Genomic DNA, 72,089 nt, shown 5'->3' on the forward strand with positions numbered 1-72,089 from the left:
TACTCTGGCTTCCTCCCACAGTACAACGATGTGCAAGTTAGGTGAACTGCCTGTGCTAAATTGTCTATAGTGTTCAGGGATGTGTAGGTTGAGTGCATTAAGTCAGGGGTTAAATGTAGGGGAATAGGTGTGGGTGGGCTACTCTTGGAGAGTCAGGGTGGAGTGAAAAGCCTGTCTCCACAGTGTAGGGATTCTATGACCACAAGTGGCATAGTTTGTGATCCCAAGACGTCAAAAAATATTTTATGACCAATTAGGTTCTTTGAAGTGTAGCCACTTGAGAAGTCAGAGTGACATATTGTGCACTGCGATAAGGAGTTGGGTGTACCCCTATAACTCAGCATAGTGTACAGATAGAACCTTGGATCTTGGAACATTGGTTGGCTCTCCTGTTAAGGATATTAACTTGGGGTCACATACAGATGCATCGGCAGAAACTGTCCAGGCAGCCATTTTTCATATAGGATCCCATCAATACATAGTGACCATGTTAAAGTGGGCAGGGAATGGACAGGGAAGGTGATGGCCCTCATTCCACACCGACACTTTGCCTCATCATTTCCCTGGGGAACACGAGATAGTGGTTGTTGTATTAATTATCATGATCGATTCTCCCCATGCCCCTTTCTGTCCCAAAGCTGCTGAAGCCAATTTTGGCATCGATCAATAATTCTGATTCAAAGTTCATAAGACATGGACGAACCTTTTGTTTAATTGTTGTCGCGTGTACCTAGGTACAGTGAAAAGTTTTGTTTTGAGTGCAGTACAGTAGATCATAGCATACAAGATGCATTAAGTTAAAAGAACAGAGCAAAGAATACAATATAACAGCTGCGGAGGAGGTGCACAGAGGGCGAGATCAACATTAAATTTAGCTTTTGAGAGATCCATTCAGAAGTATAATAAGTCTAACACCTGCAAAGAAATGCTTTGAATAGATATGAGATATCTAGAGTATGCACCCGGACATGTACAAGTAGGGCAAAGTAGCCAGTTTCTAAGCTGTCGCTCCAACATGACTCTGTTATTGTGTGGTGAGGAAGAGTTCTCACTTGGGGAAAAAAAAGACTTGCAGTGAAAACTGTTTTTAAAAAAAATTGCAAGCAGCAAGCCAGGTTATCACAAGCCAACAAGCAACCTGATTAGTTCACAAATTACTAACTCAAGTTAAACTGAAATTATATGGTTCAGGATTGAATGATCAACCCAGAAACATTATATTAATTATGTTTGAAACATAAGAAAATTCACAGCACCTCATACAGCAACAAGTGGCTGTAAAAAGCAGACACACATTGAGACAAAATGCAAAGCTTTTGAAGTGAATAGAAGTTTTGGAGCATCAAGGGACTGTGAAAATACATCAGATAAACCAGCTCTAACACTACACCGAAAATGCAACATGGTCTTTTGAACTATCAAACTTTTCTATTCCCACCAACCATATGTACCTCCAGATCAAGAAAATATCAGTTCCTTACTGAATTTGCTGATGATCGAGTTAACGTCAACACTGGGGATGTTGCTGGGAATGGAAGGTTTGAGATATAAAGATGGATTGGAAAGACAGGGACTTTTTTCGCTGGAGCTTAGGGTGTTGAGGCGTGACTTTATTAGAACATAGAACATAGAACATAGAAAAATACAGCGCAGTACAGGCCCTTTGGCCCTCGATGTTGCGCCGATCCAAGCCCACCTAACCTACACTAGCCAACTATACTCCATATGCCTATCCAATGCCCGTTTAAATGCCCATAAAGAGGGAGAGTCCACCACTGCTACTGGCAGGGCATTCCATGAACTCACGACTCGCTGAGTAAAGAACCTACCCCTAACATCTGTCCTATACCTACCCCCCCTTAATTTAAAGCTATGCCCCCCCGTCAAAGCTGATTCCATACGTGGAAAAGGTTCTCATGGTCAACCCTATCTAAACCCCTGATCATCTTGTACACCTCTATCAAGTCGCCCCTAAACCTTCTTTTCTCCAATGAAAGCAGCCCCAAGTGCCTCAGCCTTTCCTCATACGATCTTCCTACCATACCAGGCAACATCCTGGTAAACCTCCTCTGCACCCGTTCCAGTACCTCCACATCCTTCCTGTAGTATGGCGACTAAAACTGCACACAATACTCCAGATGCGGCCGCACCAGAGTCTTATACAACTGCAACATTGAGGTTTATAAAATCATGAGGGGTATAAGTAAGATAAATGACAAGCGTCTTTCCTTTTGGGTGGGGGAGTTCAAAACTAAGGGGCATATTTTTAAGGTGAGAGAGAAGATTTAAAAAGGCCACAAGAGGCAACTTTTCATAAGCAGAAAGTGGCTCGTGTGTGGAATAAACTGCCAGAGGAAGTGGTGGATGCAGGTGCAATTACAATGTTTAAAAGACATTTGGATAAGTTGATGAATAGAAAAGATTTGGAGGGGTATGGGTCAAGCGCTAGTTGGGACTAGTTTAGTTTGGATTATGATTGGAGTGGACTGGTTGGACAGAAGGGTCTGTTTCTGTGCTATATGACTCTATGGCTTCTCACTCAGGGCCCATTACTGATGATTCATTGTGCATTCAATTTAATTCATCCTTAATCCATGTCCATGTCACTCTGGACCTCTGCATACATTTCTGAATAGCTTTGCCAAATTTATACCTGCTAATTGGGCTCGTAAAAACAAAAGGGGAGGAAACAGCTGGAAGAAATTATTTTGGGAGGATGCCTGACTCATGATATTACCAAATAACAGTGGATCTATCATTTAAAAAGAATAAATAAATAACGGGAGTCCTGGGTTACACCCATTCCTCTACCATGTGACCTATGTAGAGTAAATATCCATACACATCTTGTGGCAAAATACATACGTATTTAATATACATGTGTCAAGATATTTACTGTAATGACCTTATTACTTTTTTAGCCCGTTCAATTGAAAAACAGGTGCAACATTCTACAAAAGCAAAACACTGCAGGTGCTAAATATGTGAAAAAAAAGAGAAAATGCCAGAAGCACACAGGAGATCTGACCCCATCTCAGATTTAATATTCCTAGTTATTGACCTTTCAAAGGCCATTGACCTGAACCATAGGCTCAGATATTCCAAGTAGTTGGAGCAGTGTGAACTGGAATTGTGTGTTGAGATCAATTGGAATCCCTGACTCCATTGGATTTGCCAAAGAAGTTTATTTTTCTGATGAGAGATTCCTCTGCACCTGGAGCCCTTTGTAAAATAACTTCAAAGTTGGAGAATTTGGAAGTTTACAATTCACTTCAGCTTAATAATTAGATTAGATTACTTACAGCATGGAAACAGGCCCTTCGGCCCAACAAGTCCACACCGACCCGCCAAAGCGCACCCACCCAGACCCATTCCCCTACATTTACCCCTTCACCTAACACTACAGGCAATTTAGCATGGCCAATTCACCTAACCTGCAGATTTTTGGATTGTGGGAGGAAATCCACGCAGACACGGGGAGAATGCACAAACTCCACATAGACAGTTGCCTGAGGCAGGAATTGAACCCAGGTCTCTGGCGTTGTGAAGCAGCAGTGCTGACCACTGTGCCACCCATACTTTAACTTAGGAAAAGATAAAGTATGTAAATGCTTCTCAAATGTCTGAGTAACTATCAACCCTTGACTCATCATTGACTTCCCAACTACTTGTCCCTTAACCACCAATCACCTTACTGGACATGGGAGCCACCTCCACCCTCTTTGTCAGCCCAGTCTGACCTGTATTCATCCACTTGCTAGTTCCTCACTTAATTTAGACACATCTTTATTTAGTTGTTGTCACAGAGCTTTTGGGATCTTTAACTCCTGAAATAACATTGTGAGTGGCAACCAAAGGGCCAGGTCTTAGCCTGCAAGGTTACTGCTGTGTGGAGTGAATTCCTCCTGATTTAATTCCAGTAACTGGCTCAAAGATGAGGCTGGAAAAGTCACTGACAGGTAGGTGGGCAATATTAAAGAGGATTATTGTTGGATTATCTGTTCCAATTGGCAATCAGCATATCTGAATGATTAACTCTGGTCTTTCTCTGCTGATGCTGATATAAAGTTTGCAGCTAAAGCTTTGTAAAATTCCAATTTATCTTTTAGCTATGTTGGTAAATTTGCAATACAAGACAAAGCAAAAGACCAATATTCAACCATTCAGAAATGCGTAAAATATTTCCTGAAGAAAAGTATAAAAACTGAATAAAGTCAAACCTATTTGCTTTTCAAAATGCTAGAAAATAATTTATTTGCTTTCTTTTCAAGTTGCAAGTGGAAGTTTATCTTGTGTTTAGTATCAACTGCTCAAGCTTCACTCTCAATGGACTTAATCTTTCTCATTTCCCAGGATGGGAACCAGAGCCAATGCATATTCTCCTGAATGACAACTTTCTCTGCATAATTTATAAACATTTATGACAGTTATTACTGAAGAAAGAGACGTGCCAATAAGGCCTTTTGCCATTGACTCAACAGCGCAGACATAAAGATGTTAAATTTACAGGGAATATTAAATTATACTGCATGAGAAAAGTATGTTTACTGGTCGATAAGTGATATTTATAATATTTACATTTACTTATATTTATATAAATGGCATATATACCTATATGTGCTGGATTCCCAATGTTGCTAGGAAACTATCACTGTGGGTAAATTTGTTTAATGATCGTAGTTAATAATTCGCCGAGAGTTTTCAGATTACTTCTGCACTGGTTTCCTTCCTTTTGTAAAAGAAATCTGTTGCTATTCAGTTTTTGAATCATTATGGCAATTACACAGCTGCCTTTTCTGTTTGTCTTATCACTTCAAACCTATCTGCAGTGCAATAGGCACTGTCTGTGCTGAGCTGAGGCCAAGTAAAGGGATTCCAGTCCCCCTGTGGTATTCTGTATCCCTACTTACAAACAGAGTTAATGTGCTTCACATTGGCAAAACCATTGCATTCAGCCAGTGCTTACAACCTGAGTTTGAAAGTTATGGGTTTAAAACTAACTTAACATTCTCTCCATTGCAGCTCACAGAGTGTTATAGGGTCATGGAGATGTACAGCATGGAAACAGACCCTTTGGTCCAACCCGTCCATGTCGGCCAAATATCCTAAATTAATCTAGCCCCATTTGCCATCATTTGACCCACATTCTTCTAAAACCATTCTAGTCATATACCCATCCAGATGCCTTTTAAATGTTGTAACTGTATCAATCTCCACTAATTCCTTTAGCAGCTCATTGCATAAATGCACCACCCTCTGTGTGAAAAAGTTACCCCTCAGGTCCCATTTAAATCGCTCCCCTCTCATCTTAAATCTATGTCCACTAGTTTTGCACTCCCTCACCCCAGGGAAAAGACATTGATTATTCACCCTTTTCATGCCCCTCATGATTTTGTAAACCTCTTTAAGGTCACCCCCCCAGCCTCCAATGCTCCACCCAGCCTATTCAGCCTCTTCTTATAGCTCAAACCCTCCAATCCTGACAACATCCTTGCAAATGTTTTTTAGATTCCCTTCAGCCCAACCAGTCCACACCAACACCCCGAAGAGTAACCCACCCAGACCCATTTCCCCCCCCCAGCTAATGCACCTAACACTATGGGCAATTTAGCATGGCCAATTTACCTGGCCTGCACATCTTTGGACTGTGGGAGGAAACCGGAGCACTCGGAGGAAACCCACGCAGACACTGGGAGAATGTGTAAACTCCATACAGACAGTCACCTGAGGCTGGAATCGAACCTGGGACCCTGATGCTGTGAGGCAGCAGTGCCAACCACTGAACCACCGTGCCACCCTGAACCCTTTCTGGTTTAACCACATTTTTCGTATAGCAAGGAGACCAGAACTGAATGCAGTGTTCCAGAAGTATTCTAACCAATCTCCTTACAGCTGCAGTTCTTTGAAGGAGATATTAAACGCTCTCACAGGGATATGGGTAGTTCTTCTATAATGCAATGGTTTTAGTCTTGTATTACAGAAAAATCACGCTTTAGAAACAGCATTTGAAGTCTTGGTGATGTAATCGTTAAACAGCCAACACTCATTTTAAAAGTTTGTGCTTTAGAAACAGTGTTCCCAATTCGTCAATCTTGTTACAGTAAATTCACATTAATGAAACATGCGTTACAGCAGAACAACCTGTATAAATAATGCAGTGCTAATATTTTGAAAGACACATTGGGGTAGGATGGATGTACAAGTCAAAGATGTGGATGGTCCTCTCAAGGATAGTTTCTTAAATGACTGTCAATCATTATCTCCCACATCAGGTGAAGCATTAGTCACATGACCATTAGTTAATCAGAAGCCACAGTGATGGAGGTGAGATGCATTGTACTTAGCTCCCAGTAAAGAAAAGTAATCTTCTAATAAATAATCCATGATAATATTTCGTTGATCTTGTTATGTGATCAGTATACTTGCATCTCAGGCAAGAATCTAATAAGTGTGTCCAAGTTGTCCCTCTGATTTATCTCAGAGTTTGTCTTAATGCCCTGGCTAATATTTATAGAAACATGGAAACTAAAAGTAGGAGTAAGCCTTCCAGCCCTTTGAGCTGGTCTCCATTCAATGGGATCGTGACTGATCCTCTATCCCAATGCTCTATCTGCTTTCTCCCCATGCCACTTGATGCCTTTAATATCTAAAACTTTATCTCTCTCTTTCTTGATCATATTCAGTGACAGTCTCCGCAGACTTCAGTGGCAGAAAATTTCACAGACTCGAGTGAAGAAATGTTTTGTCAGCTCACTCTTAAATGGCCCACTGTATTTGAAAATGTATGACTAAGAAATATCCCCCAGTGAAATCACTTACATAAAATGACCATGTCTGTGCCATGTGAGAGCTTGCTGTGCAATAAGATGGCTAACTCATATCAAGATTACTTCATTGGCTGAAGAGTGCTTTTGAATACCCTGAGGTCTTGAAAAATGCTATAGAAATGCAGTATGTTCTATCCCATTCCTCAGTATAGGTTAAACTTGAATCAATAAAGGACCAAGAATAATGCCATGTTGATCTGTGTTTTTTAAAATCATATTTTATTTCAGTAATTTAATTGGATGGGCCAATTTCCACAGTAACAAAAATTGTACAGCACTGTGAATTTTTGGGGTTTTTTTGTTGGACTGAACGCTTCTGGGTTTTGGAATGTCTGATTTGATTTCCCCAGAAATGGATTTGTGCTGTCAATGGAAAATGAAATTTAGTTTGCATAAAGACAGGACATTACATGTTAGACATCACTATAACTGATGCCATTATACAATTTGTCTTCTAACATTCGACATTCTATAAGTGCTCCCTCATTAAAACGAAACAGTTGATTAAAAACACAGCGAGTGGATAATCTCTCTGCTCATGAATGGAAGCTACACTATCCAAATGCTGCAGCAGTGAAAATTATTTCTTATTCATGGATACATGTTATATTCATTGATTCTTTATCAAGTATACTGCCCAGCACAGTAAGAAGAAGGTCAATGACCTTCTCCACTCCAACTTCTCTCTGTATAAGTGCCTCCAACTTCTCTCTGTTAGTTCACATTCTCTCTCTGCTACTGCACACACTCCCACCAAGAGTCATGCTCTATCACTCTCACTATTAACTGTAACATCTCCCCACATTCCGTGAGACCACTAACTCTGCATGTGGTTTGCAGGTGTGTGTATATGTTCTTAACCTTAGAATTATATGTTCCAATTTAGATATTTCCAGCAGCAAACCCTTGTGAAATTAAATATATGTTTTTTTTTATCACACCCTCCCCAAATTCAATTCAGCCCAGCTAACACTACTACAAAACTTACTACAGATGAATTTTAAAATGTGATATAATCTAGAATTATTCCAATCACTTTTAAGCAGCCTTATTATATTCAATGACTCTTTATCAAATTCTCTCAGTTGGCAATCTTGTCACAGTAGATTCTAAGTACAATCAACAAGTCATGTAATTTCATGGTTTGCCATTAAATTGAAAACCTCTTTGTAATCACACCAAAACATTAATATAACGGTTAATGAATTTCTTGGCTGAGTGAAGAGGAGTCACCGTTGTCAAAGATAGCAGCTTTGAAGTTTCTGTTTCAGCATTGCCCAAAAATCAGAAGGCAGGAAGGTAGTTCTGGCAATATCAACATTAAAACTCAGAGCTAGAGCAAGGAACTGATCTGCTTATCACCTTAGAACCAGGCTGTTCAGAGAAGGATTGAGTGATCCAAATCCAGCTCAGATCATTGCATCAATGCAAACCAATGAGAAAACATATGTAACTTAATACAGATACCTGACATAACCTTCAGTCATTGTGAGAATAATTCATATCTCTGTAACAGCAGTAATGTTTTATAAGGCCACTCCTTTATTATGAGCTGCTTTTTTATAGCATTTCGATTGGTAGTTGAGCTGATTATTACTGAGGTTTAGTCCTAGTGGTCTGGCTTAAATGCTAAGGGGAAGATATTCTTTATTCCTTCAGATGATTGACATATATTCTTACAGGTGGGATACCCACTTGAGTGCTATACCAAATGGTGGATGGGATGTATGAAGCTGTACCCCAGCATCAGTCAAAATTGTTGAAGGAGAAGGGTAGAAGACTGAGCAGTGGCTGAAGTGAGAGACATTGAGGGAAGACAAAATATTTGTGTACTCAGAGGGTTACAGCCTTAGAATAGGTATCAGTTAGATTTCACTCTATAGTGTAGCAAAGGTTCTCAGAGACACGTATTGAGGGTGTTGTCATGGACAGAATGTATGGGCTGAATCATATGTTTTTGTGGCTAAGCCCAGGTTGCATCATGTTTTTGAAGGTTTTTCACCGTAAGGGTGAGCTAGTTCTCTCACCCTAACTCACGAAACATGCCTCATCAATTACCTACTCTATATCCTACAGCATCTCTCACATTCAATTTATGCTCCATCTTACCATGCAGCATTCCCAGAACAAATCGCCACTCAGCTAATATCCCAGAACTCACTGGCATCTCTAGTGCCTCCACCATCTTTAAAAGATAGACCATCTAACCTGCAGATCTTTGGACTACGGGAGGAAACCAGAGAACACCCACACAGACACTGGGAGAATGTACAAACTCCACATAGACAGTCGCCCAAAGGTTGAATTGAACACAGGTCCTTGGTTGAGGCAGCAGTGCTAACCACTGAGCCACTGTATCACCTCTTGATCAAGAAGTCCTAACATTGATGCATAAGACCTACCAAAATCATGAGACAGAGTCATTAGATGAAGTGAAGTATTATTTATTGGCCTTAACATGTCCTGTGCCCAGGTGATCCTGAGAATTTACAGTGGGCAATGTTGTAGATTGGGCAGAAATGCGTACTGCAGCTGCTGGAGATTAGACTCAAAATTAGAGTGGTGTTGGAAAAGCACAGCAGGTCAGGCAGCATCCGAGGAGCAGGAAAATCAATGTTTCAGGCAAAAGCCCTTCATTAGGAATGTTGTGGATTGAACAAGGTCAAAGTTATTTGGTGCTTTCTAGAGATAACCCCGACGTTTCTGGGTAAGCAGGATGCTAGTGAGAGTATTTGTCTTGGTATAGGCATTCCTTTGGTACTAACCAAATTGTGTGGCTTAACAACCTGATCCCCACCCATTGCTATTGAAGGAGGTAACACAACCCCTTCCCACTACATTGCCAACAATACCATCCTGTCACCTAAAGGCCTTGTCTGATGGGATTCTCTTATTAATTAAGTGGCATTCTTCAGAGGAATGGATTATGTTGGCAAACCTGACCACCCTCTGCTATCCTCTAATTGGTGAAATGATGGTTGTGGTGTTGGTGGGGTGGGGGAGGGGGTTTAGAAAAGGGGACATTCATGCTGGAGCTTGATTGATCTCACCTTAGAGCTATGGAAAGTATGGTGGCTCAGTGGTTAGCACTGCTGCTGTTCAGTGCCCAGGGACCTGGGTTCGATTCCAGCTTTGGATGACTGTCTGCGTGAAGTTTTGCCCATTCACCTTGTGTCTGTGTGGGTTTCTTCTGGGTGTTCCATTTTCCTCCCACAATCCAAAGATGCTCAGGCTAGGCGAATTGGCCAATCTAAATTGCCCTTAATGTTGAGGGATGTGTAGGTTAGGTGTATTAGTCAGGGGTAAATGTAGAGTAATGGGGAATGGGTCTGGGTGGGTTATTCTTTAAAGGGTTGGTGCAGACTTGTTGGGCTGAAGGGCCTGTTTCTACACTGTAGGGATTCTTCCCAATTCTATGTAAGTGACAATTCCCAGCGCCAGCAGTGGATGGCTTTGAGTTAGAATGTTGGGGATCAAAGTCCCATTTGAGTAGCTTGAACTTGTCATCTAAATGGATACTTACGTGCAATTTTTCTTATCCTTCCACAGGATGCTGATGTCACTTTACCGGTCAACTCTAATTGCTCCTGAGCAGATGGTGGGAGGTGTCTTCTTGCAGTCCATGAGGTACCAGGATATGCATTAAATCATTAGGGAGGCAGCTCAGATTTTGATCTAGTGACTGTGAAGGAACTGTTATATAATTCCAAGTCAGGACAGTGTGTAATTTGGAGGGGGATTATGGGTTGTGGAGATGCCCTTATCCTTGTAGATGGTAGAAATTGCAGGTCTGGAACGTCCTGTTGGAGTTGACTTGCTTTGTCATAGGGGCTGACTTTTTGATAAGATGAAATCTGAAGCTCTGTTTTCCTTCTTAAGTGGAAATAAAAGATCTCACAGCTCCATTCAAGTAGGAAAGAGTTTTTCCTTAGCACCCTAGTCAATATTTAGTCTCTAATGAACATCACTAAAGTAAATTACATGATCATTATCACATTGCTGCATGTGGGACCCTCCTGAATGCAAATGAGCTGCTGTGTTTCCTACAGGACAAAACCTGACACTGGGACATTACACCACATGAAGAGACCATCCAGCTCTTAAAATCTGTACCACATTGTTTTCAGAGCAATTCATCATAAGTTCAGAAGTGGGGCTGTTCACCAATGATTGCACAATGTTCACACCATTCACAACTATTGAGATACTGAGGCTGTCCATGTTCAAATGCAACAAGATCTGGACAATATCCAGGCTTGGATTAACATTCCTGATGAAGAGCTTATACTTGAAACATCGACTCTCCTGCTCCTCAACCGGCTGTGCTTTTCCAGCACCACACCTTTTGACTCTTGGGTTAACAAATGACAAGTAACATCTGCATGGCACAAGTGACAGGTAATGACCACCTCCAATAAAAGACAATTTAACCACCACCCCTTGACATTCAATAGTGTTGCCATCACTGAATCCCCCATATCCTGGGGGTTACCATTGACTAGAAACTCAACTGAATTAGAATCCCTACTGTGTAGAGCCAGGCCCTTTGGTTCAACAAGTCTTTACCCTCGAAAGAGTAACCCACCCAGACCCATTCCCCTACTGTTCTACATTTACCCCTGACTAATGCAACTAACCTACACATACCTGAACACTATGGGCAATTTAACACAGCCAATTCACCTGACCTGCACAATCTTTGGATTGTGGGGGAAAACCCACACACTCACGGGGAGAATATGCAAACTCCACACAGACAATCACCCAAGGCTGGAATTGAACCTGGGTCGCTGGTGCTGTGAGGCAGCAGTGCTCACCACTGAGCCACCATGCCACCTATGGACTTGCTGTATAAACACTGTGGTTACAAGAGCTGATCAGAGTCCAGGAATACTCTGGCAAGTAACTGACCTCGTGCCTCCCCAAAGACTGTCCATCATCGACAGGTCACAAGTCAAGAGTGTGATGGAATACTCCCCACTTGCCTGGATGAGTGCAGCTCCAACAACACTCAAGGGGCTCAGCAACGTTCACGACCAAAGAGCCCATTGTTCGGCATCACATCCATATGCATCCATTCCTTCCACTACTGATACTCAGTAGCAGCACTGCATACTATCTATGAGATGCACTGCAGAAATTCACCAAAAATCTTTAAACAGCACATTCCAAACCCATGACCACTTCCATCTCGAAGGATAAGGGCAGCAGGTGCATGGGAACAACACTGCCTGACAGTACCTTTCCAAGCCACTCACCATCTTGACTTGGAAATATATTGCTGTTCCTCAGTTAAATCCTGGGTTAAAATCCTGGAATTCCCTGCCTAAGGCATGGTGGGTCAACCCACAGCACATAGACTGCAGCTCACCATCACCTTCTCAAGGACAACTTGTGATGGCCAATAAATGCTGGCCCAGCCAGTGATGCCCATTCCCCATGAGTGAGTGAAAAAAAACTCCAGTCAGTCTCATACTACCCTTCACCCTTCCTCCAATTACTACCCTTTCCACACTCAAGTATTTATCCAAGAACTTTTTGAACGTCACTCTTACATCTGTAACTGGTCAGGGTGTGCACTTCAGTGACTTTGCTTAAAAAGAAAACATGTGTTATTGTTAATTGCTGATCACCTTAAACCTGTGCAGCCTGGTTGCTGACTGTTTGGAAATATTTCGTTTTTTAGGCAGTTTTTCTTAAGGGTTTCCTGGAGATTCTCATGGTATCTTCATGTCCGCACGGTTGGCCTGGTCCAGTTTGACAGTCCCTTAGGTGGCATTGACAGCTGTTTTCGTTGGCAGTGGTCTGAGTCTCCTTGGGCTGGCTTCAATCAGTCGGTGACTCCATACAGCATTTTCTTTGGCGTTTCTAGGCCCAGCCCATAGGATTTCAATGGGCGGGGGGGGGGGTCAGGTCCCTGATCCCAGAGCCATGAAATCAACCACGTGGACTTTGTCTTAAATTCCCTTTTCTTTTCTCTTTTTAAGTGGTTGGGGCAGGATTATTAATCTGAACATTTTAGTTCTTATTTTTTCTAATTTCTGACTATGATTTTGTACTTTTGAAGACCTATAATGCTGGATGTTTTTATTTTTTTATTTTTCAAATTTTTGTTTCCTCAGAATTTGTGGTCAAAAATCTGTACCTCAGTACCTTGGTACCTAAGATGGTGCTGTATGCTTCGACTTGTAAGTCTTCACAGTACTCATGAATACAGCTCATCTCATCACACCTTCACCACGCTCACCAAATCCGAATCCCAACCTTATCATCCAGTGAGGGCCCCTCCCACACCTGCGTGGCAGTGCTTTAACATCCCCTTCCCACACTACCTACCAAATCTGCTTCTCCCCTTCACTAACTTTGTTGAGGTTTGTGTTGCTATTCATCAACAGCCACTGGAATAGTGTCGTTGCTAAAGTTTCACTGCTGCCCTTATTAGAATTAGAATTAGAATCCCTACAGTGCAGAAAGGCCCTACAGTCTGGCCCCTGTCACTCACACTCAAAGTGGGATATAAACTGGACCACTCAGTCCAGGAGCACAGAAAATGCCTGACAGCTCTACCTTTGATACTGGGTTCTGCTTTTCAGAATGACATTGAGTACATTTTTGTACCTGTAACAGAAGCAGAAATTGCTGGAGAAATTCAACAAATCTGGCAGCATCTGTGGAGAGAAAGCAGAGTTAACGTTTCAGATCCAGTGACCCTTCTTCAGGACTCAAGCTTCACCTGATGAAAGAGCAGTGGTCTGAAAGCTTTTGATTTCAAATAAACCTGATGGACAATAGCCTGGTGTTGTGTGACTTCTGACTCAAAGCTCAGTGAAATATAAGCTCTGTTTTTTTCTCCACTGATGCTGTCGGAACTGATGAGTTTCTCCAGCAATTTCTGTTTTTGTTTTGGATTTTCAGCATTTTTTTTTGTACCTGTCTGTGCTTTGTGTTACCGACTAGTGGTGTTTCAAGCAATCATCACCAGTTTTATCTAAGTTCTTCATTGTTTTAAAACATATTTTAGCATATGTTTGCATTCATGGTGTCATAATCATAGAGTAACAGCACGAAGACCTTCAGTCCACATAGACCATAAATTAAACTAGTCTCACCTGTTAACACTTGGTGCATATCCCTCCAAACCTTTCCTATTCATGTACCCATTGAAATATCTTTTACATGTTGTAACTGTAGCTGCATCCACCATTTCCTTTGGAAGTTCATTTCATACATGAACCACTCTTTGAATGAAAAGTTGACCCTCATGTTGTTTTTAAACTTTCTCCTCTCACCTCAAAAATATGCCTTCAGTCTTGAACTCTCCCACCCTAGAGAAAAGACACCTGCCCTTCATCTAATCTAAACCCCTCATCTTTTTATAAGCCTCTAAAAGGTCACCACTCAACCTCCAATGCTCCAGTGAAAACAAAAGACCAGTTCCTCCTTATAACTCAAACTCTCTATTCCCAGCAACATCCTGGTAAACCTTTTATGAACCCTTTCCAGTTTAATAGTACCCTTCCTGTAACAGGGCAACCAGAACTGGACACAATACCCCAGAAGAGGTCTCACCAATGTCCTATACAAACTCAATATGAGATCCCAGCTCCTATACTCAGGGTTCTCAGCAATGAAGGCAAGCGTGCTAAACATCTTCTTAATCACCTTGGCTAGATGTGACAAAAACTGCAAATAATTGTGTACTTGAACGCCTGGGTCTCTCTATTCAACAACACTACCGAAGGCCATACTTTTAATTGTATAAATACTGCCCTTGTCTGTTTTACCAAAATGCAATACCTCACATTTATCAAAGTTAAACCATATCTGGCATGCCACAGCCCATTGACTCAATTGATCAAGATCTCTTTGTAATCTTAAATAACCTTCTTCACCTTCCACTATATCACCAATTTTAGTATCATCTGCAAACATGCTCACCATGTCTTCCATTTTCTCACATAAATCATTTACATAAATGACAAACTAAAGCATCAATCCCAGTGAAGCATGACCTCTAGTTTGAAAAACAACCCTCCAACACCTCTCTGTCTCCTGCCATTAAACCAATTTTGTACCCAATTGGCAAACTCACCCTGAATCCCATGTGATCTAGCCTTTTCAATTAGTCTACCATTGTGGAAACTTGTCAAAGGCTTTCAGTAGAATTGCCTTTCCCATCACAATTGATTGACTGTGAAGATGTCTTGGAGTTGGGGAAGATTGTTTTATAAACACATAACTCCTGCTTTATTGATTTAGGGGATTTTCGCCCTGATTTCCAGCCTCCAACACTATCGATGTAAATTGATTGCTCTCTTTACACGGCAGACTAGAATTTCCAGGAACTAAAGGAGGCCAGGTACTGCCAATTTTCTGTTGTCTTCCATCTGGGTAATGTTCGGTAGACTCCCTGAGGAACTTCAGGACCCATATAGCTTATGCCCAGAATTGAATTCTTAATCTTGCAATATATACTGATAGCACTAATGTTTTCATTATTGGCAATAGGCTTTGCCATTGCAGTTAATAGCGCTGGCCATTGATTTCCTTGTCTCAAAGGGACAAGAGCTACACTTAATTCACTTGCCATTTATTGTCTGTTTTCGGAAAGGCTACGTTACTCATTTGCTTACACTCAGCAGCAATATTGAAGCACTTTGTTTCTCTAAAGTCTCCTGGGCTATTACACTTTGAGACTGTAGCTTTAAATTTAGGGTAGATGAAGGAGGTCTAATGACTATTCTTCCATCTTCCTGACAGTAAACATTGGGTTTATTGAAATCAAAGGAGTGTTTTGATAAGAAGAAAGTGCAGCATACTTGTGTTAAGAGACAATGGGCAACAATTACTGAATATGGCAGGACTGCTCACAGAGTCTCCTAAAGGCCCAGAAATGTGTTATCGATATCAAGGTGTAAATAGCTGTATTGCAAGCTATTATTTAATTCCTAAATGATAGGGAATTAGGATCAAAGGTAGTTAATTAAACTTTATGCTTAAATACGGGGTTAATGTGTCTCTATGTTGCCATGGGGAAGAGCATAGAGAAAACTATTTTGGACATCGGGTTGCACGCTTTCCCACAAATCCATGGCTAACACTATCAGATAGTGGTTTGTTTATTAATCTATAGCCATCAAAGAGACAGAAAACGTGAAATAAAGGCAACCAGTCCTGCACTTGATGCAGAAAAATGCTGACTTTATTGCTCATTATGCAGAGTGCAGGTTCGAATCTTGTGACCAGATTAAAGAATGCATTTGCAAGAATTTAAAGGAGGAAGATTCACCTAGCTTGGGGCTAAAGTGAAGATACCAACAGTGCAGCCCTCAACACGAATATCAATTCTGGGATTGCATGCTGAGGTCAGGAAAGATTCAAAATATAATGAAAAGAGTCCTTTACGGAATTTAAACTACCTTGTCGAATACAAATGCTTTCTGTAGAATTTTTAAAAAAACATTTTGAGTAGAAACTTTTTCACTACCGTTTGGAGTATGTCATGATGAATATTTCAAGACTTGCAAGTAGAAACCATAATTGATATTAACTCAAAAGAACCATAAAATGCAGTTATGCAGCTTATCAATGATTTTAGCCAATAAGTCTTCAGCACATCGCAAACATCAGCTTCTTTATCCATTCTGCTCAGTATCTGCAGAATATTATACACCAACAATGAGCTGAATGATATACTCTTTTGGATACGTGCAAGCTGTGTTGAGTTTGGTGGACTGATTCTCATCGTAACTTTCCTTTTTAATTATGATCTGAACCCTTGCAGCGAGATTCGAACCCAATTCCTGAACCATCCTATCAAGTGTGGTTCATGGAGGAACTCACCACTCAGCTGGATCCTCCATAAGACCAGCATCCTTTGGGGCTGCACTATCATTCAATGCCCACTACAGACCTGCAGGAGTGCTGTCATCTTTAAGCTGGGCAGCATAAGGTGTCAGGAGAGATGGTAGAGAAGAGCAAGCTGGCACTCTGCTTCTCTCAGTGGAATCTGGAAGTCCATAATGCCATAAGGACTAGGAAATGGATTAGGCTTTTCAGCCCCTCAGGTCTGCTCCGTCATTGAAAGAATCATGGATGATTCAGTATTGGCTCCTTGATTTCCCCACTGATTAAGAATGTGTCTATCTCAACTTTAAATATACACAAGGACTAACCCCCAACACCTCTCTGTGGTAAGGAGTTCCAAAGAGTCACAATCCTCTGGAGAAGAAATTCCTCTACATCTCAGTCTTAAGTTGGTGCCTCTTGATTCTGAGTCGATACCTCTGATCCTAGACTCTCTCAGGAGGGGAAATGTCCTGTCAGCATTTATCCTGTCAAGTCCCTGAAGAATCTTTTAGGTTGCAATGAGATCACCACTCATTCTTCTAAACTCCAATAGCAAATTCCCAACTTGTTTAGCCTGTGTTCATAAGACAATCCCTCCATACTCTTATCCTCCAACCCCCTTGAAATTAGCCTTCCTAATTACCTGCTACACCTATGTGCTAGCTTTCTGTGTTTCATGTACAAGACTCTTAGTGTTGCAGCTTTCTGTAGTTTTTCTCCATTTAAATAATTGACACATATGGATGGGATGGTGAAGAAGAGAGGAGTCCTCTTCCTGCAGGACTGACAGAGGAGGTCATGCCAGCAGCCCTTGCAGCCTGGTCTCAGCTTTGTTCAGTACTAACCCCAGTGTAAGGAGGACTGGGAAGCAGTTGTTCTATGATCTTTTTAGATTAGATTCCCTACAGTATGGAAACAGGCCCTTCTGCCCAACAAGTCCACACAGACCCCCGCCCCTACATTCACCCCTGACACTATGGGCAATTCAGCATGGCCAATTCACCTAACCTGCACATCTTTGGGCTATGGGAGGAAACCGGAGCACCTGGAGGAAACCCACGCAGACACGGGGAGAATGTGCAAACTCCACACAGACAGTTGCCCAAGGCTGGAATTGAACCTGGGACCCTGGTACTGTGAGGTAGCAGTGCTAACCACTGAGCCACCGTGCCACCTCTTCTCTGTTCTGCCAGGGTAAGTGCAAAACTCATCTCTCTGCTACTTCATACTTGGATGTGTCACCATATCTCCACCAATACTTATGCTCTGACACTGCCTCTGTTGCATCCAAAGCCTTCCCTTGTTAGCTCTTTTCACTCCCTCACCTCCCACACCATGACCCCTGTACGATATCTGTGTTGCCTTCTCTCTCTCGCAGCACTTCAGCAGCTTTCCCCATGCGAGCCAGCACCAATAAGCCTTGCTACCCAATTGTGTCTTTCTAATTCTCCCCCTCCATTTCATTAGAGGATAAGACATCTCAAAACAGGCCAGAGTGACACTGCAAAGTGGGGAAGGGGTCAGAGATCCATTCCTCACTCTCTCAAAGGAATAGATCTTATCTTGGCAGGGGAAAACAGTGATCAGTCCTCTGGGGATACAGCAATATCCATGCCACAACACCCAAGTAAGTAACACTTGTCATTCTCCTGCAGAGGTCACATTAACCAGATGTCCAGAACCACTACTAACCAGTAGCTGCCTTTTTGCTCTTACAAGTGGACCCATCCTCCCACGGCGCAGACTGTTCCCTGCAGAGGAGAATTGTTTATCTCCCTGGATCATCGTGCAGAAGCCTTGGAGAGACCATTATCCCATCTGGTCCCACTGCAACACAGATGTCGACATATCACTGGGTTCTGGGTGTTTCACATTTTGTCACCATTCACAGCACCCACAAGCCACTGTTGATCTTAGATCCCCTATACATTGCTACATGGATGATCCAACAAGGAGGGCATGGAATAGCTTCACTTGACCTTTGACATTTGGGACCTTACTCCGATCACTGCAGCACGAATACAGTGTAATCATAAATGCGTCAGATTGTTGATCTGGCAGCCTGGTCTCAATCTCTGGTGAATCATTAATTTTATCAAAGAAAGACAGCACTGCCTATTGTAGCATATTAGCAAATACTTACAGTTCAAGGGTATCTGCTCTGTAACCTTCTACAGCCTATGAGACCTTAGATTGTCTTTGTGAACTGTAGCCCAAATAGTGAGACGTTTAAGGTCAGCTTTTGATTCCATCGACTTCACGGTGGTGATTGTCTTTAATCTGCAATGATCGATGGTCAGGATTGCTGTGACCGGCATTTGCACTCTGTACCATTGGAGACTGTGTGCATTTCAGATGCAGGGTATTATGTTTGCAGATGTCTTCAACTGAACTCTGAAAGTGCCTGATTAATGGAATTGCCCCTTGAGGGGCCTCACATCACTCACAAGCAGAGACCGCATGCTCAAACAGAAAACAAACACTTACACTGCCCACTCTGAGTGTGGTCACATCCACGTTCCACTTCCATGGCATTTTCGCAATTTGGAGAAGGGTGGAAGGCAACACCAAGTCACCCCTCCGCAGGTTCGGACTGGTAATCAAGGGTGTCCCCTAATCCTTTGCGTTCCTTCCTTCTTTGCAGTCCCCATTGGCACCATCAGTTCTGAGGAGCCACACATTTCCACAATGCTCTTTTATTTGCATCATTATCTCCCAACATTAACCCCTCCCCCCCAGCCCCTGTCCCTACAGCTTAGCCATACCCAACCATCATGCTGCACTGCACCCAAGCATCCCTCTCTCTCCCACCATTGAAGACAGATTGGTAATGATTATCAATTAACCCCACTCCCTTCAGTAACTCCTGTCCTCCAATGCTCCATCACGAGTCCCCCATATATGTTGACTTTCCTCCCTTGATAATTATTGTCTCCTCTGCACCCCAGCTTGCTATCTCTAATCCTCACAACTGGCTTTCCCAATCTCTTCCCTCAACAGTGGCTCTCTGACAATGCCCTCTTACATCAAAGAGAACAAAGAACAAAGCAAATTTACAGCCCAGGTACAGGCCCTTTGGCCCTCCAAGCCTGAGCCGATCCAAATGTACTGTCTAAACTTGTCTGTCAATTCCTAAGCATTTGTATCCCTCTGCTCCCCACCTACTCATGCATCTGTCCAGACGCATCCTCAATGAATCTACCGTGCCTGCCTCTACCACCTCTGCTGGCAACGCATTCCAGGCCTGAACCCAGGCCTAACAGTGGATCAATCCCCTGACCAACTTGGATGGACAGCCCTGACTGATGAGTGACTGGATTCTTCACTGAGCTCTGGGTAGTTATAAAGACCATAAAGCATAGGAGCAGAACGGCACTATTCAGTGCAGAAAGCCTATTCTACCATTCAAAGACATTATGGCTGATCTGATAATCCTTCACTCTACTCTCTGGCCTTTTCCTTATAACATGTGATCCTTTGAACAATTAAAAATCTGTTTATCTCAGTCTTGAGTATACTTCACGATCCAGCCTTGCCAGCTCTATGCAGTAAAGAATTCCATGGATTGACTACTCTCTGAGAGAAGAATTTCAGCTCTTCGACTGACTTGCTGCTGGGCCTGATGAACTGATCATGGACAAACTGTAGTAATGCAGAACATGTAGCCCTGGTGCCCCAAGAGTCTGAGTGATCATATACAAGCTTAAAAATGTGTTGCTGGAAAAGCGCAGCAGGTCAGGCAGCATCAAAGGAACCGGAGAATCGACATTTCAGGCATGAGCCCTTCTTCAGGAATGAGGAGGGTGTGCCAAGCAGGCTAAGATAAAAGGTAAGGGGAGGGCAATAGGCCAGAGAAGGGGTGGGCGCGGAGAGGTCGGAAAGAAGATTGCAGGTCAAGAAGGCGGTGCTGAGTCCAAGAGTTGGGACTGAGAAAAGGTGGGGAAATGAGAAAGCTGGAGAAATCTTGGAGAAAGCTTGACCATGTACAAGCCCCTGGACTGAGATTGAATACTGTTCTTTGGGCTGACCGTGACAGAACCGCCAACTTCTGTACTTTACTGAGGAGTGGTCCCCTTAGATATTGGGTCCTCTTCATTGGGTTGAAGTACGTGCAGTGTGTGTGCTGCATATGCTGCTGGCACCTGGGGTAAGTGTGAGATTGATTTCACACAGTGCCATTCAGCAACATGTCGACCCCCTTGACTGATGTCTGCTGACAGCCACAAGGCAAGCTGCCTCACTCTGTGTCTGCACTCAAACAGCAAGACATTGCAGACACACTGTGAGCCTTGAGGTCTGAATGAGGGGGAAAAAGTGCAATTAACCGAGGCAAGGTAGATATGCCAGGAGCATCCAATTAAGTGCAGAATAAGTGACTGCTACAAAAGAAAGCAGAGGACCCAAAGGTACAATTAGCTCTGATGAACGAGATGGTTGCCTGTCCCTACTCTCTAAAAAAAGAGCATCACATTGCAAAGTGTTGTTATGATGACAGATCAAAACCCTGAGGTACTTATAGACTTTTTCTTTCACTTTTAATTTCAAAATCAGTTCCCTGGGAGGACAGCTACAGAAAAACTGTGGATTTAAATCCAGTAACTGCCTAGCAAAGTCCTATGTGAAATTAATGGAAAGTTGCACATGTCAATTGATGTCTTCCTGACAATCAGTGAGAAACTTAACAGTAATTAACGAGGAGGCTAGTGATCCCTCCATTCTTGAGGTAGAAAGCCACCTCTTGCAGACATGTCTGTTTTTCCCACCACGAACACAGGTAAGGGTTCTAAAACGCTGCAAGTATGAAACAGCCAGACTGAACATTCTGACATCGACCAAGTTGGGTTCAAGTATTAGCATACTGTGAAGGTCACAACTGTAAAACTATCCTCTGGTTACCCCAATGTCTCAGCCAAAGAGTTCCCTCACTCCGAGTGCTATAAGCTAGTCAAAAACAAAATCACAACAAAGGAACTTTAATTAACCAACAAAACCAAGAATCACATAAAAAAACTGTTCAACAACCAATACCAGTGTTACTGGTAACCTCCAATGTTGTAGACACAGTATTCAACTCTCTGTTCTTCATGACACTGATTATATATAACCTGTGCTTTCCCTTTCATTATTTTAGATTCACCTCACTTCTAAACTGCCTGTTGCCTTCAGATTTTTTTGCCTGTTTAGTAATTAATTGTGATTAAAATTCACTCCTTTTGTTAATTCAGGAAAGGTTTGTTAAATTTTCTCTTTCAAAACATAAATTCAATTGGATTTGGGAGAAAGGTATCAACAAGTGAGGGGATGCTTTGCATTCACAACACTGCATTGATTCATTAGGGTGAGGTATTTTGTTTCATAAAACACCAGTTAGATAAATAACTGCAGTTTTGAACTGAAATTCCTGAATCCATACAAAGTTTACTCTCTTCAGAAACTGCCAATCAACCAAATTTTTCCAATAGGGTGAAGGACAGTTGTTAGATTGGATTGAAGGCCATCAAGCCAACCAAATTGTTAGCAAAGAAAAAATGGAATTGATGCAATGAAAGGAATACAGAAAAAAAGAATGTGTCACAGCCTTCATCCTGCAGATTTTAATCACTGCAAAAATATCCTCCATCTGAAATTGAGTATCGTTCATATTGATGAATGAATTATAATAAGTTAAAAACTCCAGTAGTTTTGTTCTCATTTAAAAATAGCATTTGTTCAATGATCCAGGGATTTTAAACATTAATACTTTTCATATTGTTGCATCCAGTCAAGAGAGTGGCTGAATAAAGAGGAGAGCCAGTACATTTGTCCTTACCCATGAGCTAAGCAGTTTGGGGGATCCCAGCTGGAACTTTCACAAACTGGGCAATCTCTCCTGGGGTCGAGTCATAGCATGGTGCATTCCAAAGGGCAGGAATGAAGTGAAGCATTTGAAGGGAGTTGAAGTTGTTCCAAAATAAAGTGGTGAAGCTGGAGCATTTCTGATGCCAACCTCGATGGAGAGGGGTTGCAGGCACTGCCCATGGAGCATGCCTTTGAGTGTTGGGCAATGCCATCCAGGCAAGGTCCAGGGTAGCAAGTGACAAGCTGGAGATGCCAAATACCCATGCTGACGTCCATGTCAGGTCCAGTGTCTCTACGGCATGTGAGAGAATAGCAATTGCATGGAAATGAGGCAAGATTAGTTACTAATGAGAGATAATCATCATTATCAATGGTCCCTCGGAGATGAGGATGACTCTCTTCCACTCTCAGGGCGAGCCTGTAGATTGCTGTACAGACCAATGCTGTACAGACCACAGGCTCTGTTACACCTGGGGCAGACGGTGGTCATGGGAAGGGCTGGATGGGGTGTTGCCGTGGCTGCACGCTCCTTTCGTCATTTTTGCCTGACTCCAGGTTTTCCCTGTTGGCACATCTCTATGCCTTCCCAATGCTCCTCCTTCACTTTGAACAGTCTTGGGCCAGTGATTTCCATTTGTCTGTGGGAATGCTGCATTTTGCCAGTGAGGTCTTGAGGGTATCCCTGAAGTGCGTCCTGTATCCCACCTGGGGTTTGCCGCTGGTTAGGAACTGGGAGTAGAGCACTTGCTTTGTGGAATCTCATATTGGTCATGCGGACAATGTGCCCAGCCAGATGATGAGAGATAAATGACACTCACTGCTGACTAGCGATTTGCTATTCAAACTCTGGAGTGGAAAATTGGCCTTTGCTCAATGCTAAGAACCTAATTTTTTTTTTCAATCCTGGCATAGTTTCCGAACTGACTCGCCATTGATCATGTTGGTCAGAGGCTGGGGAAATCTCCCCTCAGTATTTGAGTCAGATGTGACTGATATGTAGAGAAACCCAAACAGCATCAAGATTTCCTCCTTCAGATTATAATTTATCATGTGAATGATGGAATTCCTCAACATGGAGCTGAGAGTTAAATTAGCCTTCATGGAGGGAGGGAGAGAAATAGAAACAGATAAAACCTATAATTGCTGCTGCAACTGCATTCAAAAAGTGGATAAAAATTCTCTTTCAAGGCCACAATTGAATTAACTGTAAATTCACTCTAAATATTTAATCCAAGTCCTGTTTGCATCGAATGTATTCTTTATCTTTTTTACTCTATTCTCATATATTTTCTCCATTGATTCTAGTGTTTAGACAGTGTCATCAAATGTTGATGAAAATCTAGTAGAACCATATCAAAATCTATTTTGTAGTCGAATTTGTAATCTATTATCTGAGCACTCAAGTCTCTTATGCTAGATATTGACACAACAAGATGAAGCTGCCGTCTAAACTCTAATCTCACACAGTCCACCTCAATAGAAATTAAGGTTCCGGTATTTAATGATCAGTATTGATTTATTTTGGGGTCTCTGGAGAATACTGTCACTTTCTTTACAAATAAGCAGAAACTCCACATATAATATGAAAAATATAAATGTCTCAAAGCCCCGGTTCATTGTGTAAGTGTTATTTTTCAATGAGAACGAAAATACTGGAGTGAGAACAATGGTCAGTTTCAGATGGATGATATTTCTGCACTGATTGAAATCTGCAAGATGAAGGATTTAAACTATTCCTTCTTTTTTGTATTTCTTTCATCGTATCCATTCCATATTTTTGGCTAACAATTTGGTTGTTGTCATGCCCTTTAATAAAATCTAACAACTGTCATTCCTTCTATCAGAATGATTTGGTTGGTTGGCAATTTCTGAACAGAGGTGGAGAAAGTGAGGACTGCAGATGCTGGAGATCAGAGTCAAAGAGTGTGGTGCTGGAAAAGCACAGCCGGTCAGGCAGCATCTGAGGGGCAGGAGAATTGACATTTTCAGCATAAGCTCTTCATCAGGAATGCGAACATTCTTGATGAAGAGCTTATATGTCCCGAAATGCCGACTCTCCTGATCCTCGGATGCTGCCTGACTGGCTGTGCTTTTCTAGCACCACATGAATTTCTGGACAGAGTAAACTTTGTATTGATTCAGAAGTTTTGGTTAAAAACCCACGGTTATTTGTCTAACTGTTGCTTTATTAAAATGAAATACCACACCCTAATGAATCGATGAAGTGTTGTCTCTATCATCATAGAAGTTTGGTTCTTCATAGTTAGAAACAGGTTTTATTAGCGAGTTTTGAGAAGAGTTTGTAGCTCAGGTTTAGGTTTTGGATGTAGGTTTGCTCGATGAGCTGAAAGGTTCATTTCCAGACGTTTCGTTATCTTACTAGGTAACATCTTCAATGGGGAGAAAGTGAGGTCTGCAGATGCTGGAGATCAGAGCTGAAAATGTGTTGCTGGAAAAGCGCAGCAGGTCAGGCAGCATCCAGGGAACAGGAGAATCGACATTTCGGGCATAAGCCCTTCTTGAGGAAAGAAGGGCTTATGCCCAAAACGTCGATTCTCCTGTTCCCTGGATGCTGCCTGACCTGCTGCGCTTTTCCAGCAAAACAGCTTCAGTGGACCTCATGTGAAGCAATGCTGAAAATTCCTGCTTTCTATTTATATGTTTGGGTTTCTTTGGGAAATGAACCTTTCAGCTCAGTGAGCAAACCTACATCCAAAACAGGTTTTATTGTCACGTGTACTCAATTACAGGGATACAGGAGAACAGTGAAAAGAGTACAAATCACCACTCCAGGTGCCAGCTTAAGTGTAAAGGTACCCAGCAACAAAATTTTATGTACGAAGTAGAAAAATAAAGAAATAAGTTAGAAGTTTAATATTACAGTTCTTAGTATAAAGTGAAAAAAAATTTAAAAATTCAATGTTACAGTCCTTTTTTAGCCATGAGCCTGCAGAACATTTCATGCTAGGCTTTCCCTATGAGGGCTCACACTCCGCATAAGGGTTCGATCCCTTGCCTGCGCTGGGCTTAATCTCTCCTCCTTACTGGGCATGTTCTCTTCCCCACACTGGTCATAATCTCTCCTCCTTACTGGGTATGCTCTCTCCCCCACGCTGGGCACAATCTCTCTTCCTTTCTGGGCATGTTCTCTCCCCCACACTGGGCTCAATCTCTCCTCCTTACTGGGCACAGTATTTAACCCCTACTTGAAAAAAATCTTCGATCATTCCAAGGGCTCAGAAAACTGTCAATCAAACAACCAGCCTTTCAAATTCCAAGTGACAAAATGTAAACATAAACCTTATAGCACCTCATAAATCTATCAATGAAAGCAAAACTTACAGTCCACAGTCATCAAAAGTATTAATGTTGAACATAAATCATTTACTGACTTTAAGCTTCAAGAAGCATGCCAATAAAACCTTGAAAGCGGAATACATTCAAATCTTTGATGTAATGGAAAATATGGCCATCTGCAATGGATGAAATATGGAACAGATGGAAGACATGCCAATCAAAGTAACTCGCCATCAATTACAGAGATTCAAGGGCTGAACAAATGGCTGATCTATCGAAGAGTAAAAAGAAAATCAAAGCATAGAGTGAAATATACACAGCTAAATCTGAAACTCAACACTGCTCAATATTGTAAAACCAATGGGTAACATACTGTCATGAATCAGCAGACTTTCTCAATTTCACAATGCTGGTCAATTTAAACATCACTTGTCTTTGCTAAGCAAAGCTCTCTCCTTGTATTAAAATATATTTAATTTGTGAAACACAGTTTTTAGCACCTTGTTCAACATAAATCTATCTAATAAATCTATCTATTAACAAGTTGTTGATTGACAGGGAGCCTACACTTTTTCACAGTTCTTCTGAAATGCTGTGAACCATGCCAGATACCAAAATAAGCATGACTCCATGCAAGTTAAGAGTCTAGATTAGAGTGGTGCTGGAAAAGCATAGCAGATCAGGCAGCATTTGAGGAGCAGGAAAATCAATGTTTCGGGCAAAAGCCCTTCATTAGGTCATTCCTGATGAAGGGCTTTTGCCCGAAATGTTGATTTTCCTGCTCGTCGGATACTGCCTGATCTGCTATGCTTTTCCAGCACCACTCTAATCTAGACTCTGATTTCCAGCATCTACAGTCCTCACTTTTGCCTCCATGCAAGTTATGCTAGTTTCTAATAAGGTTGGCCTTGTAATAGAAGCAGGGGTATTTGCTTGCACCCTTGTCCTGCATAGGTAAAAGTAGATCCAGACAAAACAGGAATGTGAGTGGGAATCCTGTAATCAGGTCTGGCACATTATTTATAAATCCTGGCATCCTCCATACCAACTTGGATAGACTCATGAAGATCTGGATCTTGGACTTTGTTGAGTTAATAGTTCTTTGATAGAATGACCATAATGGCAAAACAATGAAGATGGAAAGAGAATCAGAGCTTTACATTTTATCCGGATCTAGTGACTCCTGCCATCCTGAATTTAAGCTCTCAGGTAAATGTCTAAATGAGGAAAACTCATTTCATGCAGAGATTTGTGATCTAAAAGAGTGGGGAAGCAAGTTGAATAATAACTTTCAAAAAAGGGTTAGATTTATGTTTGGGAAGGGAATTTAGTCAGGATTACCTGGAAAGAGTTGAGAAGCAGGATTTTTAAAAAAATGAAAGAACCCTAGGTATTGGAAACCAGAAATAGCTGGAAAAGCTCAACAGGTCTGGAGAGAAATCAAAGTTAACTTTTCAGGACCAGTGATCCTGCCTCAGAACTACTGAGAAGCAAAATTCACTGCTGGCACTTTTAAAATATTAGTTTTAACCGTTAGATTTTATGTACAGTTCCACTTTGCCTAGTGATAAGAATAGCGAACAGGAGGCAGGCAGGAAAGCAGGAACAAATATTACTTTGCCAGGTAAAGCTGAAAAAAACAACTTCAAATGAAACCCATCAGTAAATATGTAGAAATGAGTTCCAGTCTGAAAACTCAAGAGCCCAATACTGCCAATGATCTTGTATAATCCAGTTAGCTCTCATTCACACTCAGTGACACAAACTGATCCTATCAGTCAAGTGTGCCTTTTTGCCTGTGTTGTGCATGTGAAATAATTGTCCCTGATATTCAAAGTCCCCATTTGAAGAATCAGCCAATATGTTGGTACTTCCCTCTAGCCCATCACAAAACCATAGACATCTGTAATGCAGATCAGGGCCACTTGGTCCATTGAACCTGTACCAGCCAGCAAAGTAGCATCCAGCCTGGTCTCACTTTCTAGCTCTTGATTAAGTTCTGACATCTCTTCCGTTAGAGTGTCATAACATAGGTCTGAGTCCACTAAAGGCACAGGTACCAATGGTGACATTAACAAAATCAGGGATGGGCAGAAGCCAGAATTAGATGAGATCGGAAATCTCAGCAGGCTGAAGGGCTGCTGTTGACAATGTTGAAAAATGACAATCCCCTTAGGAACAAACCAGATGTTTAGTAAAGGAAGTAGGTTTAGGAAGGAGAGAGAGTAGACTGAGTTTGTATTGAACTATAGATTGCAAATCAACAATTATGGAAGACAGACTAATTTAAGGCAAAAAATCACACAACACCAGGTTTTGGTCCAACAGGCACCAATATTTGAAAGTGTTAGTTTTCTGAGAGCTGCTCCTTCATCAGGTAGTTCCTTCATCAGCAATTTAAGGTGATTTAAGGTAACTTATCAATTATGGCAAACCAAAAGAATTGCGGATGCTGTAAATCAGAAACAAAAATCAATTAAGGGGATTGGTAGAAAGATTAGAGTGATTGAGTCATAGAGATCTACAGCACAGAAACCGACCCTTCCATCCAACTCATCCATGCCAGCTATCCCAACCCAATCTAGTCCCACCTGCCAGCACCATAACCCTCCAAACCCTTCCTATTCATATATCCATCCAGATGCCATTTAAATGCTGTAATTGTACCAGCCTCCACCATTTCCTCTGGCAGCTCATTCCATACACATAACACCCTCTGCATGAAAAGGTTGCCACTTTTATATCTTTCCCCTCTCACCCTAAACCTATACCTCCTAGTTCTGGAATCCCCCACCCCAGGGAAAAGACCTTGTTTATTTATCCTATCCATGTCCCTCATGATTTTATAAACCTCTGTAAGGTCACCCCTCCAGCCTATTCAACCTCTCCCTACGGCTCAAATCCTCCAACCCTGGCAACATCCTTGTAAATCTTTTCCGAACCCTCTCAAGTTTCACAACATCCTTCTGATAAGAAGGAGACCAGAACTGCACCCAATATTTCAAAGGTGGCCTGACCAACGTCCTATACAGCCGCAACACGACCTCCCAACTCCTGTACTCAATATTCTGACCAATAGATCAAACATACTGAAAAACATTTTCACTCAGTGATGGGATGCCTGGAATTTACATTCTCAAATTCAAATTAAACAGGTACACAAAGAAGTAAGCAAATGTATTCAACTGTTTATTTTATATTACAGCCTACGATGCTCATGTATAACCTGAATTGCTGTGCCTCCGTAGGTACAGCATTTTTAATTTTTGCTTACAGTCCATAGGTATTAGAATTAGATTTTATTGTTAAGTGTATTCAAGTCCAGGAATACAGGACGACAGTGAAAAGTGTACAAAGTTGCTATTCTACCATGCTACCTTAAAATACAAAATACAAAACCAAAATTTAAAACAAAGCAAAAACTGAAGGAAGCAGAGTCAATACAAACAGAAAAAAAATGTCTGGATCTTAAATTCCTTATCCAAAAGATAAAGTCTTATCTCTCTGGGCCTTGCCCTGTTCTGGAACTTCAATACAATAAAGTACAATACAAAACAGCAACAGACCCTTCAGCCCACTAAACCTGCACCAATTCCTGTTCCTTAGTTAGACCCGATATATATTTCCCCTGGCTCTTAACTATCCCTCTGTTCACCTCCCATTCATATGTCTATTAAGATGCATCTCAAACGTTGCGAATCTGACTGCGACCACCATTTCTACAGCAGTGTGTTCCAGGCTCCCACCATGTTCGGTGTGAAAAACTTGCCTTGCACTTTTCTCTGAAACATTCCCCCTCTTACCGTGAACCTTGGCCCTCTTGTAGCTGACCTTTACACCCTTTGAAAATGCCTCTGACTATCCACCCTACCTATGTATCTCATAATTTTATAGTCTTATAGTCTTCTATCAGGTCGCCCCTCAGCCTACGTCTTTCCAATGAAAACAATTTGAATTTATCCACCCTCTCCTCATACCTAAAACCCTCCAGATTAGGGAACATCCTGGTAAACCTTGCTGCACCATCTCTAAAGTGTCCATGTCCTTCTGGTAGTGTGGTTCGATCAGCCTCCTCCTGGGACATGATCTCCCAATTGTCTTTGCTGCCGGTGAGGCCATTGCTGATTGGTGGGACGAGTTGGCTCTGTTGCTGCCATACATGGTCGGGAGGCTGGACCTGCTCTTGCCCTTCCCTGTCATTGCTCAGCTTCACTAATTCCCAATCACTGCTCTAATGCTGTATATGGCTCATTCTGCTCTTGGCTTTGTCTCTGCCTCTCAGGTATACTTTGTACCATTTGTGAACATTTAAGTACACCTCCCCCTCCTCGCCACCTTGGAAAAGGCATCACTCCAGTCATTGTCAGTGATTTGGCCTTACTCTGTGTTTAATTTGTGACTCCCAGGTAAATACTGAAAGGCAGGGAGAGTCCTGACCATGACAGTAACCTTAGATTGTTCACTACAAAGTCAACCTGAGCTGAAACCCCTCTCAACAGATAATATGCTCCAGCTCTCTCGACACTTAATGATCCAGATCACAAAAAGGAAGAACTGTCAGGATTAATAACCAGCTATTGTAAAATGAGAAGAGAATTAATGATCTGCCATTGAAATCTTGTTTTCAGAAATCACAAATTTCAAAATTATAAATTTTACCATTAGATTGTTGGTGATGTAGAGAAGATACCTTTCATCTCCATTGATTAATTTTAATACCTCTACAGTATATAAAAATCACATTGATAAAGTCAGAAAGTGGAAAGTTAATTATTTCTGAATTCAACCCCTGATTAGCAACATTAAACATGATGTGATATAATGCAATGTGTTCCTGCTCCTGCTGTTCTCAGATTGACTAGTAGGCCAATGATCATTATAATTAATTGATCATTATATTAAAATAGCAATCTCTGATCTGTATTTCACTTTGAGTATTCCCTGGCACTTTAAAAAGATTAATTAATAGCTGTTCAGCCATTGTGGCTTTTATTGTGTTTCATTTATTGCTTTCGACTGTATGAACATTCTGGGTGGAGCACTGTTCATTTGTTTTCAGAACTACTGAGCACTAGGCAGTGCTTTCCTCGACCCACATCAATTAAATAAAGACAATTAGCATCCAGTCATTTCGACTAGCTTTATTCTGAAACAGCACAGTGCAGATTGTAAATGAGTCAAATATCTTTCTAAAGAATTCCCAACAAATGAACTGCAATGATTATCACAAACAAAAGTAATAAGATTAATGTGCTGGTTAATAGTTCCTTGAAGGTGGAGTCACGCAGGTAGACAGGGCAGTGAAGGAGGCATTTGGTACACTTGCCTTTATTGGTCAGTGCATTGAGTGTAGGAGTTGTTCCGTATCACCTGTCCTTCGTGGAGAAATTTAAGAAGAAAAACACCTTTGACCACAAGTCCATCAGGAAGTGGTCAGCACATAGTGTCCTTGAGACCCTTCGGGAGAAGGAGAGGGTGGATCCTGTATAGCGGTTCCCTGGGCAAACTGTCAAAGCCATTTGGCAGAATGCCTCATCGCCAGAACTTTCCAACAAGCACCAAGGCATGGCTTGGCTGGCGGTGAGTAGGGCTCTGTCTGTGAGATCCTTTATGCACGCCCGGACTCTCTGCTGCACCGCGCGCTGCCCTCGAAGCAGCTGCAGAGGGGAGGAGACTGTCACGCACCTCCTTCTGGAATGTGCCTATGCAAAGGAAGTCTGGAGAGGAATGCAGTGGTGTTTGTTGAGGTTCATCCCGAGCAGCTCCATGACGCGGGACCCCGTGCTCTATGGTCTGTTCCCTGGAACGCTCACTGAGACAAACATCAACTGTTCCTGGAGGATCATCAACTCGGTGAAGGACGCTCTTTGGTCTGTCTGAAACCTGTTGATCTTCCAGCTGAAGGAGTTGACTCCGACTGAGTGTTGCAGACTGGCACATTCCAAGGTCCAGGAAAATGTGCTGAGGGACGTACTGAAGCTTGGAGCAGCTGCGGTCAAGGCGCGGTGGGGAAAGGCCACCGTGTTAGGTCTGCCTGCCTAAAAAGAACAGGGGGCCTACCCAGTCATTGGGCTCTGCTGACGCCTCAGCAGAATACCTGGATAGCCAATGTACAGACTTGTACATACAAAAGATTAATTTCGATCTCTGTATATAAAGCAATGTGACGTGTGCATAAGAATGGCGTGACCAATTGTATAGAGATCCAAATAACTTTATGAATAAAGTATATTTTTGAAATAACAAAAAGTTTGGAGGTCATATTGCAGCTGTACAGGTCATTGGTCAGGCCACTTTTGGAATGTTGCATTCAGTTCTGATTTCTCGGTTATAGAAAAGATCTTGTAAAACATGAAAGATTGAGGAAAGATTTACAGAGGAGCCTCAATTATCCAAAGGCCACAGCTGTGGAGTATTTCATTCTCTTAATTGAATGTCGGATAATCGATGTCCGATAACATAGTTTAGCCATGCATCAGAACCTTACAATCTTATTCGGATAATATGAAATTTGGATAATCGAATGTCGGATAATTGAGGTTCTGCTGTACAAGGATGCTACCGGGACTGAAGGAGCTATAGGGAATAAGCTATAGGGAGAGGCTGAATAGGTCAAGGCTATTTTCCCAGATGTGTCAAAGGTTGAGGGGTGACTGTATAGAAGTTTATAAAATTAGGAGGGACATGAATAGGGTGAGTAGCCAAGGTCTTTTTCTCAGGGTAGGGCAGTCCAGGACGAGAGGGCATAGGTTTAAGGTGAGGAGGAAAAGATTTTAAAGGGACCTAACGGGCAAATCTTTCACACTGAGGGTGGTGTATATCTGGAATAAGCTGCCAGAGGAAGTGGGTTACCTGGATGGGTGTATGAATAGGAAGGGTTTAGAGAGATAGAGGCCAAGTGCTGACAAATGGGAATGGGTTAGTTTAGCATATCTGGTCAGCATGGACAAGTTGGACCGAAGGATCATTTTCCCCGCTGTACGTGTCAATGACTCTATTACTGTTTTTAAGATCATGTCCATAAAACATCTTATCATGTTAAAGGTGCTCTTATGGATGTAAGCTCCTGTTTATCATTTGGGTTGTGGTTTTGTGTCAATATAAGTGACTGATGACAATAAAGAATGAATTTGGCAGGATTTAATCAACGGAAGTAGAAATCTGTACCTCTCTCCGCCTAAAAGGGGACAACAGAATTTTGGATATGGTGCCAACCAAGTGGGCTGCTTTGATCTGAATGACATTGAGCTACATGAGTGTAGTTGGAGCTGCACCCATCCAGTAAAGTGGAGAGTTTTCCATCACTCTCTTGACTTGTGCCTTGCAGTTGAAAACAGACTTTGGGAGCGAGTTTTGAGAAGATTTGTAGCTCAGGTTGAGGTTCTGGAATGTAGGGTTGGTCGCTGAGCTGGAAGCTTTGTTTTCAGATGTTTTGTCACCGTACTAGGTAACATCATCAGTGAGCCTCAGGATGAAGCACTGGTGGTATGGTCCACTTTCTATTTATGTGTTTAGATTTCCTTGGGGTGGTGATATCATTTCCTATGGTGACACCATTTCCTGTGGTGATGTCATTTCCTGTTCTTTTTCTCAGGGGGTGGTAAATAGGATCCAAGTTAATGTGTTTGTTAATAGAGTTCCAGGTGGAATGCCATGCTTCTAGGAATTCTCATGTATGTCTCTGTTTGGCTTGTCCAGAACAGGAAATGGCATCACCACCGGAAATAATGTCACCACAGGAAATGACATCTCAACCCAAGGAAAACTAAACACATAAACAGAAAGCAGGCCATACCACCAGTGTTTCATCCGGAGGCTCACTGATCATGTTACCTTGTAAGGTGACAAAACGTCTAAAAGCGAACCTTCCAGATCAGTGCGTAAGCTTACATCCACAGGCTTTGGGAGTCAGGAGGTAAGTTTCCTGCTGCTGAGATCCCATCCACTGAGCTGGTGCTGTAACCACAGTATTTATATGATCATAAGTGATATTTGTCTAACCAATGGAAGAAGGGCTTATGCCCGAAACGTCCAATCTCCTGCTCCTTGGATGCTGCCTGACCTGCTGCGCTTTTCCAGCAACACATTTTTCAGCTCTAACCAATGGAAGACCCTCAGGATGTTGATGGTGTGGGGCCAAGCAATGGCAATGCAACTGAATGTCAAGGGAAGATGGCTTGATTCTCTCGTATTGGAAGTGGTCATTGCCTAACCCTCATCGAGCATATATGTTACTTTTGACTTATAAGCCCAAGCCTTAATATTGTTAGGTCTTCTTGCTTTGGACACACAGTATCTGAGTATTCAGAAATGGTGCTGAACATTGTACAATCATCAGTGAGTTTCTGACCTTAGTGAAAACCATTGATGAAGCAGGAGATAGTTGGATCAAGGAGCCACAAACTTGAGGAACTTTAGAAACCATCTTCTGGGACTGAAATGATTAACCTCCAACAATCACAACCTTTATGTGAAGTACAAATCTAACAAGACGAGAGTTTCCTTCTTACTCTTATTACCTTGAATTTTTCTTCTTGAGGCCACACAAAAATACTGTATTGATGTCAAGGGAAGTCATTCTTACTATAACCTCATGAAACCACCTCCTTTGTCTCTGTTTGGACTAATGTGGTCTGAAACTAAGTGAAGTCATGATAGTTAATGGAGTTGATACGTAGATCAGCTATGATCTAATGAATGATGACATTAGTTCAAGGGCCTGAATGGTCTATTCATCTTCCCATTTCATTTAGTTATCACTTTCTGAGTTAATTTTCTTAATGTTTAACTTCATTATATATTACCGTAATGTAATGGAGAGAAACGTTTATCTGCATGTTTTGTGAAGATTAAAGCGTAAATGACGAACATAATTGTGTTGTACAGTTCTTAATGTATTAATTCTGTCTTTGCTTCTGAGCATTGCTGTGCTCAGTAAGCTTACTGTGCAGACCACCACAATGGACACATTTGATTTTGAAGGAGAGCTGAATAATGGGCACATTTATGAAAGCAATAGGAATTGGAGCTGCCAGTTACCTGCACGTAGAGAGCTGCCTATGTAATTCAGGATGGTCATGGGGTCAAATGCTACAATCTCCAGAAATTATATATAAAGTCCAGAACTTTGTGAATGCCTCATAAAATACTGAAGTCTGTGCCATAAGGATTATCATCCCAGTGATCAGTCCAAGATAATCAGTTTTTGTCGATCCATATTACAGCGTACACGTGATCATTGCACTCTTTCAGTTCCTTCAGTGTCGCTGGGTGAAAATCTAGGAACTCCCTCCCTAATAGCATTGTGGAAGAATGTATAACAAATGAACTGCAGTAACTCAAGATGTAGTTCACCACTACATGTTCAAGAGAAACTGGAGACCAGCAATAAATGCTGGCCCAGCAATACCCATAGAATCCCTACAGCATGGAAACAGGCCATTCAGCCTAACAAGCCCACAATGACTCTCCGAAGAGCATCCAATCCAGACTCAGCCCCCTACCTTATCTCTATAACCTTGCATTTCCCATGGCTAATCCACCTAACCCACATATCCCTGGACACTATGGGCAATTTAGCATGGTCAATCCACCTAACCTGCACAGCTTTAGATTGTGGGAGGAAACCAGAGCATCCAGAGGAAACCCATGCAGACATGGGGAGAATGTGCAAACTCCACACAGACAGTCACCAGAGGTTGGTATTGAACCCAAGTCCTGGTGCTGTGAAGGAGCAGTACTAACCACTAGGTTACCGTGCTGCCCCATATCACGTGAGTGAATAAAAACACATTTTTACAGATATACTTTTTTTAAAAAAATGAAACAATGAGTGCTGGTCATTTCCTACGATATGCCTGATTTTGGTGTTTAGGTGAAGAGTCAGCATCAGCTTCCAGTTTACAGGGGAAATGTTATATCGACAATTGACTGAAGAACATGTCTATTAACAGCATTTAGCGCTGGTAGCCGCAGAAGAGCAAATGCTGTCCTTGGGGCACAACAGGACAGATTGCCTGATCAATTTCACCTGATTAACAGACATTAACTTAGTGTGACCAATTGGCAAGATGGGCAGAGACTCATTGCACTAGAGTTCCATCTCACCAAGTACAAATCAGCTTGCAGGTAATAATGTTGAAATTAGGCCCTAATGAGATTGATTAGATATGTACAGAGTTGCCTCTGTATAGCACTTAATCATCTGTCAATCTGCTTAAATGCGCACCAAGTATTTCAATGTGTTGTTTTTGAAAGTCCTTTTAGCTTGTTACTGATTTCCTGGCCACATGGGAGTTTTTTTCCTGGTGGGGGAAGTATTGAATAAAACTACTTGCACAATGGTGTCTTCTCTGAGTGAGTGAATACAATGGTATTCACTCACTCACAATGGTGTCTTCTACACTTACACGCACACATGAAACATGGGCAAAAAGAAAGAAAAGCATGTATATGAACAGGGGATTTAGAATCTCCTCAGTTCAGAAATAGAAAGAAAGTCATTTTAAAGGGTTTAATTACAAATTTATCAACGGATTTTGAAAATGTTTCTAAACCTTTTGCTTAATGACTGAGGCACTAGGTAGAAGCTGTGGTCCTCATTTCCACTACTGTCAGACAGCGAATTTCCCAAATTGGAATACCTTTTCCTTCTATTTTTCAGGAAGAAGACGGGATGTCAGCAACACAGTGCCTACCTGCCAATACTCATTGACTCTTGGTTACGAATGAAATCAAACTTGCCAATCACCACTGGGAACAGACACTGGGGATAATGCATGGTGCAGAAGATGCTGGCCTGAGTCTTTCATGGAATGGAGATCACGTTGGATTGCCACATAGCTCCTTTCTTCTTACCTTGCCAAGGACTTAATACCCAAACCTCCAAACTAGGCCCCTTTGAAATGTTCCCAAGGCACTTAAAAGCAAGATGTAAAGGTGCTGGTGTTGCACTGGGGTGGACAAAGTTAAAAATCAGGAAGTTACCTGACAAAGGAGCAGCACTCCGAAAACTTTGTACTTCCAAATAAACCTGTTGGACTATAACCTGGTGTTGTGTGATTTTTAACTTAAAAACAAGGAGGAGAGTGCAAATGTGTAAGATGAGTGCATGAGGTAAAATGGTGGTCAGTTGTTGAGGGGGAGTGTCAGGCAATGGGGTAAGGTGACAGAAGAAGGATAGCATGGCAGATGGTTCTGGGAGGGTTGGATGCCAGATGGGTATGGAAATATAGTGGCAGTGATGAGATTGTAGCAGGATGGTCACTGGGACGGTGGGCTGGTTGGAGGTTGAGACTGATCAGTGACAATTGGTAAGGGGGCCAGGACATGGACAGATGAGGGAAATAGGGCAGTAAGAGGTAAGGGCCCAAGGGATGAGGTGGGTAAGGCAAAGGAGGATGGTGTGACAGCTGAGTGAGAGAAGTTGGAATGACAGGTGGGTTAGGGGGCGAGTAGTAGGTGAGTGAGGGAATAAGGTGGCAAGGATGTGGATGAGCAGGTAGCATGAGAATGGCGCAATTGTGTCAGGACAGAGGTGAGGTTGGGTTGGGGGTGTTGGACGCATGCCAGATAGGGGCATGTTGGGGCCAGATCAGGTCAGTGTGGATTAGGTGTTTTTGTCAGGGCTGTCTGGAGGGACAGGTAATGGACTAGTGATTCGTCAAGTGTTGTCAGTTTAAACAATGTGAGATTTTAGCTGTCGTACCTTCTCGACGCCAATGCTTGCCCCTTAGCGGTCTTTGATCTAGACCATTTCTCCAGCTGCAAGGGCAGTCAGTTTGTGGGCTGTATGGAATTGATTAGATGTGTGGGCATAGCCAGTTCAATACCATTCTCCCCTTTACCAGACTCATTTACGGTAATCTGTATTGATCCTTGGCATCAATATGTCTATGAGGGAAGGGAGCCGAGCCCTCAGCATTCAATCTATCATGAGTTCACATGGGGCTAAGGACCTGGACCATTTTGCAATATCAGAGTGGTACCCTGACATGGTCAAGTCAAAGTCTTCATCATTCTTTAGTAGGCCATTGGTTGTGCCTGTGCCTCTCTCGGCTTCTCCATTAACCTAATGGTATCTTGGGAGTCTTACGACATGAATAGATCCATACGATATGGCAAAAATACTGAAGCATTCACTTGCAAATTAAAGCCTATGATATAAGATTCTAAGGGTCTAAGGAAGTTAATGCAGAAAACTGTATTAAGCACCACACAATCTGATGAACTCTTTTCTGTTGCACCAAGTTGGACTGCAGAAACCAGCATTCAGTAAACATTTTTAATTTTCAGTGCACAGACTGTTCCAGAGACTCACTACATTAGGCTGTTCAAACATATTAGTTACAGTCAATACTGTCAAAGAGCAAAGATGGAGCCTTTGAAGACAAGAAATTTCTTCTCTAATGAGTAGCAAATGTGGGGATTTCTTTAATACAGAAGGCTTTTGAGGCTGGGTCATGAAGTGTATTCAGACTGAGATAGACCTTTAATCAGTAAGGGAATCAAAGGTTATGAGGAAAAGACAGGAAAGTCAATGCAAGGAGTCAGATTAGTCATGATCTAATTGAATGGCCTACATCTGCTCTTATGATTGATCACAGAATACCTACAGTGTGGAAATGAGCCGTTTGGCCCAACATGTCCACACTGACCCTCCAAAGAGTAACCCACCCCGACCTTATTACTTTACATTTACACCTGACTAACCCACCTAGACTGTGCATCCCTGAGCACTGTGGGAAATTTAGCATGGCCAGCCCAGCCAACCTGCACATCTTTGGATTGTGGGAGGGAGCCAGAGCACCAGAGGAAACCCACGCAAACACGGGGAGAAAGTGCAAACTCCACACAGACAGTTGCCCAAGGCTGGAATCGAATCCACGTCCCTGGCACTATGAGGCAGCAGTGCTAACCACTGAGCCACTGTGCCACTCTTTTAACGGAGCACTCAAAATAGTTCAGAAGTCATTGGAGAACTGTTCCAGAGTTGCAGTCAGTAAGAGAATTATTAGATTAGATTAGATTAGATTCCCTACAGTATGGAAACAGGCCCTTCGGCCCAACGAGTCCACACCTGACCCTCCGAAGAGTAACCAATCCAGACCCACTCCCCTGACTAATGCACCTAACACTATGGGCAATTTAGCATGGCCACTCCACCTGGCCTGCACATCTTTGGATTGTGGGAGGAAACCGGAGCATCTGGAGGAAACCCCGCAGAAGGAAACAGACAGATAGAAATAAGTTCCATGTAGAAAAGAACGGTCACATTTTACTGCTGAAAGGCAACTGAACCACACTGGCTCTGAATAGTTGAGACTTGGCGAGATTTCAAAAGCAGTTGGACAACTCTGTGTTGTTAGAACTCAGGAAGACGTTTTAGGTGTTAATAAGCAGCTCTACGTTGGAACCAGGGTATTGGAAAAGTCCTAAAAGCTGTAGGGGTTCACAAGAAGCTGTATGCTACTCAGTGCAGCATAAGGAAAGGTGAGGGAAATCCATAGCAGTATTTATTGTGTGCAACTGAGCTAGGTTAGAGCTCAGAAAACAAATCCAGGGGCAGTACTGGCTTGGTGATGCTGACTGCCCCTGAAAACCTGGAGTTGTGCCTGTGCATTAGTGACTTCGCCAACAATCCAAGGGACCACAGTTCCACAAAAGGAAGGTCAACCACCAAACCATGGGCAGTCATTATCAGAATTCACCTTCTAAGGAGTTTCAAGTCCAGATCACCAAAAGAGAAGACTCACACCTCCTTGTTATTAATAAAAAAAATACCAAAAGAAAGGTGAAGATTGGAAATCAGAAAAACATGGAAATTGCTGGAAAAGCTCAGCAGGTCTGGCAGCATCAGTAGGTTCTAAGCAATGATCAGTGGAAACAAAACATTAGCTCTGATGCTGCCAGACCTGCTCAGTCTTTCCAGCAATTTCTGTTTTTGTCCCTTGCCATGAATGTCGGAGGGGTGCGTGCTGAGAAATGTTGACTTGTATTTATGATCTGGTGTGTTTATTTGAGTGTTTATCTGTTAGCCATATTTGCCACGTGACCTGTTTAGCATGTTAAACTATAAATCATATTTATCTTTGCCAATTAAACCTTTCTTTTGTTTAAAACTTTGAACATTATTCTGTCAAAAGTCATTATATGTTTATCTGAGTAGGTTTTATTTGGCATAAACTGGTTAAATTTGTTGACTAAAGAAACTTGGCTGACCTTTTTCTCTAATACTGGATGAGATACTGTTAGAAGCTGAAAATTTGACCATATCATCAATCTGGTTACACTTAAAATTTGTTGTGACCGATAGCAGAGTGAGACAAGAGTTAGTCCATCCTTCCAACATTGGTTGTAACAACATCATATGAAGTCAACTGGGAGGATAGTTTGTACTCTTGAAAGAGTAAGACATAGCATGGAGGTATCCATATAGTTTTAGTGACAATGTCTATCATACCAATGTAACATCTCCTTTGTTACTATCATGCACTAAACTACATCTTACATAAGACAAGAACAGTAGATAGCACCATAGTAAGAGGTCAGAGGTTATATGGTGAAACCTCCAGGAAGGGGTATAAAATGGGTTTAAAAATAAAAGGTTTAACATCTAAAATGGAGATGAGGCAGAAGGTCTTGTTTCAGAGGATCACTAAGAATGGAAATTCCTTCCCGCTGAGAGCAGTGGGAGCTGCATCATTTGAACATATTGTTAACACCATTTCTGCTTGGCATGGCAGCCATGTGTATCAACTGTTTTCCGTTAGCATAGATGTCAAGTGCAAAGGTATGGCTTATAATGTATTTAGTGCATGAACAATTTTGAACAATTAGATAAATACTATTGCTGGTAATTTAAAATTTCTGCTGATTTCAGGCAAAAGTTTGCAAATGGTATGTTGTCCTTTATCACAAGAGAATTTGAGTAAGGGAGCAAAAATACTTGACTGCACCAATGTAAACCATTGGTGCAACCACATCTGGAGCATGTAGTAATCTTTGGTCTTACACATGGAAAGACATACTTGCTGTAGAGAGATTGTGTTATGCAGGGGTCTTGAAAGGCCTGGAAGGGTTAAAATTTGACCAAAGGCAATAAGCACCATGTACTGTGATGTTGTCATGAGGACTTGAGGGGAGAGAATTAAGGATTTTGAAGGAATCGGAAAAACACCCAAGTCCTCCTGAAATGATCCATGCCAGATCTTTGTAACACATAATTAGTTGCAGAGGCGCAATAAACTATATCTTATTCACTACAAGAGAATTCAAATCAAAAGATTGACAGGTGATCCCATTCAAATATACTGACGTCTTGTGGGGTTTCACTGGTAGGTGCAGAAAGGATGTTTCCCTCTTGGCTGGCAAGCCCAGAACCAGGGGGCACAGTCTCAGAATAAGAGCCGTGCTAGTCTGAGCTGAGATAAGGGGGAATCAATTGTCTCAGAGGGCAGTGAATCTTTGGAATTCTCCAATGCAGGGGAGCTGTGGAAAATCGGTGCATTTTTTTAAAAGAGTTAGGATTGATATATTTTGACATTTTAATAACAATCAAAGGAATATGAGGACATTGCTGGAAAATGGTGTTGAAGTAGAAAATCAGCCATGATCTCTTTGAATGATGATGTGGGCTCAATTATCTCAATGGCCTGTTCCTGCTCATATTTGTTACATTCTTAAGTTGGATCTTTTGCTGCTTTAATCAGCTTTCACACTTTGTTGAAATTTGATTACCTCACTGATGAGATTCTGCTTCAACTGTTAACAATTACCAGCAGCAGTTTGTTCAATGGAGCTTTTCATTTTGTTTTAAAACACCTTCCAACAGTAATGAGAATACTAATGGATAACCTGTGACTGAAGGGCAGTGAAATTGTGATCTATAATTGGCGTATTGAAAATCCAATGACTTCTGTGTTGCCAGGATTTAAATCCGATGCATTCAATGGGATATTAGAGTCTGTTAAATATGCAATGTGTTAGCAGGATGATGCATGAACTCTGGCTCACTTTGTCATGGTCTCATTACTGAGTCAGAAGGTTATAATCCCACACCAGAGAATTTAAGCTGACTTTCGCAATGTAATACTGAGGGAACACTGTGTTGTCTGAGTTACTGTCTTTCAGATGAGACATTAAATAAAAGTCTCTCTGGTAGACCTAAAATATCTCATAGGAGAAAGTGAGGGCTGCAGATGCTGGAGATCAGAGTTGAGAGTGTGATGCTGGAAAAGCACAGCAGCTCAGGCAGCATCCGAGGAGCAGGAGAATCGATGTTTCGGGCATAAGTCCTTCATCGTGAAACATTGATTCTCCTGCTCCTCGGACACTGCCTGACCTGCCGTGCTTTTCCAGCAGCACACTCTCGATTTAAAATATCGCATGGCATTGTTCAAAAAGTAGTCGGAAAGTTTTTGCCAATGCCTTGGCCAGTATGTCTTATAAAACAGATTATTTGGCCAGTTATTTAATTTCTGTTAGAAGCATCTTTTTGTGTCCAAACTAGCTCTCTACATATAGCAGTAAGCATCTTCAGTGCTTCATTAGTTGCAAGACTGCTTGGACAACCCAAAGGTTATGAATTTAAATCTTGCTTATATCGGGGGCATGGACTTGCTAATTTTATCCAGGTTAATACCTTCAATAAAGCACCTGACAAGGATATATGGTCTAAGAATGGTTTAGGTGTGTTCTGATAGCAATATCTCACAGTGTACTTCCCAGCATTAGAAATTTAGAAATTACGATTTTAAAAAATGTAGAATCATTTACTTAAATGTTTTATTTTCACATCACAATGATAATTTACGACTTATTGATTGGATAAATTAAATTTAAAGGCTAAGTAAAGAATACTAAATTTGGTATATCTACAATCTGGAGTCCACCAATGATTTATACGTGGCTTTGTTTGACATGGCCATCTTCATTGCCTTGTCCTGGAACCAAGTTGCCTGCCCTCTATTCCAATTTGCTCAACTCCCACATCTCAATTGCCATAAATCCAAATCAATCAATTTCCCAAATGATACTTTTTCATGATTATTCAAACTTTCCAAAATATAAAATTTTGCAGGTCATTCAGATTTGGTCCAAAGCTTGGTAGTTGCCAGGTATAATGCAAGTTTGAACTTCCCAAAAACTATCCTGATCTGGCAGTGTTTGAAACTGCATGTTGTTTTTCCAAATGAAAGCATGAAATATGTATATCATAGAATCACTACAGTGTGGAAACAGGCCATTTCACCCAACAAGTCCACACTAATCCTCCAAATCATAACCCACCCAAACCCATTCCCCTAACTAATGCACCTAACCTACACACTCCTGAACGCTATGGGCAATTTAGCACGGCCAATTCACCTAACCCACACATCTTTGGATTGTGGGAGAAAACCCGGAGCACCCGGAGGAAACCCATGCAGAGAATGTGCAGACTCCACACAGACAGTCCCCTGAGGCTGGAACCGAACCTGGGTCACTGCACTGTAAAGCAGCAGTGCTAACCATTGAGTCACTGTGCCACCTCTATATTAACACATGCTTGGAATATTCTAAACTTTCTTTTGAGAATTTGGTACTTTTTGAAGCATAGCCAACTGTTATAGAGTCATAAAGATGTACAGCACAGAAACAGACCCTTCGATCCAACTCATCCATGCTGACCAGATATCCTAACCTAACCTAGAAACATTTGCCAGCACTTCACCCATATCCCTCTAAACCCTTGCTATTCATAGACCCATCCAGATGCTTTTTAAATGTTGTAATTATACCAGCCTTTACCACTTCCTCTGGCACTCATTCCATGCATGCACCACCCTCTGCGTGAAAATGATGCCCCTTAGGTCCCTTTTAAACTTTTCCCCACTCACCATAAACCTATGCCCTCTAGATCTGGACTTCCCCCATCCCCAGGGAAAAGACTTTGTCTATTTAACCTATGCATGCCTCTCATGGTTTTATAAGGATTCTGGGTAATCCAAGATGGAGGACAGGAAAAAAAGTTGTGGCTGTAAGACCTGCTCTTTTTTTGACGTATTGGAGATGTTTTGCTCAAATTTCAGGAGCAACAATTACTGTTTTATATGCTGTTGCATTGTTTTGGAAGTTTGGGTGAATAAAGATTAAAACAATGGCACTTTAAAAAGGAGGAAGATAGACAAAGGCAGTGACCACATGGTCAGAGAAAGAAACTGTTGCAAGGTGGGAAAAATGAAAAGCATTTTACACACAGCAAATTTCTGCAAACCGTAATGAAATAAATGACCAAATAATTTGTTTGGATGGTGGAGTCGCTGAGAGAGAAATGTTAGCAATATGGAGAAATTTTCCAGCTTTCCTAAAAATTATAACCATGCATTCTTTCACATCTACTGAGAGGATGGATGTGGCTTCAGTTTAATATCTCATCTGTAAGACAATTCCAAGGTGTCATAATTTCTGAATTGGAAGTGAGTATTCTGTTCGAGTGTAAGTAGCCAAATCAAACGCAGACATAAAGACATAAAACACCAGAAAGTCTTGTTCTGATTGAAATTTACCTGAAATATTCACTCTGTTTACAGATGACACCAGATCTGATGAGCATTGAAAATACTTTCTACTTTAGGTTGTCCATTCAAGGCAATTGAGTATGTAATCTTAGTCGATAGTGCTGAGGAAGTGCTGCAGCAACCTTCAGACAAGGTGTTGAAAGATCTATTTGAACAGCAACAGTGAATTTCTCCTCACATTCTGACAAACATTTATTCCTCAAAAGAATACAGAGGTAGATTGCCCCAATTTATTGGAGGAACACAATGCTTTACCCAAGTTAAAAAAAAAATGTGGAACTCATTGCTGCAGAAGGCTGTGGAGGCCAGATCATAGACAGTATTTAAGACAGAGATAAATTAGGGCAGCACAGTGGCTCAGTGGTTAGCACTGCTGCCTCACAGCACCAGGGACCTGGGTTTAATTCCCACCTCAGGCAACTGTCTGTGTGGAGTTTGCATATTCTCCCCGTGTCTGCATGGGCTTCCTCCGGGTGCTATGGTTTCCTCCCACAGTCCAAAGATGTGTAGGGTAGGTGAATTGGCCATGTTAAATTGACCGTAGTGTTAAGTGTAGGGGAATGGGTCTGGGTGGGTTGCTCTGCGGAGGATTGGTGTGGACTTGTTGGGCCGAAGGGCCTGTTTCCACACTGTAGGGAATCCAATCTTAAATAAGTTTGTGATTAGTAAAGGGATCAATGGCTACGGGAAGAAGACAGGAGAATGGTGTTGAAAACATAGTAGCAATGATTGAATGGTGGAGCAGAATTGTTGGGCTGAATGGCCTAATTCCAGTCCTATATCTTATGAACTGGCCGAAAGTTCTCAAATGAAATGGGTTGTAGTTTTGACCCTTTGGCATGAGGCAACAACATTTTGAAAGCACTGATAAGAAAACACAATGGTGTGGCTGCTGAATATCTAAAATCAGAATAAACAATGCTGGAACAATTCAGCCAGTCAGACAATATCTGCAGAGAGAGACAGATAAGATTTTGGATTGTGATAACCTCACACCAGCACAGGCTTAACAAAAGGAATGGCATGGTGGCTTAGTGGTTAGCACTGCAGCCTCACAGCACCTGGGTCCTGGGTTCGATTCCAGCCTTGGGAGTCTGTCTGTGTGGAGTTTGCATGTTCTACCTGTGTCTGCATGGATTCCCTCCCACAGTCCAAAGATGTGCAAATCAGGTAAATTGGCCATGCTAAATTGCCCATAGTGTTACGTGCATTAGTTAGAGGGAAATGGGTGGGTTACTCTTTGGAGGGCTAGTGTGGACTTGTTCTGCCAAATAGCCTGTTTCCATGCTTAAGGGAATCTAATCTAAAAGAAAATCCAGTCATCGAGGACTCATTGGTGGAATGGCAGTGACTGAAATCAATTGAGGTAGTAATGGGTCTTGCAAAGTTTAAACGCAGGTAAGCGATTGTTGTCGGTGGACAATCAATATTTCCACCAAGTGTTTTGCCATCACCTTGCTACATCTCTACAAAAGAGAAATAGAGAGAAAAATCGCTGAAGGATTTTTAAACTTCCATGGGATACACAAATCAGTTCACTATAACTCAGCACCATACATCAACCAAAAAGATTGATATATGTTGTTGAGGATGAAAGGGTTTTCTTTTTGTCTGTTGAACATCGAAGGATGGATTCCCTATTTGAAAGCTCCCAAAAAAGAATTATATCTTGCCGGGTATATTGACTGATTTGTCATTCTTTAAATTAAGGATTTCTCAGTAACTGTTATGTCTCCACACATAACATCACACATCAACCTTAAAGTATTGTTCCCTCAAGTTCATTGTTTGTAGAAGCCAATCCATCAACTTGATTTCCCAGTTTAACTTAAGAGTCATAGAGATGTACAGTACAGAAATAGACCCTGCTGTCCAACTCATCTATGCCGACCAGATATCCTAAATTAATCTAGTCCCATTTGCCAGCATTTGGTCATATCCTTCTAAACCCTTCCTATTCATACACCCATCCAAATGCCTTTAAATGTTGTAATTGTACCAACCTCCACTACTTCCTCTGGCAAGTCATTCCATCCACACAACAACACCTGTGTTAAAAAGTTGATTCTTAGGTCTTTTTCAAAATTTTCCTCTCTCAACCGAAAACCTATGCCGTCTAGTTTTGGACTCCCCTACCCAGAGAAAAAGACCTTCATTCTTCATCTTATCCACATCCCTCATGATTTTCTAACCTAGTATAAGATCACCCCTCAGCTTCCGACGCTGCAGGGATAACAGTCCCAGCTTATTCAGCCTCTCCCTAAGCTCAAACCTTCTAACCCTGGCAACATCCTTGTAAATCTTTTCTGTACCCTTTCAATTTTCTCAACGTCTTTCCTATAGTAGGGAGGACAGAATTGAATTGAGTGTCATATTACAAAAGTGACCTGATCAATGTTCTTACAGCCAGAACGTGACTCCCAATTCCCACTACTTCCTCTGGCAAGTCATTCCATACACAAACCACCATCTGTGTGAAAATGTTGTCCCTTAGGTTCCTTTTAAATCTTTCCCCTCTCAACTTGAAACCATGCACTCTAGTTTTGGACTGCCCTACCTCGGTGAAAATACCTTGGCTATTTACCTTATTCATGCTCCTCTTGATACTATAGAATTCTATAAGGTCATCCTTCAGCCTTTGACACTCAAGAGAAAATAGCCCCAGCTTATTCAGCCTCTCCCTGTAGCTGAAACCTTCCGCCCCTGGCAATATTCTTTTAAATCTTTTCTGAATCCTTTCAAGTTTAACATGTTTCCTATGGCAGGCAGACCAGAATTGAATGCACTATTCCAAAAGAGGCCTTAACAATGTCCTGCTCAGCCGCAATATGACCTTCCAACTCCTATTGTGCAATTGGCTGCATTCTGTAATATCTGCCGGATAGACTATCATAACTTAGCAAGGTTTCTTTGATAACTCCACCCAAACCAATGACCTCCATTACCATTCGCAGCAGGTGCTTGGAAACATCACAGCCTCCATGACTTGATTGGATGTCATTCTTCCTTCAGCATTGCTAGGTGTCAGGGTGGAATGACTCAGTGAATCATTCGACACCCAGATCCACCCCCACAAAGAGTTTATTGTTTTACACCAGTGTAAGTCAGTTTATGGATTTGTCCACTGAACGAAAGGAAACATACACTTTTTATATGTTTGATTTTAACCCGTCTTTGGCTGCTACAAACCAACTGTATAATTAATTAATTATCTATGCATCCAATCAGGTTAATCATGTGACTGTGTGATTAGACATGGCCAGATTTCAAGTCGCCCCATGATCTCCTGATGTTTACCAGACCTCCTTACCCTTGAACATTCACAACATGTCTTATTCAATCACATTCCAAGCTTTAATTCCTGTGCCAGTTATCCAGTCTTCCCCAGCTAATAGCAAGAGGGCTTTTATCTACCTTAGACTGAATATCCATGGCAATGCTGTTAAATCCCTTAATGCCTATATACTTAAAACTCAATTTTTAAAAATATATTTGTCTGTGATTACCTGTGAGTGTTAACTATGTGAGTTAGACCCTTCCCTTCTATCCCATGATCAATACTGAACCTTAGACTAGCCTGGTATGGAGGCTACTATGAGTCAATGCTGTTCCAATCTGACTCTATACATGCAGCAGCATTTTCACTTCTTATTCAACAGGACTTTTTTGTATGCATTTCACAAGACCCCTTGTATGCAATCTTGTTACCTTGAGTAACTTCCCACTGTGAAGGCATCTGATTACTCTAGCTTATAGTTTGAGCTGAGACAGCAGACTATGGGCACTGCTGGTTCAGCTAATCTTCCTCAGAGACAAAAAGAAACTGCAGATGCTGGAATCCAACGTAGACAAACAGGAGGCTGGAAGAACACAGCAACACGAGGTGGAAAAATCAACATTTTGGGTATAACCTTCTTCTGGACTGAGGTCATGATTTGGAGGTGCTGGGTTTGGACTGGGGTGTACAAATTTAAAAGTCACACAACTGTCTGATGAAGGGTCAGCCCTCCGAAAGCTAGTGCTTCCAAATAACCCTGTTGGACTATAAAGTTGTGTGTTGTGTGTTTTTCTTTAACCGCAGGACTGGGGGTGTATAAGGGGAGCTAAAGGGGGTGGGGGGGGAGCAGGGTGGTATTGGGGATAGATGAAGACAGGTAGACGGTATGACTTGGTTGGTACGACATGGGAAAAACGAGTCCGGTTGGTGGATAGAAGATAAGGTCGATGAGTGGAATGGAAAGGAGATGGGAGGGCTGGAAAGGGAGTTGGATGATGGGAAAGGAGGTTATTTGAAATGTTGAGTTCTCCGGTCTGTCAAGTGAACACCACTTTCACCCTTGGGCATCCTGAACTCAAGGGTGGCACGGTGGCTCAGTGGTTAGCACTGCTGCCTCACAGTGCCAGGGTCCCAGGTTCGATTCCAGCCTTGGGCAACTGTCTGTGTGGAGTTTGCACATTCTCCCCGAGTCTGTGTGGGTTTCCTCTGGGTGCTCTGGTTTCCTCCCACAGTCCAAAGATGTGCAGGTTAAGGGAATTGGCCATGCTAAATTGCCCATAGTGTTAGGTACATTAGTCAGAGTGAAATGGGCCCGGTGGATTACTCTCGGGGGATTGGTGTGGACTAGTGGGGCTAAAGGGTCTGTTTCGACACTGTAGGGAATCTAATCGAAAATCCCAGAACTTTCTGTTTAACAACAGTTTGGAGAACATTCAACATATGGACAGCAATGCCTCACATTGAAAAGGTCAACTGTGAATGGACAATAATTGCTTCCTTGCCAGCATTGCCCATGTACACAGAATATTCATTTGAAATTAAAATTAATGCAAATTAAATCATTAATTGATGAATTAGGACTGTCAAAGCGCAGAACAATCTATTGCAAGGGCTAAGTTTAGCAAAAACACTTAGTCATGGAGTCATACAGCATGGAAACAGATCCTTCGGTCCACCCAGTCCACACCGACCATAATCCCAAACTAAACTAGTTCCACCTGCCTGTGCTTGGCCCATATCCCTCCAAACATTTCTTATTCATGTACCTATCCAAATGTCTTTTAAATGTTTTAACTGTACCTGCATCCATGACTTCACCTGGAAATTCATTCCACACACAAACCACTCCCTGTATAAAAAATGTTGCCCCTCATGATTTTCTGTAAATCTTTCTCCTCTCACCTTAAAAATATACTGTCTAGTCTTGAAATCCACCTCACTAGGGAAAAGACACCTGTCATTCACATTATCAATGCCCCTCATGATTTTATAAACCTGTGGCTCAGTGGTTAGCACTGCTGCCTCACAGTGCCAGGGACCAGGGTTCGATTCCAACCTTGGGTGACTGTCTGTGTGGAGTTTGTACGTTCTCCCGTGTCTGTGTAGATTTCCTCCCACAGCCCAAAGATGTGCAGGTTAGTTGAATTGACCATAATAACTTGCCCATAGTGTTCAAGGATGCGCGTTAGTTATGGGAAATGTAGGGGCATGGGTCTGGGTGGGATACTCTTCAGAGGATTAGTGTGGACTTGTTGGGCCAAATAGTCTGCTTCCACATTGTAGGGAATCTATAAGGTCACCTCTCAACCTTGTGTGCTCGAGTGAAAAAGTCCCAACCTCTCCAATAACTCAAACCCTCCATTCCCAGTAAAATTCCAGTAAATCTTTTCTGAACCCTCTCCAGCTTTATAATATCCTTCCTACAACAGGGCAGCCTAGAACTGGACACAATACTCCATAGGAGGCCTCAGTAATGTACTGTACCACCTTAACATGACATCCTAAATCCTAAACTCAAGGATCTACATAATGAAGGCAAGCATGCTAAATGCATTTTTACCACTTTGTCTATATGTGACGCAAACTTCAAAGACTTATGTACCTGAACCCCTGTTCTACAACTGTATCCAAGGCTCGACTTTTAATTGAATAAGTCCTTCCCTTTTCTTTAAACCAAAATGCAACACCCTTGTTAAATAATGTTAATTTTAATGATAATAGTTTTATTTCATTTTTTCTGTGTTCAACAAATAACCCTTACAGTTAAAACAATAGGAACCAATCTTTCTCATTTGATTATGTACTCATCTCCACCGCTCCAAATATTAGATCTATCCTCAATTTCCTATCCAATTTGTGCTTTCAAATGTTCCCTCCCAACGCATGTCCTCTACCTCTGAGAAAGACAAGTGCAGTAGGTACATGCTAACACCAACACTTGCAAACACCATCCCAACTTGGAAAAACATCACCATTTCATTGCTATTACTGGGTCTAAATCCTGGAACATCTTTCCTAACAGCTTTGAGGGTGTAGCTACCCCACCATGGAGTACAGTTGTTCAAGAAAGCAGCTCACCTGCTTAGAAATGGCAATAAAGGTTGGCACAACCAGCAAATCATCTCATGAACAATTAAAGAAGTACTTTATGTTACCCCTTCGCTCTCATAGTTGATTTACTGACCTATTTATCTTCTTCAAAATTGGCTTCAACTACAGCCTGTTAAACAGACAGGGCAAATGGAGGAGTCTCTTTGATAAATGCGACTCTTAATGTCCTGAACCATTTGATTTAACATCTGACACTTTGAAAGTCAGTGTTTCCTAATCATTCATTTGGTATTTTCCTCTACATTGGGGAGACAGGCCACCTACTTGCGGAACGTTTCAGAGAACACCTCTGGGACATCCGCACCAACCAACCCAACCGCCCTGTAGCTGAACACTTTAACTCCCCCTCCCACTCCGACAAGGACATGCAGGTCCTTGGCCTCCTCCATTGCCAGACCATGGCAATACGACGCCTGGAGGAAGAGCGCCTCATCTTCCGCCTAGGAACCCTCCAACCACAAGGGATGAATGCAGATTTCACCAGCTTCCTCATTTCCCCTCCCCCCCACCTTATCTCAGTCCCAACCCTTGGACACAGCACCACCTTCTTGACCTGCAATCTTCTTCCTGACCTCTCCGCCCCCCACCCCCTCTCCGGCCTATCACCCTCACCTTAACCTCCTCCCATCTATCGCATTCCCAATGCCCCTCACCCAAGTTCCTCCTCCCGACCTTTTATCTTAGCCTGCTTGGTACTTCCTCCTCATTCTTGAAGAAGGGCTTATGTCCGAAACGTCGATTCTCCTGCTCCTTGAATGCTGCCTGACCTGTTGCGCTTTTCCAGCAACACATTTTTCAGTTCTGATTGGGGAAAGAGTTGCACAAATAAAATGGATGAATATTTATGATTTGTGCATTAACTAGAAAGGCAGGCTGGAGCTAGAAATACTTACATCACAGATGGATCTCTTTTAAATGGAATCCTGGCTGTTACTGCATGTATAGAATTTATACTGGAGTAATTACAGGCATATTACAAACTTACCATTTCCAAATTAGATCATGTTCTCTGCTGCTGTTAAAACTGGAATGTAATTCCATAGGCATTGGCCTTCCAGGTAACCACCCTTCATCGTTGATCTTTGATGGATACATGTTATAGTCTCCTAAAATAGTGGGTTACAAGCATCTGATCAAAGCTGGATCCCATTGTCATCTAACATGAATAAAAAAATTTTCAATGGACATCCCTACTCAGCAGTCAACAATATGAACCAGTGTTCATCTCTGGTATACTTTGCTCAGTTGCTCAGTTATATAAATAAAGGCAAAGTACTTAAATGTTGCTGAAATAAGACTAGCAGTCAAAACTTATTTTATTTTGCATTCATCGGGACTAGAATGCAAGAAAAAGACTTGAAGATAAAGAAGTACCACTGTGTACAGCATCTGAGGAGGGTACTGATTGCTGGGGTTATCAATGTCATGGAGATGCAGCAAGAACAGTTAACTGTCAATCTCCATTCTCGAGACAGGCAGGTAAATTCTGATTGGTTGTGTTTTTGTGAGGATTCAGCAGAGATTGGTTGTCTCTATGAACCTTTTATTTATGATTAAGGTGCAATATGCGCAAGTTCCTTTCATCTACAGATGTAGCTTCTCGCTTGTGCAAGTGTTTCACAGTGCGAGCTCACCTGAAATTAAATGCCAGTATATCACCCATCTGCACTTCTGCCACTATTAGACATGACTCTGGAAATCATTTATTAAATAAATGTGCAAGATTAAAAGCTTCAACCTCTTGACTCCTTTAAGCAGTTCATGAATCAAGCTGATTCTGCAATGTTAGCAGAGCTGAGGAAAGTGAAATTCACAATGGTCTCAGGGGACCATAGGCTGCTTTTTTATTAGAGAGTGAAAGTGAAATAAAGGCAGTGAGTTCAACTGATGGCCACCACACCTCAGGTATTGGACAAAGCTGAACAGGCAGTGCTTTTGTAGTAACCTTAGTTGTACGGGAATCAAACCCACATTGTTAATATCACTCAGCAGCCATCCAGCTAACCAAGCTAACCATCTTCTTTAATTAGAGAGCACCTCACTCTTAGTCTGAGATCAAAGGATTCAACACAGACTGAAAGTTCAAATCTGCAAGCTTCTTGTTTCTGAACCTCAATAGTAGGCCAAATAGTAACAGTCAATGTGAAACCTCCCATAATCTCATATGTCCTGGGTCAGTAGTTGATTCCAGGATGGGATATAGAGGTAAAAACACTAATCTTCTTCCTCAAACACAGTATATCATTGTCAAACATGCATGCACACATCAGGTGACAATAGGATTCAACTTTCTCAATGCCCATAGTCATTGGGCACTTGGGTAATGTTCTTATACAACTTGGTGAATTGATAGAGAACTCAGGAATTTGATCAAATGATCATTTATTTTCATGTGGAGAGATAAGACACAAGAAGAGATAGTTTTATCACCATAACTCTGCTGGGACACCACACAGCTTTATGGGAAACTTTACATTGGGTAATCATCATGTTTCTACTGTTGTCCCACAGTTTTTATTGCATTATCTGCATTTTCCCAAAGGCTGGCTCTATCTTGCTGATTGTGTTGTTCCTGCACTTCTGGTCTTTCTTTGCCCATCTATGGTTCCTATTTGCATAGACGATCATAAAGTTATAGAGATGTATAGCATGGAAACAGACCCTTCGGCCCAACTCGTCCATGCCAACCAGATATCCCAACCCAATCTAGTCCTACCTGCCAACACCAGGCCCATATCCCTCCAAACCCTTGATATTCATATACCCATCCAGATGCCTTTTAAATGTTGCAGTTGTACCAGCCTCCACCAATTCCTCTGGCAGCTCATTCTATACACGTACCACCCTCTGAGTGAAAAGGTTGGCCTGAAGGTTTCTTTTATATTTTTCCCCTCTCACCTGAAAACTATGCCCTCTAGTTCTGGACTCCCCCACCCCAGGGAAATAAACTTTGTCTATTTATCCTATCCATGCCCCTCATGATTTTATAAACCTCTATAAGGTCACCCCTCAGCCTCTGATGTTCCAGGGAAAACAGCCCTAGCCTGTTCAACCTCTCCCTATAGCTCAAATCCTCCAACCCTGGCAACACCCTTGTAAATCTTTTCTGAACCCTTTCAAGTTTCACAACATCTTTCCTATAGGAAGGAGACCAGAATTGTATGCAATATTCCAACAGTGGCCTAATCAATGTCCTGTACAGCCGCAACATGACCTCTCAACCCCTGTACTGAATACTCTGACCAATAACGGAAAGCATACCAAATACCTTCTTCACTATCCTGTCTACCTGTGACTCCACTTTCAAGGAGCTATGAACTTGCACTCCAAGGTCTCTGTGTTCAGCAACACTCCTTAGGACCTTACCATTAAGTGTATAAGTCCTGCTAAGATTTGCTTTCCCAAAATGCAGCACCTGACATTTATCTAAACTCCATCTGCCACTTCTCAGCCCATTTGGCCATCTGATCAAGATCCCGTTGTAATCTGAGGTAACTTTCTTCATTGCACACTACACCTCCAATTTTGATATCATCAGCAAACTGACTAACTATACCTCTTATGCTCACATCCAAATCATTTATATAAATGATGAAAAGTAGCGTACCAAGCACCACCGATAAATCAGGTCTGAGAGTAGAAGGAGTCATTTACTCCCGTTGTAATCTGAGGTAACTTTCTTCACTGCACACTACACCTCCAATTTTGATATCATCAGCAAACTGACTAACTGTACCTCTTATGCTCACATCCAAATCATTTATATAAATGATGAAAAGTAGCGTACCAAGCACCACCGATAAATCAGGTCTGAGAGTAGAAGGAGTCATTTACACAATGCCCTTCACTGACTCAACATGAATATTGATCTGCGTTCTCTTGGCTGCTCTGACAGGGATACCAGTCATCAGTTCACTATCATTGACAATATGATTGAAAATCTAACCCTTAATTAAACTGAAACTGGTTTGACCTTTTCAAGTGTCAAAGTTCAAACACCAACATTGTACCTGTTGGGTGATTCCAAAAGTAGGAAAGACTTGTGCTTATGCAGCAGTTTCTTGACTTTAAGATATCCCAAAATACTTAGCTGCCAGTTAACCTTAATACAAGTGTTGTCATCATTGCGATGTCGGAGATAGAGCAGCCAATTTGTATGCCACAAGCACTCACAAATAGCAATATGTTAATGACCTTTCAGTAATGTTGGTTGAGGGGCAAGTATGGGATGGGACTCTACTCTGTATCTTCAGCTCAAACAGGTCTCCTACGCATCATGAGGAGATATTCAGAGAGTCAACTGCAAGCTCAGTCAAAGAGGTTAACTTTAAGAATCCTCTTGAAGGAGGAGGATAAAGGGGTTCAGGGAGGGCATCCCAAAGGTTCAGGATCCAGGCAGCTGAAGGCATGGCTGTCACTGGTGGAATGATGGGAGTTATGGGAAGCTGGAATTAGAGGAGCACAGAGGGTTAATGAGATAAATAGGGAGGTGACAGCATTGAGGGATATGAAATAACTTTTGCTGAATTAACTCCACAGAGGCTGGTATCCCGTCACCAAGTCACCTTTTATGCATAGTATTTGACTCTGATCAAACCCCCTCAGAACCAGCTCTCAGAGTGAACAGAACCTCTGATACTCCTGTTTATTTATTTATTTATTTTTCTCCTTTTCTTCTCTTGGCCCAACAAGTCCACACCGACCCTCCGAAGAGTAACCCACCCAGACCCTCTGATTAATGCACCCAACACTATGGGCAATTTAGCATGGCCAATTCACCTAACCTGCACATCTTTGGACTGTGGGAGGAAACCGGAGCACCCAGAGGAAACCCACTCAGACATCGGGAGAAATGCAAACTCCACACAGACAGTCGCTCGAGGCTGGAATCGAACCCGGGTCCGTGGTGCTGTGAGGCTGCAGTGCTAGCCACTGAGCCACCATGCCGCCCCGACACTCCTGTTTATATCTGTCTGCCAGGGCTCCCTCATTGGCCCAGATTAATAGCCTCAACCAAGGAACCCATATTCTATGAGGTCCATCTGGCTAACCTCATTCCAATCAGTGCAGGGAGGCAATATAATTTAGCGAGACTATCTGGAACTGTATCACAGCAAAAATAAATTCATGCCATGAGTTATCAGAGAGTGTGATGGATCAATGCATTGAATGATTATGGGGCACTGAAATTTGCAATGCCAAGACATAACAGTCTACGCATCCAATGCTACAAATGGGATTCCAATAATAGGTTGTTGGTTCTGACCAGTACAGGCAAAAAGGGCCGAAGAACCTTTTCTCAGCCTTTTTCTCTGCTGTAGACCTCCAGGACTCTATGAAACAGTAATGTGTAGCTACTTCTGAAGCTCCTCACAGAAACATGGGATTTGTTTGTCTAGTGACTGGAACCAGGCAGATCTTGTCGACTACGAGATCCTTGATTGGGTTTGTTAACCTGGGCCAATCAGGAAAGCCCCGGATGACCAGTATAACCAGGAGATATCCACCAACCCCCTGGAGTTGTTCAGGGAGAGGTGGGCATCGCAGGGGGTGGAGTACATTATTTCTCCCTCCAACTCTATTTTGATTTAATCCCTGCCCTCCCCTTCACTGTTTGATCACATAGCATTGCCCTTTGATGTGAAGGGCACTGCTTGTCACTGGCCACTCAGGTGTTTCCTTTCTTCCTGGTGGTGGAAACTGAATAAAGATAAAAAAGAAGAAAAAAATATATATAACCAGGAGATATCCACCAACACCCTGGAGTTGTTCAGGGAGAGGTGGGTGCCTTAGGGAGTAGAGAGCATTATTTCCCCCTCCAACTCTATTTTGATTTAATCCCTGCCCTCCCCTTCACTGTTTGATCATGCAGCATTGCCCTTCGTTGTGAAGGGCACTGCTTGTCACAGGCCGCTCGGATATTTCCTTTCTTCCTGTTGGTGGAAATTTGAATAAAGATTTGTGCACCTTGTGTCTCTCACTGTGTCTCACACCTGCACACACACACCATGGGTGCTGGGGAAAAAATAAGCAGTTAGGCGGTAGTGTGGGAAAAAAGAAAAAAAAGGAAAAGAAAAAATATATAACCAGGAGATATCCACCAACACCATCGAGATTTTCAGGGAAAGGTGGACACTGCAGGGTGTGGAATGTATTATTTTCCCCTCCAACTCTATTTTAATTTAATCCTTGCCCTCCCCTACACCTTTTGATCACGCAGCATTGCCCTTTGATGTGAAGGGCACTGCTTGTCACTGGCCCACTCGGGTGTTTCCTTTCTTCCTGGTGGTGGCAACTGAATAAAGATTTGTACACCTGTTGTCACACCTGCACACACACAAACAAAAAATATAAACAGGGCATTCAGAATCTCCTCAGTTCAGGGACTGACTCTGAGCTGGATAGCTACAGCCAGTGTACTGTGTGCAAGTAAACAAAGGGAGATTTGGTGACAGGATACCAGCTTCTGTGCAGTTATTTTAGTTTTTAAGGACTGGAAACTGTTGAGATATTGCTTTTTCCAAAATCCTAACTAAGGCAGTCAGTCTGGGCACATTTGGTTGGCTACATTGACTGGTATGTATTTAGAAGCCCAAATCCAATTCAGTTTTGGCACTTAGCAGACTAGCATCTGATGCCTGACCCAAGTTTTCAACATGATAATGTTGAGGACTGGATTTCACAGGGCAGGGAGTCAGTGCTGTGACATTTGAAACAATGCCTCTGAGCTGCAGTAATTAGTTGTAATTTTTGTAATATGTTCCTTCACCTTAGCTCTACGCTTGGCAGTTGAAATCCCATTTCAGACCTTTAAATATTCATTTACAGACTTGATTTCCAAGCTTGTCGAGCTGGGTTTCTGCCCTTTTCTCACAGCGCATTGCTGAATATAATTCACAAAATGAAATAATGGTGCTGGAAATTAATGTAGTTAAAATGCAGCACTGTCATTATTGGACAGAGCTTATAAAGGTAAAAGAAAACATTACTTGAAACCAATTATAATGGATGGTTTTCCAGAATACAAAAATGTATAAGCTCTCAGCATAAGGATGTCAAAAAGCATTGTCCATCTCCAGGTTCAATCACTTGTTCTAGAGTCACAAATGTGTCTAAATCAAGTATGCTAATGAATATTATTGATGAATCAGTGTGTTGAATTCTCCTATTTTTTAGAAAACTTATCTTCCAGGTGATTCGAGTTGGATGTTAACTTTTCTCATGCAATCCTCTGCTCTTCAGCTGACCAGCTCATGCACTCAGGTGGCTGGAGAGGTGGCTATGCTCACTGTTGTTTGTGACCTTCACACCATGCACGTAATGTAGGTAAAGCTCAGCTCCACAGCACTTCAGACACTGCAAGCCAAGAATGATCCTTCACTCTGTGGTGGTCAACCTTGAGGACAAGGCATAGGAAGGGAAAGCTTCCATACTTGGGGTGGCACATGGTTAGCATTGCTGCCTCACAGTGCCAGGGGCCGGGGTATGATTCCAGCCTCAGGTGATTGTCTGTGTGGAGTTTGCACATTCTCCCCGTGTCTGTGTGGGTTTCCTCCGGGTGCTCCAGTTTTCTTCCACAATCTAGCTCATCCAACTACATTCATCTCGCTTGATGTATCTTCTTGTCTCATTCTTGACAGGATCGAGATGGTGGGTTGGCTGATAGTTGATACCCCATCCTGTATAAGGCAAAATTCCTGGAGGGGCCAGAAAGGATTGAGCCTGCTCATGTGGAAGTGTAGAAAGCTATATATCCATCCAGCTTAGTAAGCTTCATTGTACTGCTCTCCCATTGCCATCAGTGTTGTCATTCTTAAGATGGTCAAGCTTTGACCTGTACTGCACAACTAATGGTGTCTCTTTTTTTATCATGCAGGCACCAGTGGCACCAGCTCAAAGATTTTCACCCCTTTGTGACTTTCTTTTGTCCAGATTAGACTCAGGATCCCAATCTGGTCAGTCCATTACTGAGATGCTCCACAGTCAGTTGAAGAGGAAACTTCCCATTCACTGGCACTCAGAGGGTTGTTGTAGGCAGAGGATGATCCCATAGTTTTTGTCATTATGATACATTGTGCAAGTATACAGACACAGACTGGAAAAGCAGACAGCTTTGTCAGGGACACCTGGTAAACTAGATTGGAGGTTGAAGGTGTTCCTTATTGCTATTCGTACCACGCTGCATTCTTCTGTGTTAGAACATGCAGGAAAATGGTGGTGATAGTGAAACTGGGTGAAGCCAGTGACCTGTGCCACCTAGTAACTGCTTTGACATTCTTGTTAGGAATTGGTGCCATCTCATTTGTCAGGGAAAGACAGGGGAATAAGGAGCTGCACAGAAATGAGGTAAGATTTGCTAAGAATGAAATGCAAATACATGGAGATAAAGTAAATACCACTCACTAATGGGATTAAGATCTAGCCTCTTAAACCTTAGGGCAGAGATTTGGGATTTTTTTCCCAACTTTGGGAATCTGGCTTCTTGTATGTTTGCTGTTTTCCAATGTTTATGCCACTGAAGGTCTGGAAATATTCCAACTTGTGTTCTTTTGCAACAATTACACAGCTTCCTAATCTCAGTTTCCTGATACCAGCTTTCCAATTCCTAGATATTTTAAAACAACTAAAATATTTCAAAACTGTACACTATTGTTCAGTACTGTAAATTGTAACTGCAATGTGTTTCATGTTGCTAATACAGAATCCAGGCCAAGAGTATTCCTGAATCTTCTCCCAGTAGACTAATAAATAAGACTAAATAATTACTGTCAAAGAGTATGAAGATTTAGACTTAATTTACAAGTTTAGGACCTCAGTTAAACTAGCAGGACCATCATGCAGATTTTATTACATCCAGTTGTTCCTAGATTAAAGTGTGACCATTCTCATTAACAATTTAGAATGTGAAACTCATGCCCATTCACAGTTTAACGTATTCATAGCTATTCCCCTTTAATCTTTCCCACTTCTTCATATCATTTTCTGTAATTACACTTGTCTTCTTAGTATCCTCGCTTTCTCTTTTTGAGTTTACTATCGAGATTCTTTACAAGAACACCAGGAGGCCATTCAGCCCGTTGTGAGCAAGCAGCTCTTTGCAAGTTAAGCTCAGCTGAAACCATCCTTACTCCCTTTCTCTTGCAGTCCATCACTTTTTTCTTCTCTTTAGGTGTTTAGAATTAGAAGTAAAATTGGAATTAGAATTAGGATTAGAATTAGAATTAGCTTTATTGTCACATGTACTCACATGGATACAGTGAAAAGTTTACAAGTTACCAGTTATGGAGCCATCTTTGTACCAAGGTAGCTCGGTACAGATTCTTAAGTACAAATTCTGAGGGAAACATATAGAAGAATAAAGAAGTAAAACGTCCAGCAGTAAATTAGAATAATAGAGAAATAAGAGTTCAGAATAACAATCCTTCCAAGATGTCGGGCTTCAATTTGAGGTCAGGTGCCGAGTCCACACCTTTTGAAAACTCTGCTTGTATCTGGCCCCCTTACAATCTAGGTATTCCAGACCACGCTGAGTAAGAATAAGGAAAAGCAATTAAAAATATAAGATACGGCTACAAGGGGATACAGGGATAGAGGGTCCTGGGGTGTTTGTCAACAGTTCTTTGGAGGTGGCAGGGCAGGTTGAGATGGCGATTACAGAAACTATCATGTTTTCATATGGATTTGAAGCCTTAAAGAGGATGCTGTAATGATTTATGGGAATGGTACCAGTGATGAGGAAGTTCAGTTACGACAGTAGATTGAGGAAGCTGGTGTTGTTCTCCTCAGAGAAGAGACAGTTGAGGGGACATTTGATAGAGGGTGACAGAGGGAGAGAGGGTGATAGATGGGGAATGAGAGTGAGCGAAGCAGCTGAAACCATCCTTACTCCCTTTCTCCCTTTCACCCTGAGAGACAGGGTGACCCAGAGAGAGTGGGTGACTGAGACAGCCAGGGCAACAGAGCAAAGAGAGAGTGGGTGACACAGAGAGAGAATGGGCGACAGAGCAAGAGGATGAGAGAGAGGGCAAGAGAGAAGGTGAGAGGGAGGGCAAGAGCTGGGGGAGAGTGATTTAAATTGAATGGGAGAAGAACCAAAGGTGACATATTTCTTCCTTAGTTCTACCACTCATGATTTGAGAAAATATGAACATGGTGACAAATTGTAAAATAAATTGAAATGCAGGTTTGTTTCTGGTACAAGTACCTAGCGTTTGACAACAATTTTATCTATTGACCTGAAATATTAGGATAGTTTTGTTAAGTGCATATTTCACCACAAGCTCAAGGGCTATCTCTTCAATACTGTGATCAGTCTTAAGGAACACAGGGCTGGAAACTGTAGTCATGTTTTCCTCTCCATTCTCTGTAAGAAGTACTGTTCTTGCTGGAAGTGGAAGATTTATGGCCAAATTGACATAAGGACTAATGCAGCCTTTGTTTGAGAGAGAACCTAACCATGAGGGTCCCACTATCAGTGAGAAATGATGAAATCTGTCCATAAGTAAACTGCCATGGTATTGATTACAGAGAGAAACACATCAAAGATTAGTTAGTTCTACTGCCAGTCGTCTACTATTCTTTCAGCCATTTGATTCCTCTCTCTATAATTTTTCAATGATTCCTTCCTTCTCATCTTTCTTTCCTAGCTCTCCCTCCTTCCTTACAGTATTCCTCTATCTAATATCAAATGGAATAAGTAAATTCTTGGATACATTTGGTTATTTTTGTTTAGGAAATACTGTCTGATAGAGTATGAGAGTTGGGGGAAACAATGTGGTCATTTACAGAAAGATGGAAATGCTCATTCAGGGACACAGTTGAGGGTTTTCCCATAGTGCAGTAATTATTTGGAACATTATTATTCACAAATGAAGAAAACAATAAATCATTTGTTATAGTTTTCTCTCTGGGGATAGTTACGAATTCACCAAGATGTGAAAGCTCACTTGTATGAACATGTACGAAAATGTAAAGGTTAGTGTGTCGGAGCATGAAGAGTTAACTCTGTCATTACAAATGATATGCTTGCAATCCGTGTGAATGAATTTAAATTATAATTTTTAATGAGGCATAGCCGCAACTACAAGCTTTTGCCCATCTTCATGTGGGCCCGTAATTGACAGCAATAATGGAGATAATATCTCATCTAAGTTAATGAAATTCTAGAAAGGGCCAGCTCATCAGCTAAATGACCTCTGTACTAAGTATCGAACTGCGTGGACATAAAGCAATGATGTTTAAAATCAATGCATTCTGTTAAGCCAGAGCTTGGAATAAGATGGTTTTGTTGAAGAGTCACTTGACTCAAAAGGTTACCTCTGTTTTTTCTCTTCACAGATGCAACCAGACTTGCTAAGTTTCTCCAGCATTTTCTGTTTTTGTTTCAGATCTCCAGTATCTGCAGCTCTGATGAAGAGTCATCTAGACTCAAAACATTAACTTGCTCTCTCTCCATGGATGATGCCTGACTCGCTGTGATTTCCAGCACTTTTTTGTATTCAGCACAGACTCCAGCATCTGCAGCAATTTGCTCCTTACCTCCAGCCCTCTGTTTTGTTGTATCAGAGTGAGGGGACATGGTAGGGACATGATTACAGATGCAATCTCTGTCTGTTTGAGCTGGCTTCTGCTCTGACAATAAGATACTGCTACCATGGAGGATTATGGATTGAGAATATAGGCTTTAGGTTTACTCTTCTTCACCTGCCATTCAGGTGAGACAGAGAGAGAGAGAGACAGACAGAGAATTGTGTATTATGTTTAATCTATTTTGCTTATATAAGGAAAGATATACTGACATTGGAGGCAGTCCAGAGAAGACTAACAAGATTGATCCTGGATATGGAGGGACAGTTTTATGAGGAGAGGTTGAGTGGGTTAGGGCTGTACTCAATTTAGAAGAATGAGGGTTGGCCTGTTTGAAATAAACAAGGTTTGTAGAGAACTTGATACGGTAGATGCAGAAACATTGTTTTCCCCGGCTGGGAGAGTCTAGGACCAGAGGGCATAATCTCAGAATAAAGAGTCACCTATTTCAGACAAGAGATAACAAGAAATTTCTTTTCTCAGAGAGTAGTGAATCGGTGGAATTCTTTACCACGGAGAGCTGTTGAGGCTGCATCATTAAACACATTCAGGTCTGAGATGGACAGATTTTTTTACAAAAGGGAAACGAGGGTTTTGGGGGATATTCAGGGAAGTGGAGTTGTGGATCACCAGATCAGCTATGATCTCAATGAATGGTAGAGTGGACTCAATGGGCTGAATGACCTATTTCTGCTCCTACATCTAATGGTGTGTCTCAGAGCCATGCAGTAATGACACTAGTTTTGAAATGTGTGGCAGGTTTTATTCACAAAGCTTCAAAACATCTGCTGCATACAATTTCTCAAGCTTCCAGCTCTTTCTCCAGTTTGATTAAGTTTCCACCAGTCTTAGCCAATCAATCACAGTGAGCAGCAATAGTAAACAGACTCACATAATCAAACACAGAATAGTTAAACGGCCGGGCTCCCACTGTCACTCCAATGGGTGATGTGTAGTGACAGGTAGGCAGCGTGGGCCTCAAACACTGCCTGGAGCACTGTTCCCTTGGTCAGACATTGGCTGTCGCTAGGCAGCTGGCCTGGTCCTATCTCTCTGGGGTTCCACAGTTACCCTTTAAGATGAGATGCTAACAGGCCTTTAATTCACTTTAGTGAATCAATTCACCAAGGCTCATTATGTAACACCTTTCAGACTGATGACAGATACCAGCAAATCTAGAAGCTCAAGGGCAGCAGATACATGGGCACACCAGCACCTTCAGGTTCTTCTGCAAGCTTCTCACTGTCCTGACTTGGAAATATATTGCCATTCCTTCAGTGTTGCCATGTCATAATCTGTCAGATTCCCAAACAACATTTTGTGTCTACCTACAACAAACATTGCAAATGGTCCATAGCAACTCTAGAAGGCAGGTCACCACCAGCTTCTCAAGAGCAGCTTATGATGCACGGTAAAGGCTAAAGCCCACAGACCATGAATATTTATTTTAAAAGTTACTTATTGCCTATGGTCAATTTGCTCTGCTGATCTCCAGACTATTTTCAGGAAAATGGCCAAGAACAGGAAAAGGCTGCCATATTGGCAAGTGGCCAGCAATGCAGGTTTAGCATTTCCTTTCCCTGTCTCCATATCCACCTCAAGTGGTCGCAGATATTGGGAACATAATTCAATGACCTCTCACACGCCACACAATAAAAAGAATAGGGTTTGGAATTTCACGATTCTTGCATATTTCAAAGCGGAAATTCTTAACAACCAGTGGACAAGTGGAGAGGGGGAGAAAATATTGGCTCATGATACCAGAAAAGTTGCTGAATTTCTGGAGGTGCAACCCGTAATCACATTCGCCTCAAAATATTTGAGCCAATATTATCAAAATATCAATGAGGCTAATACAATTACGGTTGCACCTCCCTTAATCCAGCAATCTTTCTGGTAATCTCTGTGGGCCTGGCATATTCTGCCAATAGGAAACCACAGTACTTTTAATTTTCCAATAAAGGTGTACATCTTGTGGCTTTCTGACAGTTAAGGAAATCAGCAATACATCCTCTAAAATAAAAGCTTTCCATCACATTCGTGGGCGGCACGGTGGCACAGTGGTTAGCACTGCTGCCTCGCAGCGCCAGAGACCCGGGTTCAGTTCCCGACTCAGGCGACTGACTGTGTGGAGTTTGCACGTTCTCCCCGTGTCTGCGTGGGTTTCCTCCGGGGGCTCCGGTTTCCTCCCACAGTCCAAAGATGTGCAAGTCAGGTGAATTGGCCATGCTAAATTGCCGGTAGTGTTAGGTATAGGGGTAAATGTAGGGGTATGGGTGGGTTACGCTTCGGCAGGTCGGTGTGGACTTGTTGGGCCGAAGGGCCTGTTTCCACACTGTAAGTAATCTAATCTAATCACATTTTAGATTGCAAAGCACTTTCTGAACATGTTTAACATCTCCCACACTGACCCTGACAGGTGACCTCCTGTGTCTGGCAAAAACCAGGCCCTGAGGCTACTTGTGTTTTCAACATTGCTGTGTAGTCCAGAACTTAAATAATGCTCAAAGTACTGCAGATGCAGTAAATGCAATAAATGCTCTACTGATCTCCAGACTATTTTCAGGAAAATGGCCAAGAATAGGATGAGGCTATCATAGTGGCAAGTGACCAGACTTTCCCTGTCTCCATATCCACCTCAAGTGGTAACAAAAATCTTTCCCTGGCTGCAGATATTGGGAATATAATTCAATGACCTCTCACACTCCACACAATAAAAAGAATAGGGTTTGACAGTTCACAATTCTTGCATATTTCAAGGTGGAAATTCTTAACAACGAGTGAACAAATGGAGAAGGGGAGAAAATAAATGCAGTACAGAAAATGCTGGAAATGCCCAGCAGTTCAGTCTACACTTATGGAAGGGTAATCCTACATCAGAATGAGAATGCTGAATACTTCCAAGCATTTTCTGCTTTTACTTAAATGTAATTGTCTTATTTATAGTGTCATAGAGTCATAGAGCTGTACAGCTCAGAAACAGACCCTTTGGTCTAACTCGTCCATGCCGACCAGATATCCTAAATTAATCTAGTCCCATTTGCCAGCATTTGGCCCATATCCCTCTTAGTCCTTCCTATTCATATACCCATCAAGATGCCTTTTAAATGTTGTATTTGTACCAGCCTGCACCACTTCCTCTCATCCCACACACACACACCACTCTCTGCATGAAAACATTGCCCCTTAAGTTCCTTTCAAATCTTTCTCCTCTTAACTTGAACCCATGCCCTCTAGTTTTGGACTCCCCTACCCTGGGAAAAAGACCTTGACTATTTACCCTATCCATGGCCCTCATGATTCTATAAATAAGATCACCCCTCAGCACTGATACTCGAGGGAAAACAACCCCAGCCTGTTCAGCCTCTCCCTATAGCTCAAACCTTCCAACCCTGGCAACATCCTTGTAAATCTTTTTTGTACCTTTTAAATTTTTTCAACATCATTCCTATCCTAGGGAGGCCAGAATTGAATTCAATGAAGTATTCCAAAAGTGACCTAACCAATGTTCTGTACAGCTGCAACATGACTCCCAACTCCTATACATAATGCACTGATCAATAAAGGCAAGCATTCCAAATGCATTCTTCACTCCCCAGTCTCCCTGCAACTCCACGTTCAAGGAAATAAGAACTTGCACTTCAAAGTCTGTTTGTTTAACAACACTCCCCAGGACCTTACCATTAAGTCTTGCCCAGATTTGCCTTTCCAAAATGCAGCATCTCACATTTATCTAAATTAAACTCCATCTGCCACTCCTCGGCCCATCACACTCTCAGCTTTGAGAAAATCCCCTCTTGTGACATAGCTCATTCTTGAAATGAATGGATTGCTGTACCAACACTACAATTATGAGTTAATCTTGCAACAAAGAACTAAACATTCCGATTAAAGTACCTTTTTTATAAATAGTAGAAATGTTCAGTAATATCAAGCAACATTTCTAATGGCAAAAGTAATCTATTACAGGTTTGCTTCAAGTTTAAATTATTGCTGGATATTTTGAAAATATAGATTTCTTAAAATTCCATGCCAAACAATATTTAAAAGCTTAGATGTGTGGGACGAGTCTACTTTATGACAAATGCATAAAGGTACTTTGTTGCTGCAAAAAGTGGTCTAATATCTCCAAACGAATTCAGAAAGGAAGAGCAGAAGAACAACTCTCCAATAAAATCTTTTCATTAGTGCTGTCACTCTCAAAGTCTTTTATTTGCCGAGTATCCATTTCTATTACATTACTCAATACTTGTAAGATTAGTCATTTGCTTTGAGTCTCCTTCAAGGACTGGGCTTCTTCTCATCGCTTCTGAAAGTAAATGTCATCCTGAGATCTTATTACAGCTAAAATATATCCTTTGGTGCAAAACGTTAGAAGTGAGCCAGCCCACAGTTTGTTGTTTTGATACAAACTGTAATGTAATAAGTCATTTTACTCTGCTAATCAGTTTGAATGCCCTAGAAGAATTAGACAGAATGAAAGTATCTCTAACTAATCTCAAGGACACAGCTGCGACCCACCAGCTTGCGCTAGCTCTTAATCAAGACAAACTGTGGCTTGCTGCCCTGTGATGGGAGCGATTACTGTTGCCCCGAGAGACTGTTGCCTGTTGAATGCGTTCCATCTCCTATCAAGGCTTTTCATCTTGCGTCTCGCAAGATCGAATGCATGATAAATGACTCCAACACATCAGTGGAAAATAACTTGGCCATTTGAATAGCTGCGATGGGCAGAGACCAGAAAGACAGGTGAAATTAGCTCGTGGTGTCAACGGGGACTGTCTGACAGCACTCTCGCCATGCAGCCAGAATGTGTTGGGCTCAAGTCCCACTCCTGCCATGTACAATCCAGGCTGGCATGAAAGGGTGGCTCTTGGTGCAATTTGGGATGTTCTCTCGTTTTTTTATTTTGGATGAGATTTTAAATTGAGACCCCATCTGTTCGCACAGTTAAATGTAAGATCCCATGGCTCATTTAGAAGATTAGCAAGGGAATTATCCCCGCTATCTTGCCCTGGTTGAATATTAAAACAAAATGATTTTCTTGAAATGAAATGCTTTTCTGTTTTGAGACTTGATTGTGAATAAATTGGGCCCCATATTATGGCAGTGAGTATTGTTCAGAAGTACTTCATTGGAGTAAAGCTGAGGGATAGACCAACATCATGATGTTACATAAATGTAATGTTTAATTATTTTTCTATCGTTCTCAGAATTACAATAAGCAAGTATAATTATAACCACTTGGGATGAGATTGGGTTAGTTTCATTAACATGAATCTGAGAATCTAAATAGTTGGTTTTCATTAATTAATAAAATGTTATTTTCATTTCAGAAATACATCCAGTGCTCAGTAAATATGTAAACCTAAATGTCTATAAAATAATATGACTTAAATTTCCACTTGCTTCTAATATATCAATTCAAAATGATTATTGTGTAGCAGAGGGATTTCAGGACAATGTTGTCACTTAGATGAAACATTAATGTAGAATAATATGCAAGTTTAATTTGAGAAATTTATGGAAGTTATCTAACTTCATTCAGTATGCTTAATGTTCTCCCATTGTTCAGTGAAACTTTAGCTCCAGCTGGGTTAGTCTCACTAGGTTTACTGAGGGAGGGCCAGTTTGCCAAATGCAGGGGATCTGCTGCTGGCTCAAAGAGAAATTTTGAAGAGTCATTAACATGGAAACATGAATATCCCAATTACTAAACTGACTCAGTTGTCTCATTAATGCAGCCATTTTATTCCTTGGAGGAAAACAATGCATTTATGTAGGCCCTTAATCTCAAAACATTCCAAAACACTGTTGTCTTGTGAAGTTCAGTTACTGCTGTCATCACAGAATGGTTACAGTATAGAAGGGGGCCGTTCATTCTATACTGGCTCTCTGAAGGAGCAATAAACCCAATGCGATTCTCTGGCCTTCTCCCCATGGCTTTGAACATTCTTTCTTTACCAAGTAACAATTCAATTTCCTCTTCAATACCCGGGTTAAATGTACATCCATCTTACTCTTAGGAAGTGGATTCCAATTTACAACTACTCACTGAGTTAAATAGTTTTCTTTGTATATTTTTTGCATTATTTTGGCCAATTGCTTCACATCTGTGACCTTTTATTTTTGAGGTGTCAACTCAGTTCCAACAGGTTTTCCTTGTTTACTCTCTCCAGTGCCTTTGTGATTTTGTAAACTTGCATTTAACCTCTTCTCAACCTTATTTTTACCAGAGAAATTGGTTTCAATTTTTCCAATCCATACTCTCGCCTGGAATGTACACAATGGCTGGCATTTTATAAATAGCAAGCTCCCACAGATAACAACGCTGTGGTGGCAAAATAATTTGTGTTATAGTAAAGAGATACTGATTGAGGCATAAATATTGGCTCAGCAGTTAACACCGCTGCCACACAGCACCAGGGACTCAGATTTGATTCCACCTTCGGGCAAATGCCTGTGTAGAGTTTGCACATACTCCCAGGGTTTCCTCCGGGTGCTCTGGTTTCCTCCTACAGTCCAAAGATGTGCAGGTTAGGTGTAGTGGACGACCTAAATTGCCCAAAGTGTCTAGGGATTTGCAGACTAGGTAGGTTGTGGAATTGTGTGAAACAGATAGCTGCATGATGGGAAAATTGGCCAACCCCTGGTTGTAGCATACCCTTTGACAGTCCTTCGTATGACCCCAAAGCTGCCTGACACAACACAAGTTAACACAATAACAAAGATCAAAGCATTACTAACCGTGGCCGGTCTTTAAGCAGGCTGAGTCCACATAAGTCATTAACCTTGGTAGACCTCGTCAGAGCTTGATCAGTCTGGATCCAAATATATCTTAGAATACTGACTTAATCCAAATAAGGACATTCCACAAAAATCCTGTTGGCCCTCTACAAGGATGAAATTAGGAATGTGACGCCAGGTTTTGAGGGTCAACATGATAAAAGCTCTGAAATAATAACCCAGATCATAATTCAATGTACCAGTCAAATGGATGACTAACCTGTAGTGATTGTTGTTGATAGCCATTAATAAGTTTTAAATATAAGTATTCCTGTTTTTCTCTCTGTAAGCATGAACTTGAGAGAGAAATAGTGAGCAGCTCTCTCTCCTCCAAGTTTAGCCAGCCGCATGCAGTTCTACTGTCAATAAAGACCTATTGGTGTCAGAACAAACTGTGCTGAATTATTTTGTTAAGTATTGTTGATTTTAGCTCTCATAGTCCTGCAGCTATGTTTTTTAACGGACGAGAAGGTTAGCCGTGGGAAATACAGGGTTACAGGGATAGGGTAGTGGGATGAGTCTTCAGAGGGTCAGTGTGGTCTTGATGGATCAAATGACCTGCTTCCATACTGTAGGGAATTCTATGATTCAAATTCCTCTTCACTACTTCAAAATACTGGCAAAGAAAGAAGACGCACTTGAATTTTTGCAATGGCAACAACACTCCCCAATAAAAATGCCATCTACCATTTTTGTAATTTGGAGGTGCCAGTGTTGGACTGGGGTGGACAAAGATAAAACTAACACAACACCAAGTTATAGTCCAACAGATTTATTTGGAAGCACTAGCTTTTGGAGTGCTCTCCTTCATCAACCACCTGATGAAGGAGCAGCGCTCCGAAATCTAGTGCTTCCAAATAAACCTGTTGGACTATAACTTTGTATCGTGTGATTTTTAACCGTTTTAGTAGTGTGCGGATAATGGAGGTTGGTTCCACATTTCACATCCATGATGCATGGAGGCTGCTGCCCACTTCAAACTGCAGTCGCCTGATGACATATCCGATTTTCATTAGACAGGAATAGGAATGGGAAATAGGATGTCTGCAAATTAGACCTGGTGGGAGCAGGTCGAAATTGTGCAGGAATGCTCATCCATGGAGGGTACTCCATTAAGTATGTTCCTGCAAAACATTGGCAAGAGGTCCTTTAACAGAGGTCAGGTATCCTTTAGCTGTGGTTAGTTGGCCTCTGAGAGATGTAAAAGTAGACACGAATGTGTGTAAAAAGCGTACCCACTCGTCGGAACTGTCTGCTTCATTGGAAATTGAAAACTCAAAAAACACTGTCAAAGACTCCCGTGAAAAGCAACTGTTAGGAGGAGTTCTCCAGCTGTCAAGTACTTATAAATTCTTCTTCTAAACATCTGGAAAACCAATTGGTTGTTAAACAAAATAATTCCTTGCGAATTTACCTTGTTGACATAATTCTGAGAGATATCATGACTAGTGCTACATGTCTGATGTCACAAATGCCCATCTTCACAGTGGAGTAAGTGACGTTCTACAGCTAGATTGACAGTTCCAAGTGGTTATAAAAAACATTGAAGTGGGACTATGAATTCTAATGTTAACCATTTTTAAAAAAATAATGAATTAAAGGAAGTGACATGAGGAAAATGAGTTTTTATCAAAGCGTGTTTTTTTTTTGTAAAACGGTCAACACTCGGAATGTCTCACTGTCTTATCTCGACTCAGTACAGGTTCTGAGGTCTGGCTGTGGGGATACCAGATGAGTCAGTATGGTAGATGTAAAGGTATGTGGATTGGCTTAAAGTAAAAACAATGACTGCAGATGCTGGAAACCAGAGTCTAGATTAGAGTGGTGCTGGAAAAACACAGCAGTTCAGGCAGCATCCGAGGAGCAGTAAAATCGACGTTTCGGGCAAAAGCCCGAATAAAGGTATTCCTGATAAAGGGCTTTTGCCCGAAACGTCGATTTTACTGCTTCTCGGATGCTGCCTGAACTGCTGTGTTTTTCCAGCACTACTCTAATCTAGATTGGCATAAAGTGGCATTAAGCAAGTATAGGGACAATAAAGAGCCAATGGGAATGGATATCGTGACATAGGGTGGCATATAGATGCAAAGGACCAGTGTGAGTAAGGCTGAAGATATGAGATAGTATGGGTTGGCATGGGTGGGGCATGGAAGAGCTATATTATTTCATTGCGAGCTTTGAACCTTTGACAACATGCCAGTGCACTAAGGCAGGATTGGCAACAAGCCTGACTCAAAGCCTAGCAGCCTCTGACCTCATTCCCTTTGATGACACCCAGAAACCTTGCTGCCCACATTACCCCGGCAGGAAATGACATTGGGGACGGTGGTCTGGTCTACAGAGCAGGAATTGGACCAAAAGGCTATGCCCTCATTTACTACCTCGTCTGAAAGACAGCACCTCTGACAGTGCAAGACTTGCCCAGCAGTATAATTGTGTATCAGATTTATAACTCTGCAATGTTTTGACTCTAGGTGAATGCTACAGTGACTGTCATCATCAGAATTCACAGAACAGCATGGAATATTTGTAGTGGATTAAATAGCAACCTTCTTTTCAAAATCATCTGTGAGAAATATCCCTGTACACTGTGAGTATCAGCTACCATTACCATTGATAACAGACAGAATCAGCTCTTACTGACTAATTCATTATCTTGTCACTGCGCCTGTTCTTGAAGAAGGGACAGAGGCTGGGTGTAAGGAGGTCACCTGTCAGTAATAGCAGCACTGGGGAGGATATTTAATTAAACGGAAATGTCAAATCCATTCAAACAGATTTCAAATAGAAAATATTGTGACCCCTGAAATAGTTAATGTCTTATTATCAAAGAAAGTCAGCACTTTTATCAGGAGTTCTGCTGCCATTCAAATAGAACGTTAGGTTCTACACCTGTCACTACTGAGAGCAGAGACATCTGCAACATAGGAGCATAGATAAATACAAAAAGACATCAAG

The sequence above is a fragment of the Chiloscyllium plagiosum genome, chromosome 24 (assembly GCF_004010195.1).
Source record: "Chiloscyllium plagiosum isolate BGI_BamShark_2017 chromosome 24, ASM401019v2, whole genome shotgun sequence".
Lineage (NCBI taxonomy): Eukaryota > Metazoa > Chordata > Chondrichthyes > Orectolobiformes > Hemiscylliidae > Chiloscyllium > Chiloscyllium plagiosum.